The sequence below is a fragment of the Amblyomma maculatum genome, chromosome 4 (assembly GCF_055883805.1).
Source record: "Amblyomma maculatum isolate TAMU_Amacu chromosome 4, ASM5588380v1, whole genome shotgun sequence".
NCBI lineage: Eukaryota > Metazoa > Arthropoda > Arachnida > Ixodida > Ixodidae > Amblyomma > Amblyomma maculatum.
Genome location: NC_139347.1, coordinates 129173174 through 129245262, shown reverse-complemented (window position 1 = coordinate 129245262; position 72089 = coordinate 129173174). Strand labels below are relative to the sequence as shown.

The window sequence follows — 72089 nt, the reverse complement described above, 5'->3', positions numbered from 1 at the left end:
GCCCTGAAGACTCCAGGGTGCGTTGCTCACCTTGTGATGAGGCCCGACAATCTTTGTTGCCTGGGCTCCAGAGCAGAGTCGTGCGCTTCAGTCTTTAGTTTCATAAGCGACAAAGACGCCCGACGGCGAATTTGGCGAAATGACGCCGAGTTGGGCCCTCTTGAGTGTCAACCGTCACCAGCCGAGAGCCCTCGATGCATTTGATGACACCTGGACACCTCCTCCTCCCCTGGGCAAAGTTGCGCACCCACACTCGATCCCCGCACTGGAACCTGGATAGCTGTGTAGAACTCAGAGATGTTGACGGCAGACATGCGTCTAACCGTAAGCGAACTTAGTAACCAAGCAGCATTTCAGAGGGTGACTTTCCGCACGTCAAGGGTAGCCGAGTAACACCAGCCTTAGTTTTGTCTCGAGGTCGCTGCGTAGGTGCGCATTGTTGTTGTCAGTGATGAATTTGGAAAACTGCTGGCTTTCAAATTGAGGCGCGTTATCTGACACGACTGTGAGCGGCAAGCCAAAACGAGCAAATATTTCGCGAAGCCGCGCGATTGTGACTTCAGTGGTCGACGACAGGGAGGGAGTGCCTCGATTCACTTGGTATGCGAGTCGACGGCTATCAGCAACATACGTCCGTCAATTGACCCGACGTAATCGATGTGAAGCCGTGACCACTTGGTTCCCGTTTCTGGCCAACTGATTGCAGCCTCGCGAGGTGGCATTGGTTGCGCATGTGTACAGGGGATGCAGGAACGCGACAGATTTTCTATCTCACCGTCCAACCAGACCAATAGAACACCGTCCGAGCCAACCTTTTCATGGAAGGTGCGCCTTGGTGGGACTGATGCAGCATCGTCAGCATGGAGGCCCGAGCTTTACGAGACACGAGAATCCGATGGCCCCAGTAGAGCAGGCCGTCAGCGAGTGACAATTCTATTCGCCTGCCAAAATAAGGCTGAAGATGACCGTGACACGGCAAAAGTCGTTGCGGACATCCATTGACCACAAAGTTTTGCACAATACAGAGATCTTCATCTACGTTCATTAGTGCCTGCAAGGTACTAGCAGGTACGTAAGAGCTGTCAAGGCTCTCAATTAAGAGCGAGTGTTCTGGTAATGCTCCCTCGTGACAGACATCTGGGGTCGGCACGGGCAAAGAGCTGAGTGCATCGGGCATTTTGCTTCCCGGTCCTATATTGAATGCTGTTGCGATACTGGCTTACGAATAGCGCGCATCATTGAATACGTTTTGACGCCATTGGAGGCACCTGTCGATTTTCTCGTAGAATTCCCACTAACGGTTGATGGTCCGTTACCATCACAAACTCCCGGCCAAGCAGATAATCTATAAATTTCGTTACTCCGAAAACTAGTGCCAGAGCCTATCTCTCGAGCTGTGAATAGTTCTGCTCGGCGGGCGTTAGCGTGCGTGAACAGATAGCTGTGGGCTTGTCCACATTCCCCACGTGATGAGAGATTACTGCTCCTACACCCGATAGTGACGCTACGCATGCCAACCGCACTGGTTTGTTGGAGTCAAAACATGTCAGCACTGGTGAGCTCAGAAGAATAGACTTAGCTAGGTGGTAAGCGGTTTCCTATGGGGTTTCCCACTGCCATTTCTTCTCCCTTTCAAGCAGCCGATACAACGGAGCCAACACTGTAGACATGTTTAGGAGAAACCGCAGGTAGTAGGACAGCAGGTCCAGAAACGAGAGTAATTCATTCACATTTGTTCGCCGTGGTGAATCGCGTATCGCAGCTAGGTTCTTCTCTAGCGGATGCAAGCCATTCTTGTCGTTGCGATGGCCCAAGTAGATGATTGAGTTTTTGCGGAAATGGCATTTTCTGCCTTCAGCTTAACACCATTTTCTTGTAGCCGGCGCAGAACTTCCCGGAGGCTTGAGTCGTCACCTTCGTGCCGTTCGGTTACCAAACTTCGTCTAAGTACATTTTCACGGCAGGAAGGCCTGCCAGGACGGTCTCCATGCACCGCTGAAAAATTGCTCGAGCCGAAGCAACTTTAAAAGGAAGCCGGCTGTCGCAAAACAACCCTTTTTGGGTTGTAATTAAAACCAGTTTCCCCGCTTCCTCATCCAGCTGAAGTTAACTGTGGGCGTCTTTGAGAACCAGTGTGGTAAACAAGGATCCCCCGCGAAGTGACGCAAACGTGCCCTTTATGTTTGGCAGTGGGTACTGCTCGGGTATGCAGGCTGCTTTTATGGTAGTCTTGAAATCTCTACAGATGCGGATGGATCCGCCTTTCTTCAAAACTGGCACTATTGGTGCTGCCCATTAAGAATGTGTAAGTGGTAACAGAATTCCTTCTTTTACTAAGCGGTCCAATTTTTCTTCCACTTTAACACGACTGATGTAGGGTATCGTGCGCGCTTTGTGTAACTTTGGTTGCGCACCCTCCCTTAGGTGTAATTTCACAGGTGGCCCCTGAATGCAACCTATGACTTGTTGCAAAAGGTCCGGAAAAAAAGTCCCTTCCGCAAAGGCTCGGGCCCAAGCAGCCTATAACAATCAGGGTAGCATGTACAGTCTTCACCGCGAAGTGCGCTTGTAGATGCACTTTCCAAAAATGGGTAGCTTTCCCAGGTAGCAGCTGAGTTGTTCGAACTTTAACAAACGCGGCAAGCTTAGGCGATGCTTTAGATATACCTCTCTCGGGATAATGCAAAACGGCGATCCCGTATCAGTATCATACCGAGGGAGACGCCACTCCAACGAATCATTTTCCGCAATACCGACGACAGATAAGGCTTTTCTTCTAGTATGAAGACGCTTGAAATATCGCTTATGTCAGTTTCAGACAGCGCGCTGTCATGTTCAACGACGCAAGCATCTCCGTCATGCCGACTGCGTCTGGGCCGAACGCGTGGTTGTGAGCGGCGCTTTACTGCGAAATGGCCAGCCTTGCCACAACGAAAGCATTGCTCACTCTTTTACGGACACTCATTTGCGTCGTGGTTGCGATTTCCGCAGCAAGCGCAGTCAAATTGACCACTCATCTTATCTTTGCACCGGCTCTTATTTTGCCACGACTGACCACAGAGAATGCATACTGCTGTCTCATTATCAGCCGCTGCTATCGCAGTAACTTCTTTTGCGGCGGCTTCTGCTACCGTGGCAATAGTTAGGGCTTCGGCTAGTTAAAAGCGGCCTTTGCGAATGGAGTGTGTTGGACGAAGTGATCCTGGATCCCACAAACAACACTGTCGCGTTGCATACGGTCAAGGCTGGTGCCGAAATGACACTCATCAGGCAAGCTGCCTACCTATAGTATCCCATCCTTTATATCCCATCCTCGTCGCCACTGTTGTAGCGGCAGGCAGAGTGACAGAGCAGGTTAGGTGGCGAACGCAGAACGGGGGTTTATTTTCACATACACAGAATTATATGTAGGCAGCTTACCTGATGATGCCACACAAACGAGCCAATCACCCTGGACACGTGTTCATACACCACGTCATATCAGGCCTAATACCTCAAATAACAATAAACTGGCCTAGACCGAAGTGTATATGAAAGAAATATATACATTCAACATTAACGCGCTACTAAACTGCCTAGGAAAGCATCACACAGCAGCAGCACAACGCGCGTTTTCCTACTTAATGCGTCACGCGGCGCTGCCAAGAGGCGCCTCACGGTATGTCCAAGCCTTGGTATGTCCTCACACCCAGTACTTCCTTACGTCGGCCACCTTGCGTCTATTGAATTGCTTTGATACCTCTGCCAGTTTTATCCGGTCTGTTCATTTGGAGGCTTTCATACTTGGGTGCTTCGTAACAAAATCATTCGCCTCATAGACAGCTTACTGGCATCCTCTCTAACAATTCCCCAAACTACTTCTACCGCGCACTCAGTAATGATATCTCTGAAATCGTTCTTTGCGTCTAAGCTAAGGTCGGCTTCTTCGGCTAGCACTGAGTTTCTATTCTGCAACGACAGCCTGAATTCTTCTACTTTTATCTTATCGCTAATTCACTGAAGGTCTTCTTCCTCACTAATCTTTTCCGCTCGCCCTTCAAATCCAGGGTAATTAAAGACCCTACCATCCTGTGGTTACTGCATAGCATCTTTCTGATACCTCTACATCCTGCCATTAATATATATATATATATATATATATATATATATATATATATATATCAAGGGGAAATGAGGGTGCTCGTTAAATTACATGAAGGAAAGAAGCCAACAGTCGGCGAGGCCAAGGAAAGCGTTGGGGATGGTACTTTGTCTTTTTTTTTAATGTTTACTTGGATAATCACAGAAATTAGTAATGTAATATGTTTATGGGACAGATAATTAGACAGAAAGTAGAAGAAAAAACAACGTGCCGATGGTGGGATCCGAACCCACGACTTCCGAATAACGCGTCCGGTGCTCTTCCAACTGAGCTACATCGGCCGCTGTCCCCCCTGCTACTTTCTTGGGTATTTATGTTGTCTGTATACGAACCTTGAGAGTGTTCACCAGCGCCACTCTCAACCATAGCGGCGGACGTGGGACGTCCTTTGTTACCGCCAGCGTCACGTAGAACGTGATCAAGAGCGAGGGCGAAAGCTGTGCTAGAACCCTCTTACGCTACCTATGGCTTCAAGACTGCCAGAACCGAGACCCCCGTAAGCTACAAGCAGATCAATCAAGGGGAAATGAGGGTGCTCGTTAAATTACATGAAGGAAAGAAGCCAACAGTCGGCGAGGCCAAGGAAAGCGTTGGGGATGGTGCTTTGTCTTTTTTTTTTTTATTCGGAGGTCGTGGGTTCGGATCCCACCATCGGCACGTTGTTTTTTCTTCTACTTTCTGTCTAATTATCTGTCCCATAAACATATTACATTACTAATTTCTGTGATTATCCAAGTAAACATTAAAAAAAAGACAAAGTACCATCCCCAACGCTTTCCTTGGCCTCGCCGACTGTTGGCTTCTTTCCTTCATGTAATTTAACGAGCACCCTCATTTCCCCTTGATTGATCTGCTTGTAGCTTACGGGGGTCTCGGTTCTGGCAGTCTTGAAGCCATAGGTAGCGTAAGAAGGTTCTAGCACAGCTTTCGCCCTCGCTCTTGATCACGTTCTACGTGACGCTGGCGGTAACAAAGGACGTCCCACGTCCGCCGCTATGGCTGAGGGTGGCGCTGGTGAACACTCTCAAGGTTCGTATACAGACAACATAAATACCCAAGAAAGTAGCAGGGGGTACAGCGGCCGATGTAGCTCAGTTGGAAGAGCACCGGACGCGTTATTCGGAGGTCGTGGGTTTGGATCCCACCATCGGCACGTTGTTTTTTCTTCTACTTTCTGTCTAATTATCTGTCCCATAAACATATTACATTACTAATTTCTGTGATTATCCAAGTAAACATTAAAAAAAAGACAAAGTACCATCCCCAACGCTTTCCTTGGCCTCGCCGACTGTTGGCTTCTTTCCTTCATGTAATTTAACGAGCACCCTCATTTCCCCTTGATTGATCTGCTTGTAGCTTACGGGGGTCTCGGTTCTGGCAGTCTTGAAGCCATAGGTAGCGTAAGAGGGTTCTAGCACAGCTTTCGCCCTCGCTCTTGATCACGTTCTACGTGACGCTGGCGGTAACAAAGGACGTCCCACGTCCGCCGCTATGGCTGAGGGTGGCGCTGGTGAACACTCTCAAGGTTCGTATACAGACAACATAAATACCCAAGAAAGTAGCAGGGGGGACAGCGGCCGATGTAGCTCAGTTGGAAGAGCACCGGACGCGTTATTCGGAGGTCGTGGGTTCGGATCCCACCATCGGCACGTTGTTTTTTCTTCTACTTTCTGTCTAATTATCTGTCCCATAAACATATTACATTACTAATTTCTGTGATTATCCAAGTAAACATTAAAAAAAAAAGAAAAAAGACAAAGTACCATCCCCAACGCTTTCCTTGGCCTCGCCGACTGTTGGCTTCTTTCCTTTATATATATATATATATATATATATATATATATATATATATATATATATATATATATTAATGGCTGGGTTAGAAGGTAGTATAAAATCAATTCCATTTTTAGTCTCGCCGTTAGGGCTTTGCAATGTCCCCTTCCGGTTCTTCCTTTTGCTGAAGAACGCATTCCTGATTCGTAAGTTATAGTGCTCAGCAAACTAAACTAGTAACTCCCCCTGCTATTTCTTAATACAATACCATAGTTGCAAACTACGTGGTCTCCAGCTTGCTTGCTACCTAACTTGGTATTGAAGTCGCCTTCAGTTCAGTAAGATGTGTATTTTTTTTATCTTCCCCATTGCCGATTCTTCGTCCTTATAGAAGCTTTCTACTGCCTGGTCATCGTTACTACATGTAGATGCGTATGTTTGAACAACCTCCTCCTTATACCGCTTATTTGAATTAATTACGATGCCGGCTACCCTCTCAATAATGTTATAGAATTCATCTAAATTACCAGCTATATCCTTACTGATAAGGAAACCTACTCCTAGTTCTCGTCTCTCCAATAAACCTCGATAACACTGTATCATGCCCGCCCTTCAGTACAGTATATGCCTCATTTGGCCCCTTCACCTCACCAAGCCCTAAGGTATCCCAATGCATACCGTCTAGTTTTTCTAACAGCACTACTAAACTAGCCTCACCGGCTAGGGCTCTCGCAATAAACGTTGCCAGGGTCAGTTTTCCAATGGTGGCCTGTCCTCGGAGTCAGAAATTCTTAACACCCCTCGCTGCGTCGTAGGTCTGACCGCGGCCGTGGTCATTTGCTCCGCAGCCGTTGGTGACTGAGGGCTTGGGTTTTGTAGGACTAATCATGGGATGTAGCCATTTACTGCACCAGGGTGGCCCACTCCTGTTATGGCGAGGGAGTGCGGGGCCGGAGGTGTCAACCGGCAACAGGTCGCACCAAAAACCTATTTTTATGCAGTTTCTTTTACACGCGGTACTTTTTCATTTTTAAATCTGATGGAGAATTTCACGGCACCGTAATTCGAACCACGGCCCTCCTCCATGCGAGGCGTATGCTCTACCTCTACGCCACCCCTGCGGAGGGAACAAGATGGGTCAAATTATAGGCGTATTAACTTCTCACACTACATGTCTTGCCGACGCCCATTTTCTCTTATTCATTTCAGTTAGAATGTCAATACCTCGAGTTATTTCTCTGATCCACTCTACGCGCCTCCTATCTCATCATGTTAGACCTATTATTTTGCGTTCCAATGCTTTCTTTCTTTTTTTTTTTTTTACGCAAGCTTGCCATAAGGCATATTATAGAAACGTATGTAAATTATTTTCCGTTAGGAACCGGAGCAGGCTCTCGCTCTTAGCGTTGTCGATGAGCCATTAAAAAAAGTCCTCTTCCCTTGTTGTGGTTAGTCCCACTTCGCGCAGAATCTGTGTCCTTGATACCCTTGTCTCTGCACAAGTCCATAGCAGGTGGCGAACATCCACTTCTGCAGCTGGTGTGGAACACTTCGGGCATGTGGTTGGTCCGATGTCTGCTTGAGATTCGCATCGGCATGTTACCGACGTGATAAGGGCCGCCCCAGCTCTTATCCTTTTTAGTAAAACCTCCTCCGATCTCGTTAAGTTATGAGGGAGGGGGAATGTACACGGGGGAATGAGGGCACGTGTACTTTTCCTTAAATATAATGCTAAGGAAAAGTACACGTGCCCTCATTCCCCCGTGCATGGTCCTGAACTTAAGTAAAACCCTTTCTTAACCTCGACGTGTCAGCCCCATCGGCGAGTACGGGTAAAATGCAACTGTATTCAATTTTCTCTTGAACGACACCGGTGTGCTGCTAGCCATAACCTGCGAGCACTTGCCAAAGGCGCTTCATTGCAATCGTATTCCCCTAGTTATCTCCCTTTCATGCTCCAGATCTATATATATACCTGCTACCTGTCTAAACTATCAAGTATTTTGTAAGCTTCTGTCCATTTCCGAGTCTGATGAACATTGCCTTAGTCTTTTGAATAATAATTTATTACTATATTTATGCTTTTCCTGTCTAGGTCAATTCTTTTTTTTGCACTTCGTCCCCTGACTTACTTAGCAAGGCAATGTCATCAGTAAATCGAAGATTACTGACAGATTACTGACAAGTCTCTGAACGCTTCCTCTAAGCAAGCTGTGACTATAGTGCTGCAGAGATCGCTGCTCCTTGCCTAACGCATTTCATTACATTCCTTATGAAGAACTATGGCTGCGGTGCTGCCACTAAGATATTTTCCAGTGATCTTTCATATGGCTCATCGACACCCTGCTTTCGCAATGCCTGCACGACTTTCTGAAGTTGTGACAATCAGATGCCTTCTCGTAATCAATGAATGCTATGTATATAGGGTCTGGTTCTATTAAATCATTTTTCTGTTAGCTGGTTGACAGGGCGGATATGATCGATGTTAAAGTGCCCTTTGAGAAAACATGCTTGATCCTTTGATTGATGCCTCCATGGGAATGAGCAGGCCGATGTTGAAGCGAAAAGCGCACTCATCAATGGTTTTCAAACAGCTGTGCCTTTTTCAAGAGCGGATACGACGTGTCTTCTAAAGAGTTGTATGCATATTGCTACAGCTGCTTACTGGGCTCAACCAGACGCCCGACACATCCGTCTAAGAAGCCTCGATCGAACATTTAAATTTAATGTTCCGCGTGATATTCCGCGTCATCAGGCATGCTTGATACATAGACTTCGTCTAAACGCGGCTTTCACGCGCAAGTACTTACATTTAATTGGACAGATGGACTCACCGGAATGTTAAACTTGTGGCATCCCAGAGACTGTGGACCATGTATTATTGGTGTGCCCAGAGTATGCGAACGAAAGAAATGTGCTAGCTGCTTTCTTGAAGCGTTTAGACAAGAGGCCTCTGTCGGAGGAACTGCTGCTGGGCGCTTGACAGGACAAGGGGAAGGGCGTCCAGGCAGTGCGTGCTCTTTGCCGTTATTTGAGTGCCAGCGGACTTGATTCGCGCTTGTAAAGCAAGCTGCTGTGTCTGTATATATATTTCTTATGCCTTCTCCCACATCGTCACCCATCATGACCTTCTTTCTTCTCTCCTTCCCCTTCCCCAGTCCAGAGTAGCAGGCCAGATTTGAATTATTCGGGCCAACCTCTCTGCATTTTCCTTTCAATAAATCCATCTATCTATCTGATTCTATTTGTGATTACCTTAGTAAACACATTCTACATGACGGATAGTAAGCTGATTTGCCTATTTTTTAAAGTCCTTAGACTAACCTTTCTTATGAATTAAGATATTGTTAGCACTCATCCAAGATTCCGCTACCGTCGCTGTCATCAGGCAAAGCGTATATAGGGTGGATAGTTTTTCTAGCACGATATCCCCGTCGTCCTTCAACATATATATTTAGTCACGTGATCATCTCCAGCTACTTTCCCCTTTCTATAGCTTGTAATCTTTCCTTAACTCGTCGTTGGTCACCGGTGTAACGTCTGATTCCTCTTGACGATCAATTGTCCATCTCTTTATATTCGTGATTGCTCTCAGGCCACTTTGGTTATCGTGCACATATTAGTAATGACAGTCCATCTTTTGTTTTAGCACATACATCTGATTATTGCCTATACCTAATTTCCTCTCCTCCACTTTAAGGCCGTTATTTAAAGCATGCTCGAGTGTCTCCAAAATATACTTCCTCACGTCGGGCACTTTGCCCCTATTGATTAGCTTTGATAACTGTGTCATTTTCATATTGTCTGTTTTCATATTTTCTCGTTTCTTAATTACCTTTTTCGTCTGCTTAGGCTATTACCGCTATCATCCCTCTCTATTATGCCGAGTACTTCCGCTGCACACTCAGTAGTGACAAGTTATCGTTCATTGCTTTTAGACTAAGGTAAGAAATGTCGCCTCACCACTAATTGGTTGGTGGACTTTTTCCTTACTAATCTGTTCCGTTTACCCTTCAAATCTAGAATAATTCGAGGCCGTGGTCACAGCATCTCATCTTTTCGATTACATCTACATCCTGCATAATATCAGGGCTAGACGCAGTGAGGTAACTTTCACCTTCATTCTACCCGTTTATGTTTTTCCAAGTGCACATCCACATGTTTCGCTTGCTGAAGAAGGTATCTATGATTCGAAAGTTATTGCGTTCTGCTAACTGAACTGCTAACTCTGACCTGTAATTCCTAGAGGCTATGCAATAGACTCCAACTGCCCGCTATCCAGTCTGACTTTGCCTAATTTGGCCTTGAAGACGCCCATCAGTACAGTATACTGCGTTTTTACGCTCCACCTAGGCAATTCATCTCTTCATAGAAGCTTACGACAGGCTGGTCATCATGGCTGCATGTAGGGGCGTAGGTGTACAAAATCTTCAGATTATGTCGCCTAATAAGATTTATTGCGATTCCTACTACCCTCTCATCAATGCTATAAAATTCATCAATGCTACCTGATATACGCTTATTGGCAAGAAATTTTACTCCTAATTCTGGTCACTTCGGTAAAGCTCAATAACACAATACACGCCCACCTTTATGTGCCTTGTTCGGCCTCCAAACCACACTATGCCTTATGATATCCCATTTCATGACCTCTAGCCCCTCCAATAACACTGCTTAACTAGCCTCAAATGCTGGTTAGATAAGTGAAGTCAGTGCACTCTCGTAGCCTATGTCGCATTGGGACGTTGAACCCATAAACAAAACTCCTTTGTTATGTGCTTCAAGATTTCTCCTGATTTCTGTGACACTTCTATATCACATGACTCGCGGTAAGATGTGATCACTTTCTGCAAGTCATTTTGAATTACGTGATACCTTTTTATCATCCTGACTCCCTTGCACGTATTACTTGGACATGTCACATGATTGTTATATATAACTCGCATGGCGCTACAACAGCATTTCCTACGTTTATGATCTTGTGTCTCATGACATGACGTCCCACCACTAGTCATGTTTCGATGGCCGCGGCGTACCCACCGCCGCTGCTTCCTTTAGAAGCCGAAATGTAAACACGGCTGAAGAAGTTGCGATAGCACTCGCTTGCGTTGGAACGGAAGCCAGCATATTTATCAGTGACAGAAAAACGGCTTTCTGGAACTTTGGAAAAGGGAGGGTTTCGAAGGGGGCAGCCAATATTTTAGAAAAAACGAAAATTGGAAAGGATTCGAATTATTTTGACCCCCGCGCACGAATACGCCCCTGGCAACGAGGCGGCGCACGAGCTAGCCTGAGCTCTCTACTTCCGGGCAGCCGTAGAGTCGCCTGATTGCGATGGGATGGACGAGAGGCTACAAACGTACAAGGAAATCTTAGAACATTACAGACTGAGCAAAAGGTCCCTGCCACCACCGGATCGAACGCTCAATAACAAGGAGGCCGTCGCTTGGCAGCGCCTGCCAGCTGGGAATTTCCCAAGTCCCGTCTGGCTTTTCCACGCGCAAGTGGAGGAAAATGCGGACGATAAATGCGAAACCTGCGGAGAAAAGGGTACCCTGGATCGTATAATCTGGCAATGCCTTGATTCCCCTGGCGCCAAGGAAAGCATAAATAGTAGAGAAGCCTGGAAATTGCTTCTGCGGAGTGAGTCCCTCGCCAACCGGCAGCAAGCTATCCGCCTGGCGGCTGAAGCCGCGAAGAAACACGGTCCCTTCGCCGGTGTTTAGTCGCGGAGGCCCCGGCCTCCGTCCCATCGGTCTGCGTGCCGGGGGCGGGGAGTAAGGGGCCTTCTGCATCGGTGGAAAAATAAAGTTCATAACAACAACATGTTTACACGACTTTTTATAACTTCATGACTCCGTATTAAGTTATACGTTACAGGCCATACACCGTCTTAAGACGTAACGTGACGTTTTAGGGCCGAGCTTTTCTCGACACTTGCAGACAACATCCCGTGACGGCTTTAGATTCTCGTGGGAGATTTAAGGCTTGGTGCTTAGTAGAAGCTTTTCTTACACCAGTCCATATTTTGCACATGCAAAGTAAAGTTACTGAGATATCCCTGGTACTGCGAACGCTGGTGCTCATTTCTTAATCTTTGTTTTTACTTCTAGCTTGGACACGACTCAGGGCTGCCTTATGGCAACTTCAATGCATACGATCAATTCACTGCTCGCGTCTTCGGCTACGTCTTAGGATTTTGGGCCAAGTGAGTTTTGAACGTTTTTGTTTGGCTTGGTTTGGTTTGGTTTGTGGGGTTTAACGTCATAAAGCAATTCAGGCTATGAGAGACACCGTAGTGGAGGACTTCGGAGATTTCGACCACCTGGGGTTCTTTAACGTGCACTGACATCGGACAGTACACGGGCGCCTTGCTTTTCGCCTCCATCGAAAAGCGGCCGCCGAGGCCGGGATACGATTCCGCGTCCTCGGTAACTGTAGTCGAGCGCCGTAGCCATTGCGTATAAATATCCCCGATGGTGCTGCTTTTAGGTGTCTACTTAGCGTTTTCTACAGCATGAAATATAACGGACATCAAAAAAGGTAGCTAACTTATTTTTTTTCTGTGTTGCGCATAGCTTTCCCGTTCTTTGCCACTAAGAACAGAAACAAGATCGATGGGCGGAGAAAAGCTTCTGATGTCTAGTTTATCGAGGCTACCTCTGCATTCAGCTGGCGTCACGAGCAATATCCGCAACCAATACGTTGTTGTAATGAATGCGCCTGTTAGCATGTGCATAACTTCTCTAGATAAATTCGTATATGCTTCTAGAATACGAAAAGAATGCTATGCGTTTTCCAACATAGGAAAACCAGTTGAGCGTAATATCATTATGGAGAGAAACAGCATGAAATTTACTCCTCTTACGACACTATAGGGAAACACGATAAACATATCCCCTGAAATGACGAAGCAGGGCCGTCTTGCCTGCCCTTTGCGAGTGGGAAAGGCCCTCATCATTCGTGGTTACTAGTTAACTCATCTGGCAGAAGCAAGCGAGTTTCGCTAAAAAGAAGGAAGTTGTGACTGCGATAACTAGAATGAATCGTGAGTTTGGCAAACAGAGGTTATGTGAGGCCTATCCAGGATTGAATTAAGGGTGTTTATGAACTTCGATGCGGCGAAATGATACCGCGGTTTTTCTTTACAGCGCGTGAAGATCATTATATTTAAAATCAAAGTATAATTCACATCTCCCTTTTGCGGACGTTTGGAAGCTCTCTGTACCGGCGAAAGGATACCGCCATTCTTTACACCTCATAAACTACAATAAACTTAAGATCATAGCATGATTCCCATCGTCTTTTCCGTGCTCTTTGGAAGCTCTGTGTATGAAGGTAAATTTTAGTTGTTAAGCTTGTGACTTTTGCTGAAAGTGTTTGGCCAAGGCCAGGTGGGGGACGAATGGAGTGTGAGTATTATTACTAAACTGCCCTCTAGACGATGCATTCCTCCAAGCGCTCGAAGAGCAATATCTCACTGCACCTCCACGCATACATCTCCCCCCAAACATGGGTAATCGCAACCAGGACTGCGATGCGGCCATCTTTCTGGTCGAGGTTCGCACGGCCATGCACAAACTCCGCGCCATGTCAGGTATCACCGTTAATAGAGTCACTAACAAGGCGCTCCGCAATCTCGACGGCTCGTCCACAGAGGCTGTCGCGAGCCTGTTTATTCACTGTCAGCGAACATGTTCTTTGTCTTCACACTAGACTCATGTCACCATACTTTCATCGCTAAGCCAGATAAGCATCTTGAGATCAGAAATCTCCGTCCTATTTTTGTTCTCATGCATCGGCAAGCTCTTTGGGCGCGTTGTCCCTGCTCGCCTCGAGGAAAACATATACGGCGGTGACCTTCTCTCCCCTCTTTCGATGGCGGGATAGCGCTGCCACTTCATCGCTCACGATATCGTCCTCCACCTTTCAGAAGACATCTTCCATCCCCGCAAAACGCAGTGCGCGTGCGCGGTCCTTGCCTGCGACCTGGAAAAGAACAATTTAGACCATTCGGCTATCTTTGACGATGTCTCGACCATACACGTCGGTCATCATAACGTCAATAAGCCTCAGCATCCTTCCCCATCGCACAGCTGAAATAATCTTCAGCTCTCGCTTCTTTCTTGACTTCATCTTCGGTAGCCAAGGTATCCCTCTGTGGTCTTTTCAATGACTCTCATCCCCATTACAAAGGCTCTGTCAGCCATTCCCGTCCTCTCGCAGTCATGTTGTGCAGACAACACCCTGTGGACGTTCATGGGTAACTTGGGAACCATTTATGAGTGCTGACCGCTCATGCCGTTCAGTCAGATTTGGCTGCTCTTCAGTCAAATCGGAACTCTTAATCGTCCGCCAGCTTCGGCGAATAAATAACGCTCCCCCCTCCCCTAGCATTGAAGTCACCACTGTGCCACCCACATCTCGGAGGTGCACAAAGTTCGTGTCCTGGAAAAGATTCTTCAGAGCAAAGCCAAGAACGCGGTCAAGATAACTAAGCTCACTCTTCCTGTTCAGCAAACAGTCCGTCTCATTGGACGAATCGCTAATAAACACCGTGGCATTAAGGAACATTTTTCGTTGCCTGAACCAGGTTATTCTTTAGCCGAGTAATCTATTCCCGACCATGTCGCTTCCTTTCCTGAGTAGACGAGAAGACGGTGAATTGCCTTCTCTGTCAACTACGCAATTTTGACCTCGACATTCCCCGGCAAACGTGGAATGAGCACCTTATAAGATGAGTATACTCGACTACCTCGCCGAGCATAAGGGGCACATCGACCTCCACAGCTTGAGCGCCTCTCCTCCACCCTAGCGCGCTGCGCATTATTTACTCTATTCGCCGACATTCCCTGGATATTACTCCCACATCTTTCGCAAACGCGACGTCCTTACCGTTTAACCCCTTCCCAACATCAAGGTCACGCTGCTCGTCGATCTTCTCAAGCTGGGGTCCTACACAACTGATACAGCACAGTGCCGGATACTGTCTATGTGGACGCAGACTCTTTTGCTTGCTCTTCCGCATTTCCCTGGCGTATTCTCCAACTCCTGCGCACGTTTAACGGCACGCACTGTCATCGCATTCATTTCGCACAAGCTGACCAGGGGCAAGCAGCCTTAGTCATCGCTGCTATATTAGCGATCCACATTTTCAGTGATTCAAAAACAGCGGTCAGAAATTGCGAATGGCTATATCTTCGAACTCGCATTCCGACTTCTAAGCTCGTCTAACCACCCTATCCGGTGGATTTAGCATGTCTGAGCCCAGACCCCTCTACGGCCACTAACGTAATGAGCTGGCTCATTCTTCATTCAGCTCGAGATTTCGCCAACCAAGCAGGAGCCGCCGACGACTGGAGAGATGTTCGAAGTCGTATTGTCGCGTATCAATACATTACTCTGCTGTTCCTTGAGCAAAGTCTCTTACCGCACAAATATTTAACTGAATTGCAGCATATGTCGAGCCAGCTACAAGCCCGTACCTTCCCTCTCCTAAATAAAAGGGAGCGAGTCGGTCTCCACGTGAATAGACCAGGTGACAGCGTGCGGTGATATCTACTACCACTGCGCATCGCGCATGTGCAGTGGTATGCATGCGCATGCTCAGTGGTATGCAGTAGTAAGCATTACGGCATGCGCCGCGCGGGGTTTGTCGCACGCGCCGCATCGGGGAATCGACGCGATAACCCATGCTCGCCTCAGCAGTCAGCCGCGCGCCCGCGCCGAGGCAGACGCGCGCATTAAACCATCCCGATATCAAAACACAGGGACAGACTGGAAAAGCGAAACAAGGGGGTAGGGACCGGCTTACTCGGCGCTTGGCTTGCGAAGATTGGCCGCGTGACGTCACGCTCCCTACTAGTTTTTGCTTCCTCCATGCCACAGCTAAAGCCCTTCGTGGCCAGGGCAATCTTCGATGAAGCGATGAATCGCCTAGTGGTACAGCAGAGGTATCGTCTAGTTAGATGTGGATGCTAGAATGAGCGGACAGCACTAACAGCATGGAAAACCAGGTGCTCTCCAGTTCGCCTTGCTTTTAATCGTACCAGTACAGTCGCCTTTAACAACGATTTTATTGTGAGCAAGGATGACCTGCGGCAGCTTAAGGATTTTAGGTGCCTTTTAAGCTGCTATCTTTCTTTGCACCGTGCTTAAAATATTTCTTTTTTCTTTCCAGTTATGAGTGGTCGGTTTACGGTTCCGGCGGTTACGCTATTATGAAAATTGCGCCATCATCGAAGCGACCACTAGGGGTGCTGCGTCCTACGAGTGGAAATGAGTTCTCCACGGAGGGAAACGAGTGGTACTCAGAGGGATCGCATTACTCCTTCGCTCTGAGAGCGATTCAAGGAAACTTCCAGGTGAGTGATTTTCAATCCGTTGTTAGGTTACAGAGCTGCACCATTCGCACGGCTATCGTTGATAGGAAGCTGGCATTTTTGCGTCAAATGATCCGTAGAAATATATTCAGGCGATGGCTTCACTACGCCTGGTACAGCCAAGGTCACCATGTGCTTCCGATTAGTCACTTTGGGTAGGTGTGTTGCCGCCAAAGGCAATTGGTCAAACCTAGGGTCAAGGGTCGAAGGTTAATTCACGTGGGAGGTATGCGGCTGGAACTATAGCGCTTCACACTAGGCTCAACCGAAGCTAAACTACACTTTTTATATTCAAGAGAGGGCTATTATTACATCATTTCGTTAACGCATAATGTAACCTATCTATGTTTCCTACGTATGGCAATAGTTTACTGATTTGTGTTTCCTGCGTTCTTACAGACTATTGCGTCGAGAACGTCACTACAAGCCGTCGTACTGCCATTCTACTGTGAGCCTTTTCAACGGCCGCTCTTCTGCCACGAACACAGGGCTTTAGAAATCCGCTATTGTTATCAAACATCCAATCGTGTAGATCAGTAGCAGTGTGGGAAAAGCTGGCAGTAGCTAATGGATAGGCGAAGGTATCACGAACGCAACTGCCATGGGTCTTGTATTTGCTTAACTTATCTTAATTATCTAGGTATAACTCGTTCTTCTGGTATTATTGATTACTGTTATCATAACGCACTAGATTTGGGTTTCTTCCAGTACACGCTGCTGGAGGAATCACGCCACTAGCGTATCCCTGGGGACATTTATAGCTGTTAATTCTATAGTTCCTTTTAGTTTAGAAACTCAATTCACGACAGTCACAAACAATTATGAAGTGAAGTAATAATTAATGTATCTTTGTAGCGAAAGCTTCTCTAAGATTTCGAGGAGCATCTATAGCTGTTAATTCTATAGTTGCTTTTAGTTTAGAAATTCACGACAGTCACAAAAATTATGGCGTATACATAAGTAATAATTAATGTATCTTTGTAGCGAAAGCTTCTCTAAGATTTCGAGAAGCATATTTTGTTTTCTTCCCCAAAGCAAAACTTACTTTGCGGGGAGCCCTTCGTGGCAGCATATTTTATGCTGATTCCCAATAGGTATACATTTCTGTTTTTTTCCCAAATTCCGATCACTATTTTCGCTGTTCTTTCATCATTCAAGGCGTGATGCTTACCTTCGAGCCACAGAGACGGTAAAGATGACGCCAGTTTAATTCAAGTTATGCTGCTAGAGCGGTTATAACTGGAAAGAATGAAGCCCGTCGAATTATCTGAACTACCTCGAGTGAGGAAGTAATTACGTGAAGCCGGGATCTTAAACTATAGAAGTATAGTCAAGCATTAATGGTGCCAAAGCCTTGTGTATAGTTCAGTTGAAACAGGATCATTTCTTCGAAAAATTGCGTAGCAGGTACCCAATCATGCGATAACTGTTATTGATGATACAAGGAATATATCGTTTCAAGCTGAGATCGTTAGTGATATGCTCTCCCAAGTATTTGTAAGACATAAGAGGATCTAAAGGAGTATTATTTAATACATAGCAGATAGGCTTGAGAGTAGTGCGCGATACTGGCATAGCTTTAAAACTTTGTGACATTTAGGTTCCTGGCCCATGTGTTAGACCGTTTAGTTATATTATTTGGGCCAGTTTGTAAAAGGCTAACATTGGCAGGGGTAGATTTCTTCCGATACATAACAAAGTCATCGGCGCATAAATGTACAGGAAATTCACACAGCTAGAATTAATATAATATAAGGAAAGGCCCAAAACGTACCCTTGAGGTACACCTGACGCGACAAGTGGTGTAGGTGGATGATGTCTTCACGAAACACATGCTGTGACCATTCCTTAACAATTTATTCAGTCTAGATGATAAGATGTTCGTCAATATTGAGGCACTTAAGTTTAGATAGCAGAACGCTATAAATAATTTTGTCGAACGCTGTAGAGAAATCTAAGATGATGCCATCAACCAAAGAGCAGTTGTAGTTAAGGGTTAGCATAGAGGTAGTAAAATAAAATAGCTTTTTCTCGCATGAGTACAACTCCCTGAACCCATTTTGAGCCGAATTAAAACAACGTTCGAATCATAAAATTAGCTAGGTATAAACACATGACATGTTCAAGAATTATATATGGTATTCTAGGAAGAGATATGAAGTGATAATTAAGGGGTGATCGCTTATTACCGGATTTATAAAGTGGAATCATCTTCGCATGCTTCAGATGCACGCGAAAGGCAGCAGTATGTAAGAATGTTTGGAACATTTTTGCCAAGAAGACCGACAAATACCTATTTGTTTCTTTAAGTAATCTTGCATTTGTGTTGTCAGCATCGAAGGAGCATGAGGTTTCAGTGTGCTAATGAGCTTTAAGATCCCGGTGGCATCGATGGCTATTGGCTGCACAGTAATTACGTCTAAAAACATATATGATGGAATGTGAACATTAATTGGGGATTAAAAGTTCACTGCCAGCGCATCGTTTAATATGAATGCGCACTCTTGGCTAACTCAGGTAAGCCGTGCTGATCAAGTAAAGAAATATGTAGCCTGCCCTGGTGACGCACAAGTTAGTGCGTATACTCCTGTGCCAAGGATACGGGATCGAATCCCGGCCGCGGCGGCAATTATGGCGTCTCTCATTGCCTAGGTCGCTTTGGAACGTAGAAATCACACAAAACCATACCGAGAAATACAGGTTGCTCTCAGAGTTAGCTACCATGTTCCAAAATTTCCTAGGGTTATTTATGAGCGTGGATGGAAGAGAGTGTTTCTTTATTTATCTGAATAATAAGGGAGAGGTTAATGTCGCATAGCGGCTCCGGCTACTCCTTTTCACCAATTTCTAAGAACCACATGGTCAGAGTTTATACAGGTCAACATAACATTTACGCTAATCAATAAAATTACACAAATATAAACAAAGTAAAAGCGCCCGGAGAAGTAACACTAATAGCGATATAAGCTAGCTCTTATGGGTAGATGTGTGTAAATGTATAACACTGTACAGAATAGTACATGCTACAATGGGCATAACTGATATGAACAAACAAGGAGATAACCAAAATGAGCTTATTTTCTGTATACATAACAAAGTAAATAAGAAAGCTATTGAAGCACTACCGAAGAATAAAACAAAAAGTAATAATAATCTTGCGTGCGAAAACATAGGACAAGCAAATAACAAATAATACCCTTCCTCACATAAAGAGAGTACCTCTAACATTACTGGGCCACATATACTAAATCAGTAGTTCCCGGGGATGCACTGTCCCCCAAAAATGTTACAAATGCCGCAAAATACAGTAACAGGTGAGCCACATTCACACTTTCCTGTCCACACACACCGTGAGTTGTCTGCGCGCCCAGTTCCAATGAAGGAAGTTCGTGTAACCCGTTCCCAAACGCGAGCGATGAGCCCCGCCGGGGTGGTGCAGTGGTAAGACGCCCGACTACTGTGCCGGAGTACCCGGGTTCGAACCCCACCTCGGCGGCTGCGTTTCGATGGAGGCGAAACGAAGAGGCGTCCGTGTGCTGTGCGATGTCAGCGCATGTTAAAGATCCCCAGGTGGTCGAAATTACTCCGTAGCCCTCCACTATGGCTCCTCTTTCTCTCTTTACCATTTCACTCCCACTTTCCTCCCTTCCCTTACGGCGCGGTTGAGGTGTCCACAGAAAACAAGTGAGACAGTTACCGCACCTTTCCCTTCCTATAAATCAATCAATCAAGCGCGAGCGATGGAGGATAGTTTATAAACTTCTGCATATAGGAATCGGAATATTAAACCGCAACCAAGGATGGGTGAAATGTCGATCTAAAATTTTATGGTTTGGCTCCAACCGAATCTTTTCTTATTTTCGTTATGCGTGGACTTCCAAAGGCGGTGCAACGCGCTCCTCGAGAACGGAAGGTCAGAAGTGAGTGCATTGGAGTGCGCTTGCCCAGACGCCGCATTCGCATCTGTGCTTGTGGACGAATTTGCAAACCGCAGTGTTCAAAACCGTCAGCTGTACAGTAAACGGCATCCAGAAATATTTAATCTTTGATGTACGCTCTTAATTAGGATTGCAAATATTGTTCACTTGGTCTGAACCTGCTCTTCATATAACGAAGCGAATTGAATCTTAAATTATTGGAGACCTTATTACTCAACCTTGAAGTAGAAGAGCAACGCAAGGTCATGGACCTCGCCCTCACCGCTGCGGAGTCCCCAGGGATTCCAGCCGAGGGTTAAGAGAACGAATAGGGGTTTTAGGATAAATACTTGTCCCCTTTCATTTTTGACGAGTACAGATAAACGTTATTTCTCTCTCTCTCTTTCTCTACAGAAATAAGGAAATGTCCGGGCATTCATTGGAAAACTATAATATGCGCCTTTTTGGTAGCCTTTTTATATTGGGAGGGGGGGGGGGGAGGGGTGTAGCCTGTTATGGTATGGAACTAGCGTTGTCAAAAGATTTCAGTCCAGACTGAGAGTTGCTAAAGATTACCCACATACGCGGGTAAAGCACCGATCAGATGAACGTGAGAACCAAATAAATAGCGTAAATCTCGCTAGTCATTGAGTCTGCCGCACGAGCTATAGTTTACATTACCGCCGCTCATTCAGGTACGAAATCAAAAATGCAGACGTTGATGAATTTTGTACACTGAAACCATCAGCTTACACATAAATGTAACAGGGATACCGCATGTGTATCTCAAAGTGCTAACTGCTGAGCAGCAGATATCATGTCACTGCTCCTATATTTGTCTCTTCAAGGGACAAACGTAATGTAGGGGTATATAAAAGCCATGATGGATGATCTGTTTCTCCTTTCCAAAATTCATAACTTGGAAGAAATTGGCGGTGTTGCTAAAGCACTTGATGTTTGTGTCTTCCATCTCGTTCATGAAGCTCGGAGGCTAATGGGTGCCTTTTGTGATGCATTATCAAACGGAAGATATACCTACAGTCTCTGTTCTACGCCACAATTCAGACGGAGGCTGCCTTGCCTCAGCAATTACTGGAACGCCGAAAGTTGTATCAGGAACGCCCAAACACACACGGAGACCCTTCGTTAACAACGTTTGCAGGCGTTCAAATGAGGTTCGCGACAGGCGGTGTAGAATCGGCGAGGAATAAGCAATATTGCCACCTAGCGTTGCCAGGTGGTGCATGACTGAGTGAAGGAAGACGAAGTTAAAAGGACGACGAAGTGTCGCTTGCGCGTTTGGCGTCTGTGCTGCTTGCTGCCGTTGTGTCTGGGCTACCCCCTGCAATCCTTGGTATCTTTAATCACCGTGTACGTGACATTTGGTGGGGGTGATGGAAAAAAAACGAACACCTATGCAAGAGTCTCCATCTGAAAGACGTCGCGCCAGGCCTGTGCCATTGGACACTCCAGTGCATCGCTCCAGTCGATGGCTCCAGGGATTGTCTCTGGAGCTCCAGCCTTTAGCCGCCGCCATGACATGCAGTGCTTCTGCTCAGCAAGTAACGGGCGTCGTACCGGCCTGTAGCTACACCTTGCAGGCCCCTCGAGTACCGAAGTCTTTCCATGGGGACCTCTTTGAGGATCTGAAGGACTGGTTCCTTCAGTTTGAACGTGTCGCTGCTTTTAATCAGTGGGACGATGCTGCCAAACTAAGGAATATCTACTTCAGCCTTGAGGGTGACTCCCGTACCTGGTTCGAGGACCGAGAGCAAGTGTTAACATCGTGGTGGGAACTCCGTCGTCAACTGCTCAAGGCTTACATTAGCGCGGATCGTCGCGAACATGCAGAACGGACCCTTCACTCTCGCATCCAGATGCCGAATCAGAGTGTCGAGCGTACGTCGAGGATATGACGCGCCTGTTCAGGCGAGCCGATCCCTCCATGTCCGAGGACAAAAAGGTCAGGCACTTGATGCGGGGTTTGAAAAAGCAGCTGCTCGCAGGCCTTGTGCGCAACCCACCATCGGCTGTAAACGGATTCCTTGCGGAGGCAATACAATAGAAAGGGTGCTACAATAACGTGCCGTGGCTTATGACCGACCTTTCCATACTGGCACAATCGCGGAATCATTTGCATCTTCCGAGCAGCATCCTGATGCTTTGCGCGAACTGATTCTCAGCGTCGTGCGCGAAGAACTCAGCATGTTCTGCAACCCTCTGCAGCCATCGCAAGCTTTCGTTTCTGCTATAGTGCGGGAGGAGATGCAACAGGCGCTCAAGAGCCCTCTTTCGCCTGTAGTTACGAGCCCGCCATTGCTGGTCGGGGACCGACAACCGTCCCACATGTGCGGAAGTTCTGCAGAGTCGGGCTCCCCCTTCACCGCCGCCCATTCTCGCGCAGCCTACAGTTCCGCTGCCCTCGGTGCAGCCAGTGCAGTATTTCGACGGTCGTCTCTTGCCCCGACGCAAACCCGACATTTGGCGCACGCCTGACTGCCGTCCGCTCTGCTTCCACTGCGGTGAACCAGGCCATCTCTACAGGGATTGTTCGTATCAATGCCTCGGTCTTCACGGCCTTCGCATCGACTAGCCTCCTCCCCGGTTTGGCCAACGACCGCGAGTTATTGAAGAGTACCTGGCGGAGCAGCGTTATTCATCTCGTTCGCAGCGTCAGTCCCGCTCCCCTTTGAACCGCCGGCGGTCGTATAGTTGCTCCGAAGGTGATGTGTACGGCTCGCATTCAGATTAATGGATGTACGTTCGTCATTAGTTGCGTCGTTTTGAGTGACTGCTCCCGTGACCTTATCCTCGGCACTGACTTTCTGCGAGAGTACGGAGCAGTTGTCGACCTGCGAAATAGACTCGTCACATTTTCAATGGGGCAGTCTGCCGAACAAGATAGTAGCAGTCCTTGCAATGTCGTACTTCGCGTTTCCGCCGAGAGCGTCTCACTGCCGCCGCGAAGCTGTTCTTGTGGAAGTTACCTGTGACGATTTCCGTGCCTGCGATGCTGTAGCGGAAGCGAACAATTCACTCCTGCTTGCTCAAGGCATCTGCGCTGCTTGAAGTTTAGTCAACAAGGTTGACGACTGGGCAAGTTGGTAAAAGTTCATTTTAACCAGCCAAAGGTCGTGACACAGGGAGCCTTGTCCTGTCCTCTTCTTCCCTGTATCTCGTTCTTTGGCTGGTTAAAAATGAATCGACGTTTATTGTCGCTTCACAATGGCCGGGCTGCACTCCTTGTCACATATGTTTATAATGAGCACCAGCACTTGTTTCCAGGAACTGTTATCGCTTTCGCTGACCCTGTTACACACGATCCGGTATGTTGTGCATCCACGGCAGTCGAACCTAACGAGCCATCTCTTGACAACATCGATATTAATTGCCACTCGTCGAAGGAGAAACGGCGGGCCTTAGAGCAACTGTTGCTGGACTTCAAACACTGTTTTGCTGCTACCTCGAAGGTTCGTCAAACGCCCATCACACAACATCGCATCATTAGTTATGAAGACGCTCGCCATATACGACAGCAGCCTTATCGTGTGTCTGTCAAAGAACGGGAAGTGATCCAGATGCAAGTTCAGGAGATTCTGGATGATGGTGTTGTGCAACCTTCACAAAGTCCGTGGTCTTCAGCAGTAGTCCTGGACAAGAAGAAGGACGGCACTCTCCAATTTTGCGTCGACTATCTGAAATTGAATAATGTGACAAAGAAAGGTGTATACTCGTTGCCGCGCATCGATGACTCACTGGACAGATTCACCACCATCATCAGCCTGACTATACCCACTGCAGGGCGAAGGCCTCTCCCATATTTCTCCAATTAACCCGGTTCTGTGCTAGCTGCATCCACCTGACCCTTGCGAACTTATTAACAACATCCGCCCGCCTTACTTTCTGCCGCCCCCTGCTACGCTTTCCTTCCCTTGGAATCCAGTTTGTTACCCTAAGCGACCATCGGTTATCCTCTCTTCGCACTACATGTCCTGTCCATGTCCATTTCTTCTTAATTTCCGCTAGAATGTCGGTAACTTGAGTTATTTCTCTGCCTGGACGGGTTGCGACGTGCCAAGTATTTTTCATGTATTGATTTAAAAAGCGGCTATTGGCAAATCGAAGGAGACGAAAGAGACTAAGAAAAAAAAACCACTTTTGTCACTCCAGATGGCCTATATGAATTCAAAGTACCCCCATTTGGATAGTGCTCTGCCCCAGCTACATTCCAAGGGATGATGGACGCCTTCCTCACTGGCCTCAAGTGGCAGATATGTCTTGTGTACTTGGACAACGTAGTTGGTTTTTCCGAAACATTTGACCAACACCTCGAACGCCTTCGAGCTGCACTGGAAGCCTGCTGTTCTGCTGATCTAACGCTGACGCCCCAGAAATGCTACTTCGGGTATACAGAACTGAAGTTCCTTGGCCATGTTGTGAGCGCTGAGGGGGTGCGCCCGGATTCCGATAAGACTGCTGCCGTCGCATGGTTTCCCGTTCCAGCTACCAAGAGGGCTGTTCAGCGCTTTCTCGGCCTGTGCGCATATCTTCGGCGGTTCACAGCACACTTTTCTCAGATCGCGGAACCTTTGACGCGCCTCACAAGGAAGGACACCTCCTTTGTGTGGAACTCTGAGCAGCAGACGGCCTTCTCTTTGCTTCACGAGCGCCTTCAAACATCCCCTGTTCTGGTGCACTGACGCCAGACCGCGCCAAGACCGATTCAACATCAAGACGGGATTGAGCGAGTTAATAACCTATGCTAACCGCACTCTTTCTCGTGCAGAAACGAACTACTCCACCTCGGAAAAGGAATGCCAGGCGGTTGTGTGGGCCACTATGAAGTTTCGCCCTATCTTTACGGCCGACCACTTAAGGTCGTCCCGGACCATCATTGTGCTGATTGGCAAATCTGCGAGACCCATGTGGACGACTAGCACGCTTGTTTGATGGTTGGTTGGTTGGTTCATAGGAAGGGAAAGGCGCAGTACCTGTCACACTTGCTCTGTGGACACCTGAACCGCGCCATAAGGGAAGGGATGAAGGTGGGAGTGAAAGTAGATAAAGAGAAAGGGGAGCCGTAGTGGAGGCCTACGGAGTAATTTCGACCACCTGGGGATCTTTAATGTGCGCTGACATCGCACAGCACACGGACGCCACTTCGTTTCGCCTCCATCGAAACACAGCCGTCGTGGTCGGGTTTGAACCCGGGAACTCCGGCACAGTAGTCGGGCGTCTTACCACTGCACCACCCCGGCGTTTGACATAACTATTGTTTATAAGTCAGACTGCAAACACAAAGACGCTGACACGCTGTCACGAGCACCCTTTTATACTAGCGACGCGGTAGCCGATGACGACAGCGGCTTTCTAGGAGCTCAGTGCATCTGAGCTCAGGGATAGACAGCTGATCTAGACATCCTTCCACTCATCGATTATCTGGAAGGGCGTGCTACGACCCTCTCTCGGCACCTATCTCAGCACCTTGGTTCCTTCTGTATGCAGCAAGCCATCTTGTATAAAACGAACTCCTAAGGCCAAGAAAGAGCTTACCTCCTGGTATTGCCATGAGAGCTCCGTGCGGATATTCTCCTTGTTTGCCACGACGAACCGACATCTGCTCATTTGGGTTTCTCACGGACGCTTGCTCGAGTTCGCAACATGTATTACTGGCCAGGACTCTCCGCAACTGTGAAACGCCTTGTAAGAATGCTGTCGCGAATTTCAGCGCCGTGAAACACCGTCCCTGAAGCCTACCGGATTTCTCATGCTCGTGAGAGCACCACGTATTCCGTTCGACCAAATCGGCATGGATCTCCTTGGCCCTTTAAATTTGTCGCAGGCAAGAAACAAATGGATAGTGGTCGCTACTGACTACTTGACTCGATACGCTGAGACAAAGGCAATCCCTCATGCCACAGCATCCGAAGTAGCCGAGGTTTTCATGCACAACATAGTCTTGCTGCATGGCGCTCCTTCGTACGTCATTACCAACAGAGGGACAGTTTCACTTCACAGCTCATCGACCACATATTTGAGGTTATTTACACGACCCATTGCAAGACCCCAGCGTACCATCCGTGGAGCAATAGTCTTGCCGAAAGGTTGATTAAGACGATTGCGGACATGTTGTCATGTACGTCGATTCGCAGCACAAGACCTAGGGCGAGGTGCTGCCGTACGTCACATCTACCTATAATACAGCCTTATAAGAAACAACGCCCTTCACACCATTTCGGCTTGTGTACGGACGGGAAGTTCCGAGCATGCTCGATTCCATGCTCCCGTGCCCAGATGATGACCAGCGTTCCCCAGATGCCCAGCAATATGCCATCCGCGCTGAGGAAGCCCGCCAGCTCACCAGTGTGCACTTTGGGCGGCAGCAGACCTCTGACGCGCACCGCTACAACCTCTGGCACCGCCAGGTTGACTACAAATCTGGGGACCAAGTCTGGATGTGGGCACCAGTTCATCGTCCATGCTTGTCAGAGAAACTCCTTTCCCGCTACTGCGGGCCCTACAAAGTGTTGAGTCGTGTAAGTGACCTCAGTTATGAAATTATTTCAGACGGCGCTGCACTTCCAAAACATCGAAAGCCCAGCTCCGACATCATGCACATTGTGCGGCTGAATCCGTACTACCAACGATAACGTGCGGCCACCCCGTTGTAAGCAATCTCTTACTTTTCCACCGTTCTTACCGGCCATCTTTTTTTTCTATTTTTTTAGAAGTGGGGGGGGGGGAGGGCTAATGCCCCCTAGCGTTTCCAGCTGGCGCATGACTGAGGAAAGGAAGACGAAGTTAAAAGAACGACGAAGTGCCGCTTGCGCGTTTTGCGTCTGGGCTGCTTGCTGCCGTTGTGTCTGGGCTACCCTCTGCTATCCTTGCTATCTTTAATCACCGTGTACGTGACAATATTTTATATATGGGCGCATTGTGAACTATGAGCAGCGATGCCGAAGAGCCGCCCCAAAACGAACCTGCAAGCTTAGAACCACGCTGATAACAGTGTTCACTTGTTCTTCGATAGATATTCTATGATGACACCAAAAGATTGTCTGTCAAGAACTACCCCCAGAAAACTGTTTCCCTGAACAAATTTTAAAGATTGACCGCCAAGGTGGAGTCAAGTAATTCATTTATTAACTCTTTAGTGATAAATGGGTAATTGATTATTTACCTACTTAATGCGCTGTTACTGGCCCTATGGGGGTGGGATGGTAGCTCAACGCTGCTTGCGGCGGGGGCTAGTCAGCCACCGAATTATTTGTTCTAGGCCATCATGCACCCGCCGCCGCTTAGGTGGAGGACGACGGCTGTTGCGGCGCGCGTCTTTCTCCTTGTTCTTTTCTTTCTTCTCTTTCTCTATTCGGTCCGCTCGAGGCAGCGGACCCGGGTTCGAACCCGACCTCGGCGGCTGCGTTTCGATGGAGGCGAAACGAAGAGGCGTCCGCGTGCTGTGCCATGTCAGCGCACGTTAAAGATCCCATGGTGGTCGAAATTACTCCGTAGCCCTCCACTACGGCTCCTCTTTCTCTCTTTCCACTTTCCCTCCCACCTTCCTCCCTTCCCTTACGGCGCGGTTCAGGTGTCCACAGAAAACAAGCGAGACAGTTACTACGCCTTTCCCTTCCTATAAATAAATCAGTTAAATCAGTGCTGTTTTTGCGCGAAAGACCATCACCCCTCTCTCTTTCCTAGCACTTTTAGGAAGAAGTCAGTGGAATCGTGCCCCGCCGCGGTGGTGCAGTGGTAAGACGCCCGACTACTGTGCCGGAGTGCCCGGGTTCGAACCCGACCTCGGCGGCTGCGTTTCGATGGAGGCGATACGAAGAGGCGTCCGTGTGCTGTGCAATGTCAGCGCACGTTAAAGCTCCCAAGGTGGTCGAAATTACTCCGTAGCCCTCCACTACGGCTCCCCTTTCTCTCTTTCCACTTTAACTCCCACCTTCCTCCCTTCCCTTACGGCGCGGCTCAGGTGTCCAGAGACTCAAGTGTGACAGATATTGCGCCTTTCCCTTCCTGTGAACCAATTATTATTATTAGACATCATCGGCATATAGTGAATGGTGCAAACCAGAAGGGAACGTCCGTGGTGAATCCGCCATCAAACAGTTGAAATAAAAAGACCTTAGCACACTGCCTTTGAGGCTATGATCCGTACTTCTTTTACTCGTCTGCATGAATATTTTCCTGTTTCTAAAAACTTGGAGATCCAGCGTAGCTATCTTACACTCACACCGAGGCCTAGTAAATTTGAGAGGACATGTATGGGACTACGGTATCAAATGCACGCTTGATGTCCAAAACTACGGCTATGGTAATATTTCCTTTGTTATGTTATTGCTCTACACATGTTGCTAGGTTCCTAATTGCATCCATAGTGCACTTACGTAGACCAAATCCATTTATGAACTAAGAAAAGCTTCCTTTTCATTACACCGTCACTGAAGCCTGGCCTCAATCATCATCTCCATCGCTTTGCATAAGCAGCTTGTTAGGCTCACGGGGCCAAAGAAGTCAAGAAACAGAGGGGTTTCACAGAGCTCTAAAACAGGAAATCTTCAATGACTGGGGAACAAACTCATTAACGCGTGCATTATTAAACATCCCCGAAAGTACGGCGGTGCCCTTAGGCCCAAGAGTTTGAAGCATTATATAAGAAATGGCATCAGGCTCAGCAGCAGGCTTTTGCACGGCACGACGGAAGAGCACTTAGCAGTCCACCGATTGTGAATACAGAATCCAAATTGGAATGATGAACATTGAAGCATGCACTAATTTTTTGCTGCGCATATGTAGTTTAGTTCTTAAATTCCTCACAGTCTAATGAAATACCAGGAAGAGAAATACGTTGACAAAACTCATCAGCCAGGACTGTTGCGTCAGTTTTGCCGCGCCGTTGCAAAGCTCTGAAAGGGTTATTCTGTGTAAGAGGCCTGCATAAGGGACCAACCATATTACATAACCTCGGTACAGGAGTGTGTGGGATCAACCTACTGCAGAAGTCACGACAGTTTGTCCTTCCTAATTGCAGCACATGTTTAAACAATAACGAACGAATTTTTTGCCGCACGATGCGATTCTAAATTCCCGGATTGACGGTAAGGTACTTTTGCTTTCCCTCCAAGTGCCCTCAATCGCTCATAAATATCTGTACACTCAACAGGTAAGTGGACTTCTTTAGTGCACCGACTCAGACTGCCTTGCACTAGCGATGCGAAGTCATCCACACTAAAGTTTAGGGAAACTTGAATTATGTCGTGAGAAAGCTTCCTAATTGGAAAGTTTGGACTTACGTCGGGCACCCGTACATTATAAGCTGGTATTATTTACCAGGATGGGATAGTGATCACCTCCGCAGGTCTCAATGTCTGTGGCCCACCATATGTCAGAAACCAGATCAGGAGAGCACAGCCGTCGTTCAGAACATTTGAGTTACATTTCTGTGCTGCGCACTCAACAACGGTTCGAAGGGTGTTGCAGTGTTCTTTACTCCAACCCGTATTATGGGCGTTAAAATGTCCCTCTATTTCAAAGATATTAAAAACAGTATCAATGAAGACGCGGCAAGGCGCTTGCAAGCAAATAGTTATAACAGTATCAAAGACCTTACCAAAATACACTTTGCAACCACGAACTCCGGAACGTCAGAATCACTGAACTGGATGAGGTAGGAGGGAAGGTCCTTTCTCACACACAATATCACTCTACTCAGGCCAGAAGGACGGGATGATTTGCATGACACATAGTTCGAGAGATGGAAATCGTTACTCACACCAGCTTCTTGTATACGCAATATAGGAAAACCTTTCTTCTCAAAAAGCCTATGAAAGTCAGCACTTTTTGCTCTAAAGCTGTTTGAATTCCACTGAAAAACGGCAACATTGTGATAACGTGTGTTCATAACAGGTTTGCCCAGTGGAAAAGCTAGAAAGATGAGTCAGTAGAGGTTCAACCAAAAGCGAAGCCTGTACTTCTGGGAGGTGTTGCCTGAGGAATGGTTGTCAGAACAGCTAGAACTGCAGTAAACAGCACTGTCACAATGAGCTGCACTGTTAAAAATGAAATATTGACTCCAGCAACCGGTGCAGAATAAGGTAAAAGTGGCACTGGCCGAACAGGAGAACGTTGAAATGCGGCAATTGAGGGCTCTGAAATAAAACCTTGCACTTAGCTGTCGAGACAGTCGCGAATATGCCTCTTCAACCCTGAAGGGTCTGGCACAGCTGAAGAACTCTAGGTGGAATTCCCCACTTGAGGGCTTGAAATTTGTCGAACAGACTTCAGCTTGCACGCATACGACGCTGATTTCAAAGCTTTGGGTTTGTCATGCTGCACTGGACTCTGGCGCAATAAATTCGCTGTTTCCAGCTTAGGAGGAGGCCGTGTTTTCGCGGTGACCTGTCATGCAGTATTTCATGACGCGAGAGGCTCGAAGCAGCTATGTTTTGGGGAGACCCCGAGAATGAAGCGACATCTTTACCACCACAGTTCGCACACTGGTTGCAGAAGCGATTTGCACGGAGTGTGCTCATGGCTCTCCTTACCTTCCATCGGCGCGGTGCGCGCAGCTCTTTGCCATGTGGCCGAATCGCTGACAGTGGAAGCAACATAGTGCTGGTCTAAGGTACTCTTGCACAGTATGAATAGCAAAGCCAAAGCACACCCTCTCTGACAGTCGGCCGTGTTCCCTGAATGTGTGAGTCACTGAATATATGGCACCAGATTCCATCAGTTCATCTTTTTGACCTAGTACACATGATCTGTCGGCACGCCGAGATCTCTTCGGCATCCTTTACAAATTCTACAAGTTGCTCAATACTGTACTGAAAAGGAACGTGGCGGATATTAGGCACATTTTTTAGTTGGAAGCGGGAATTGAAGCTCTCAGATGTAATCCAGTTTTGCACACATCAATAACACACGCTTAGCTCATACTAAGGTATTAAAACACGCAGAGAAGCTGCTTGTCCTATTTATCCTGAATGAAGTAACTTTCTCTTTTGCAGCAGAGACAATCTCTGAGGAAAGTCTGGGTACATTTGCCAAAAGCTTCGGCCTTCTTGAGACGGACGGAACACTACAGGAATCCTGTCTGGACGCATTTTCTTCTAGGAGGAAAGCGTGAACGGGGCCTCATCACTCTCTATATCCTCCGGTTCACTATGAACATCCTGCAAGGTGCTTTCCCTATAATGGACATTTTCCTGTGGGCGAGCCATTTGTTCTCCACTTCCTCTTCTTCATCCCATCCTCTGCTGGAGGACGTCTTATTAGAGCTCCCACTCCGTCAAGCACAAATAATGGTGCTTTGAGGATATTGTTCACCACATGTTGGGTAGCCGCCTGTTGACTGCACCTAGAATCGGTATTCATTCTCCTCTAGAAGCATGAAATTGGAGCAACTGGGAGGGCGGGGGGAGGAGTGGTTGCTAATCACCGCATTATTTGAGACCGCTCAGAACCCACGAAAAGACAGGACAAAGAAAAATAATTAACACAGCGCAACAGGACTGTGGGAGAACAGGAGCGCCTCTTCTTTATTAATAAAAATTACTGGTGGTTTAGCCACAGTTAAACCTAGTGTGTAGCGAGAGCTACACTAGGTTTCACTGCTAAACCTTGTTAACACGATAGCTATACACCCTCGATTACGGCCCCTCTTTCAATCTATTTTCAGTCTCATCTTCCTCTTTTTCCTTACGACTCGGTTAAGGTGTCAGTGTGTGACAAATACTGCGCATTTTCTTTCCTGTAAACCAATTTGAAACGGCGCTGATGCCTGCTAAACTGTCTGCTTCTATATGCTGTGCACAGCATATAGACGCAATGACGGCGCACGGACGCCTGGATCGAACGCCCGGCGAAGTTGTTGTTGATTGATTGAATGTCCTTTATTGAATGGGAAGGCTCATGGCCATGGATGGGGATAAAGGGGAGTAGACATAATCTTCATTGTTTATTTAGGTCGTCACTCGAATCACATTGCTCTAACCAGGCCACTAAGCGAGCCATACTTGGCGAATATCATCTGTGTGTTTGCATCAGTTTCTAGAAGGGAACGGTAGTTCAGGCGGTAGGGTTCGATCTCGGGGCGTCCAGTAGAAAAAGCAGGGCATTCCCAAAGTAAATGAGATATGCCGCCGCAGGTTAGAGTCGTACAGTGGGGGCACGTAATCATTTTCTCTTTATACTGACGCCAGCGGGCCATAATATGTGGCGTGTAAGCCGCATGGGCGATGAGCTTATTCAAAAAGACTTCTTGACTTCGGGTGAGGTGGGTTCTTCTCGTAAAAGGTGGGTCTGGTGTGGCCACCTGCATGCGATGCTGACTGAGGCTACGAAGACTGGTCCGAGTATAGTGCATAAGGGCAAGAGAAGGGGTGAGTTGCCCGCCCAAGGTCGAATAAGGATGAAGCAAGGGGGGTGGGGAAGTAAATGTGGACATCCCACCTGCCAAGGCAGCCGCGGCGTGTGCCGCCGCATTGCCCCCTGATTCGTCCGAGTGACCTGGGGTCCAGTGAATAGCGACAGTTCTGGTCGCGAGTTGGTGGCGTTTAAGGAGGCGCTGTATAGCCGTAGCTGTTGCATCTTGTGAACCCGGAGTAGCGATTTCCTTGTAAGCTTCAAAGGAATCAGTAAGAATACGTAGTGACCCAGTTCCGGTGCAAGGCACTCCTGACAAGGCTCCCCAAATCGCGAGGAGTTCAGCGTGAAGAGGGGTACCCTGAGGTAGATGGCAGGCATAAGCGCCTGAAAGGGAAGGGTTGTCATCGCATACCCAGGCCATAGATGCGAATTCGCTTGTAATGGATGCGTCGGTGTATATGTCAGTCGTATCGGGGATTCGCTCTTGTCGGTGATGGGCAGCTAGGAGCTCCCGGGGAATGACAAAATCGCGGTTTATAGGTCGGCGATGGACGCGTGTGACTACTGGCATCTCCCAAGGGGGAAGTGATGCATATAGGGCTGGTGTTTTGTCGTTACGCTGTTCATCCCAGGCCAGCAGGCGACGCCCCTGGACAGTGTTCTCTAGACGTATTCGATGACGCGTCTGTGACTCGGTAACGATGGTAGTGAGCGGTGGAAGAGCGGCCAAACGCTCAAGTTCGGCTATAGGAGTGTGCTTAGGTAGACCGGTAATAGTGCGCAGTGTAGCGCGATGAAGGCGTTCGACCTTAGCGAAGTCAGTCTTCGACAGTTGGAGGACCGGTGTACCATAGAGGATTTTTCCGACCGCCGCTGCTCTGGCCATCGCACGGCAGGCATGCTGCCGCGCACCGCCATGCCGGTTGGACAGGCGACGAATAGTATGTAGCAGTGCTGGCCAAAGGCGTTGTAACTGACGAACCCATTTCTGGGGGCTGTTGCAGCTTGATATGGGCAGGCCAAGAATGCGGATTTGCCCATTTGAGGAGGTGATGGTGTTGCCTCCGATGTGAAGATGGATCTGCATACTGGGGTTGGTTTTATGTTTTCCGTCGATACTAATCAATTCTGTTTTATGTGGTGCGAGTTCGAGGCCAATTTTGGTTAGTGTATCTTCAAGACAAAGAAGGGCCGCCTGAAGTTCAGTCTCCATAGAATATTTGTCTACGTAATCCGCTGCCTCAGTCCAGACGGTAATATCATCGGCATATATAGCGAATCTTGCGCTTGTGCTGATTTCCAGATTCTCGGCGACGCGTGTCATGGCCAAGTTGAACAATATGGGTCCGAGAATGGAGCCCTGAGGTACACCCCTATCCAAGTAATAGGTTTTGGGCACCCATCCCAGAGCTTTGCCATGTAGCTGAATGGGTCTAGATGTCAAAAAATTGCGGATCCAGATTTGGGCACGATTACTAGGAAAGCGTTTGGCGAGTTCCTCCAGGATAACCTCATGGCGAACATTGTCAAAAGCTTTGTGTATATCGACAGCCAGGAGATAGTCAGGTAGCGTTTTACGATGAGCTCTATTCAGAACTCTTCGCAAAAGCCAAAGGCAGTCATGCGTTCCAAGGTTAGGGCGGAAGCCGGCTTGAGCTGGATGAAATCCAGGACTGACGTATTCAATGTAGTGACTAATCCGGGTATGCAGCAGGCGCTCGATGAGTTTACAGAGATGTGAAGTCAGTGCAATTGGACGCAAATTACTAGGAAGTCGAGGGTTTTTGCCAGGTTTAGGGATAGGAAGAATAAGAGAAAGCTTGAGGTTATCCGGTACCGTTCCGGTCTCCCAGTAAGAATTAATGATGTCGAGAAGGGCATCCTGGGCTGCCGAGTCGAGATTGCTAAGCTCCTGCCAACTAACTCGGTCGTGCCCGGGTGTGGCGCGAGCTCGGCCTCTTCCGAGGGCTGCTTGCAGTTCTCCCTTTGAGAATGAGCGATCCAGGTCTGGATCAGGGTTTCCGACTGGGAAAATGGAAACTGCTGGTGGAGGCATTAGGCTGGCGTGTGGGAAAAAGGTGCGTATAACTTCATCTTCAACATCAGCCGGGTTGCCATTGAGAAGGAGATCAGCGAGAGGTGGTGCCCCGCGTGCCTTGCCATTTAGGCCACGAAAGATGCGCCAAAGTTGCGATAGGCCCGGTACTTGTCCAAGACGGTCGCATGTAGAGTGCCAAGCCTCACTTTGCAGGTGAAGCTGGTATGCCCGGATAAGCTTGAATTGTCGTCGAAGAAGCACGAGATCTTTGTGACGTTTTCCGCGTGTCCGAAAACGTTGCGTGAGGTGATCTGCGCGACGCCAAAGGTTAGCCAGGTGAGCATCCATGCCAACTGTGGAATCGTCACAGGGGATATATTCGAGAGCTTGAGTGCGGGCATCTCGGAGTACAGACAGAAAGGAGTCAATATCCGAGAAGGGGGTCGTAGTATTAGCACGAAACTTGTCCCAGTTGAAAAACGAACGTGTTGTCCGAACGCGAAGACATTTACGATTGAGAGTGAGCAAGATGGGCAAGTGATCACTACCCCAAGAATTAGAAAGGACTTCCCAGCGCCGAATAAGACGCGGTGATGAGAATGTAAGGTCCAGTGTAGTGTCTGCTTGAGAGGGATGGAGACCGATACGGGTCGGCACGTTAGGTTCGTTGCACAGGGTAAGAAGAGTTTGATCAAGGGCGTCATATAGGTGTTTACCACGTTGGTTAGGCTGAGATGAGCTCCAGGCTGCGTGATGTGCGTTGAAATCTCCGCCAATAAGAATAGGATAAGGGTGTGCTGCGTTTTCAAGGTCAGGGAGCCAGGAACAGGGTTCTGCCATGACGTTACCTGGCCGGAAATAGGCCGATGCTACGACGAAAGGTTTTTGGCCAGGGGGGAAGATTTTTACTGCAACAATCTCACGAGTGGAAGAGCAAAGGGATTGAAGCGAGAGCTGAGTGGAAGGACAATCGTTTCGGATTAAGACGGCCGCCTGTCCCTCTGAACGGCCGTTTTTATGTTGGATAGTAGGTGTCTGGTAAGTGCAGTAACCAGGAATTTTACAAGGACCGCGCGTTTCTTGAAGAAGTATGAAAAGAGGACGGCGCTGAGGCACAAATGTACGAAGGGTAGGACCGTTCTGATTGAAGCTTCTGCAGTTCCATTGAATCCCATGAGCCATAGTGCTCATGAAAGGGGCACAGATTTACGGCGCTTACTATCGTCTGTGAGTGTGGTACGTTGGAACTCCTCAAACATAGTCTGCAGATGGCTCTGCATGGAAGTGAGGGCAGCAGTAAGAGTTGCATTAACTTCCTTTCGCAGAGTTTCTTCCAGCTTCTGTGTCTCTTGGGCGCGTTCCTGTCGGATTAGCCCGAGCATGTGGGTATAGGCGGAATCAGACGCTGTGACCGGTTGCGGCCGGCGGGTAGGCGAACGGCTTTTGCGGCCCTTCTGTGAGCGGCTGCGTTGCGGAGTCTGGGAACGAGTTCGGGTGTCCATTGTTATCTTGTCCTTAGTTATCATCTCCCGGAGACGCTGATTTTCCTGGCGTAGTTCAGATATTTCTGCTCTGAGGCTCTCAATGACCTCGGCTAAACCTGGAGAAGAGGTCTTTTCAGCATATGATACATGTTTGGAGACAGTATGTGAGGATGTCACCTGATGCGTATTCGGTTCATCCGACTCCTTAGGTGCCGATTTGTCGACAGGCTTTGCATAAGCTCGAGCCGGGCACTGGGCACTCAGGGCGATATGCGTGGAAGCGCCGCAGGCTACGCAATGAGGAAACTGCTTGCAGCCGGGGTCCTCAGGGTCCGGGTTCTTACCGCAATCCCGACAAACGGCGGGAAACGAGCAGTATTTGGCTACATGGCCGATGCGGTGACAGTTATAACATGCGACTGGGCGCGGGCGGTATTCACGGATTCGTGTAATCTCGTAGTCGAATACTAGCCGAGAAGGTAATGCGTCTGATGCGAAGGTCAGAAGTAGCAAATTTGTCTTGCCGAGCATGCGTATGTCTGTGATTTCAGCTGTCTCGCAGCGCAGATGTGCCATGATATAGTCCATCGTGAGGCCTTCTCTAATTCTGATCACACCTCGCGTGCTGCCAACCGCAGGCTGCTTCAGTGGGGACGTGTCCACATCGAACGCTTGGACAGAATCCCGCGTTCGCGCGATTAAACGGGTCAATGTACACAGCTTCTTGAAATGCTCAGCGTCCCTGACAGTTATGCGGATGCAGTTAGCAGCAGAATCAAAGCGGAGAATGGCCATATCCGAAAAATACTGAGACGGAGCGCTTTGCTCTATTGCGTTGGTAATAGCCTGTTTCGGGATGTTTGTGACATGCACTTTGTTAAGTGGCCTGATCAGAACAGTGAAATGAGGACGACTCACCCGTTCTGTGTGCAGACGTTGCGGGGACACTTGACGCTTGCGATAGGTTGAAGTCATGCTGCATCCTGTAGTTGTCTTAACCTGAGCAGGAGGGCTTGCAGAGACAGTCACAGCTGCGGCATCCATTTCCTCGTGCACTGTCGGCAATAGTGGGTAATCAACGCTCCCTGTAGCTTGTGGCGTTTGTGGCGTCGGAGGCACCGTTCGGCTGGATGCGAAGTACGGCGCCGCGTCCATCTTTTCATGCCCCGCCGGTAAGAGCGGGTAATCACAACTTCTCGTAACTTGGCTTGACTGTGGGGTTGTAGTCGGTGTAACCTGTGGCGTTTGTGGTGTCGGAGTCAGGGTTTGGCTGGATACGTAGTATGGCGCAGCATCCATCTGCTCGTGACCCGCCGGTAATGGCGGATAATCGGAACGCCTTGTAACTTGGCTTGACTCTGGGGTCGTAGTCGGTGGTTGGCACGGAGTGAAGGTCGCCGGGCGTAAAATTTTGAAGGTCACATCTTCCGGATGCGCTGTGGCGGCAGCGCCGCCCGGCTGTGGCCCGGGAGCAGCCGTGGTCGTGGTGGGCCCTGAGGGCGTCGATTAGGCTTAGCCCGTCAGAAACGCTAGTCCTTGAAAGCTTCGAATTGAACAGCGAGCCGAAAGTAAAATTGTTGCAAACAGGTGCCGAACACCTTCACTGACCGTTTCGAGTGGGTTCAGGCCATATCGGGTCTAAAATCCACATACACAATTCGAAAAACACGGAGCCGAGGTGAACCGCGTCAGCTCGCTCTCAAGGCCGAGTCTCTTATCCAAGTTGTTGTTGTTGTTGAAAAACCTTTATTTCCACCGAGAAGAAGCTCCGTTTCGGACTCCCCGGCACGCAGGCCTGATGGAGCCTTACTCAGGAGCCTCGCGAACTAAGGTCTGGTGAATATACATTGTTGCTTCACGGCCTCAGCCGCCAGGCGGATGGCTTGCTGCTGTTGAGCGGGGTCCTCGCTTCGCAGCAGGGTCTCCCAGGCGTCTCTATCTATATTTTCTTTAGCTCCTGGGCTGTTGTTACATTCCCAAATAATATGATCTAGAGTGCCCCATCTCCCACATGTTATGCAATGTAGATCCTTTTCATCTTTTGAAATTGTTGCATATACCCAAAAGGGACTAATATGATTGCCCCCTTGTAGCCTCCTCCATGCAATTGCCTCCCCGTTTCCGAGGGAACGGTTTGGCGACGGATAGACCCTTCTGCTTAGTTTATAGTGCTCTGTAACGTCTTTATACGAGATTAGGCTATCTTTTACATCCATGCAAGAGGGCTGCTCGGCAGCCGCCCGGTGATAGAGAGCTCGGGCAAACTCGTGAGCAGCCTCATTCCCTGCGATGGATTCATGTGCTGGTATCCATATAATTTCCACGTTGCGCTCAAGCGGCCTCGATTCGAGGACTCGTTTAGCTTCTTCTGATATTCTTCCCTTCCCAAAATTTCTGACCGCATTTTTGCTATCGCATAGTATGAATTTAGCCTTGGTACCGACACAAGCGAGCGCTACTGCCAATTCCTCCGCCGCGTTGGCGTCTCTCGTGCGGCTTGAAGCCGATACTACAGGTTCTCCTGTTCCGTCGACTACTGCGGATACGGCTGCTCCTTGCCGTCCACATGCAGCATCTACGTAGGCCACGTGTTCTGCTGGTTGTTCTCCCATTCTTTTCTCGTAGGCTCTGGGTCTACGCCCGCGCCTCTCTTTGTTATATTCGGGGTGCATATTTTTTGGCATAGGCGGGACGCGTATCCTGGCTCTTATCTCTTCCGGGATATCCACTGTCTTATGGGCAGTGTATCCCGGTTTGATGTCTATCCATTCTAGTATTTTTCTTCCTGTTTCAGATTGGCTAAGTCGCTCCAGCTGAGCTATTCTAACTCCCTCAGCTAGCTCGGCCCATCTGTTGTGGATACCCATTTTCTCAACCGGCGAAGTCAAGTTCGCCTGGTGATGTCATCGCTATTCGTGACGTCACGAACACATTTTACATCAGTATGACGCTACCTCCGGTTATTAGACATGACTGGATGTGACGTCATCATGACATCACATCCAGACATGACGTCACAGTTGACCACGCCACCTTGCGATGACGTCATAGCTAGTCATGAATAATGACTAATTAGTGCTAGTTAGTCCCAATTGAATCTAAACGAGTTCAATCTAATCTAGTCCAATCCAATTCTGAGAGTGGCCTCCGTGTTCTTTGCGATGTCAGTGCACGTTGAAGAACCCCAGGTGGTCGAAATTTCCGGAGTCCTCCACTACGGCGTCTTTCATAGCGTTGATTGATTGATTGATTAAAACTTTAATTTCCACCGATTTAGGAGGCCCCCTACTCCCCGCTCCTGGCACGCAGGCCTGAGGAACGGGGGCTGGAACCTCCGCGACTAAGGACTGGCGAATATACATTGGTTATTCGCGGCCTCAGCCGCCAGGCGGACGGCTTTCTGCTGGTCAGCGGGGACGTCGCTTCGCAGCAGGGTTACCCAGGCTTCTCTACTTTTAATGTTGTCCCTAGCGCCCGGAGACTTAGGGCATTCCCAAATTATATGGTCGAGGGTCCCCCTCGCTTCGCAGGCTTTACATTTATCGTTTTTTCTCTCCTCTATCTGGGTGTGAAACAACCAGACAGGGTTCGGGAAATTTCCGGCTTGTAATCGCCGCCAGGCTATGGCCTCTTTATTATTTAAGCTAGGATCCGGTGGCGGCATCAGACGTCTTCCTAATCTATAATTTTCGATTATTTCTTTATAGGTTTGCAAACGTTCGTCCATCGCCTGGCAGTCGGGCGGCTCCGCGTTTGCCCGGAAGTAGAGATCTCGGGCTAAATCATGGGCCGCCTCGTTGCCGGGGACGGACGTGTGTGCTGGGACCCAAATTAGGGTGATTTTGCGATCAATTTTAGTTGCAGCTTTTAGAATTCGAGCGGCTTCTTGTGAGACCCTGCCTTTTCCGATATTCCAGAGAGCAGTTTTACTGTCGCTAAAGATCAATCTAGCCTTCGTTCCGACGCAAGCGAGCGCTATTGCGACCTCTTCAGCCGTGTCTATGTTTCTACTTCGGATGGTGGCGGAGACGACTGGTGCGCCGCTACCATCGACTACCGCGGCGACTGCCGCCCCTGATAGGCCGCTTGCAGCGTCTACGTAGGCAACTTCTTTTACTCTGAATTCTTTTGCACTTTTAACCAGTGCTTCTGCTCTCTTCTCCCGTCTCTCCTTGTGGTATTCTGGGTGCATGTTGCGGGGGAGAGGACGGACAATGATGTTCTCGCGACATTGTGGTGGTAGGAAAACCTTGTCGGCTGTGCCCCTATCTATTTTTCGACCCACCCATTCTAAGATGGTTCGACCCGTGCTCGACCTACTTAATCTTTCATGTTGGGCGATTCTTACCGCTTCAGCAAGTTCCGTCCAGCTATTATGCACTCCCATTTCTATCAGGCGTTCCGTAGAAGAGGAGATGGGTAGACCCAGCGCCCTCTTGACGCAACGCCTGATGAGTGCGTCTATCTTTTCTTTTTCATTGGTCCTGATGTTGAGGAACGGTGTGGCATAGCGTTAGTCGCTTTGTGACGTTAAACCCCACAAAACAAAAACCAAACCAATTCTGAGTACACTCTCGCCCGAATTGCGCCGCTGACTAGCATCTCACCATCACTACTATCATCATCACGCTAGAAAAGGAGAATTAAGCTGCTCTACTGACGATCCCGGGCGTAGCATATACATGCATGTATTTTTTTTTTTCAAACTTTATTTAAATTAGTTCACAGGAAGGGAAAGACGCACTATCTCTCACACTTGCTTTGTGGATACCTGATTTAAAAACTGGTTTATTTATAGGAAGGGAAACCGTGCCGTAAGGGAAGGGGTGAAGGTGGGAGTGAAAGTGGAAAGAGAGAAAGGGGAGTAATAATAATAATAAATGGTTCACAGGAAGGGAAATGAGCAGTATCTGTCACACTTGCTATGTGGACACCTGAACCGCACCGTAAGGGAAGGGATGAGGGTGGGAGTGACAGTGGAAAGAAAGAAAGGGGAGCCGTAGTGGAGGGCTACGGAGTAATTTCGACCACCTGAGGATCTTTAGCATGCGCTGACATCGCACAGCACACGGACGCCACTTCGTTTGGCCTCCATCGAAACGCAGCCGCCGTGCTCGAGTTCGAACACGGGAACTCCGGCACAGTAGTCGGGCGTCTCACCACTGCACCACCCCGGTGGGGCTTCATGTATATGTCTCCCGCAATTTTGATGAGTGGGCAAAGTGAGAGCTTGATGCTGGTGTGACTATACATGAGAGGTTGCGGTATAAAACCTGGTTAAATCAGGATTGAAGTACATGCAATAAAGAAAAAAAATCCCGCGCGTGGCACAGTTTGTAAAGCACTCAGCTGCCTATCCGAGGGATGGAAGTTCGATTCCCGGTAGAGAGAGAGAAATAGAGGGAAGAAATCTTCACTAAGCCGTATAGTTATATAGGGCCGAGTTACATTGCCCTACTAGATAGCCAGCAGGTCAAGCCAGTTAGCGACCTCGTATGTAAGGAGATAAAATCAGTCGATATTGTCGACCATAAACTCTGACTGCTCTTTGGAGGGTCAAATTCTAAAGTAAAAGCTCAGCTGCTTTGGTCATCTGATGAGAAGAGAGGAGTCGCTGGAGAAAGATTTGATGTTGGGTAATGTTGAGGGTCAGTGGAGAAGGGGTAGGCAGCGAACGCGATGGTTAGATGGCATCCTGGAGGCGCTGCAGATGAAGTTATGTGATGTTAGGAAGATAGTGAGAGACCGGAAAGCGTGCCTTGGTAGATTCCATAGGGTCACGAAGAGTCGGACACGACTGAACGACTGAGCTGAACTGAAGGCGCGCTTGAGGATCCGGTCTTGTATGCACGTGTCCGAGCTGCGCAGCAGGGTCTCCCAGTCATCTGGATGCAGGATTTCTCCTAATTCTGGAGGTGGGGGATCCGGCTTGCATCACCAGAGTAAATGGTTGAGGGTAGCTCTCTAATTTCACAGTGTGCAATCAGGAGAAAATTGGCCGGGGAAAATATGCGAGAAATCTACCGGGTTTAGAAAGTAGTTTGTTTGGTGGTGGCGGTGGAAACATGTTATTGCTATTTGGAACAAATATTGGGGCGAAGCCCCCTTCATGGCACTTGGGTGCTCCCTTACTATATGGGAACTCCTCCAGGTAATTTCATGTTCTTCGCTAAGACGCTTATGCAGAGACGGAAACTTCCTTCGTTCAAGGTGGAAGTGGTGGGTTAAATTGTGAAATGATGTAAGGTTATCCTTGGCTGTCCCCAGAGCGGAGGTGGTCACCGTCCGGCCGACTAAACCTCGGGATGTCAGGTGAGCCGCCTTGTTTCCAGGGTAGCCAGAGTGTGCCGGTACCCAAATGAATTCAATGTCCCTATCTGGGAAGGGGTTCTTAATAAGGTTAAGACATCTTTTTCTTGAGAAAACCGGCCCAGTGGTGCGACAGATGCTAGGCAACGGCGAATCATACGGCATACGGGCACCATGTCACACCGGCGGCACGAACCCCTGGCCTAGATCTCGGTGTATACCACAGTGACAGTTTCTAGGCAACGGCCTGACGCGCCCCGGAGTGTATACTGATTGATTTATAGGAAGGGAAAATCAATCAATCAGGCAGCGTAGGTGGCTTAGCTACAGAGCCAGTAGCAGCCCGTGCAATTTCTTTTCTTTGTTCCGACAGCCACAACAACAAGAACACGCCGACGGCTTGAAAACCTAGCGTTGTGTAGCTTTCGCTGTCCGCAGCTTTGCGGGGGGCAGAATCTCAACTGCAGCGCAGAAAATACTGAAACTGACCAGGCAACCATACAGAGAAATTGAGGTGATATGGGGGCTGGCTCATTCGGGGAATCCGGGAAATGAGGCGGCCCACAACATGGCTCGAGGATTCGTCAACCAAGTCGGTGGGGCCTTCGTATCCATGGGTTACTCCAAGGAGGGGCTGGCATCTTGTCACGATATCACAAGACATTAATTTCCACCACCTGACAAAACGTAGGATAAGGCACAGGAGACCGCTTGTAGGAGAAGACTCCAGACGAGGTCTTTTCTTAGCCCTTGCCTATTAGCAAAAATGTGCCCGGATGACTTTAACCCCGCGTGCAGGTTCTGTGGCGAAACAGCCACGTATGATCGCATATTATGGCAATGTAAAGAAGAAGCTCTACCGGAAGATCTAGTACAAATTCCTTCTCTTGAGCGATGGGAGGCTGTTCTGGTCAGCTCGGACCCGGGCATTCAAGCCTTGGCCACCGAGTGGGCCACTAAGGTCACCGCCAGCCGTGGACTGGAGGCGATCTAGAGCGGACCGTCTGCATCTGCATTTTGGCGACATAAATGTTTTCCAATCCAAATTCGCAACAATAACATTGGTTCAAGGAAAGGAAAGGCGCAGTGTCTGTCTCACATACTGTGTGGACACAATAAGAGGTGAGAGGAAAGTGGAAGTCAAAGTGAAAAGAAAGCTAAGAAGTAATTTCGACCGCCGGGGGATCTTTATCGTGCACTGACATGGCATAGCATACTGTCCATTTCGAACCTATTGAAACGGAGCCCCCAGCAGTCGGATTCGAACCCGGGTACTCCAGTATAGTTGTCAGGCATCATATCTACTGCATCACCGCAGGGGCCAATGTTTTTCAGAAAAATTTATGGTGAAGTAGCGACAGCTTGCGAGTGTTAGACGAGATAGCGCATGTCTGCTAGATTTGCACGGAGTGCGGTAATTGTACTGCCCAAAATAGACGTTCTTTGTTTCTTAGAAAGTTGATTTAAATATGGGTTATACCATGGCACTTATGTATTTATTGGTAATACCTTATTGGGAATGTACGCCTTTTGTCAGGCATGACGTTTGACTAACGAAACGGTCCCCATTCTTTTAAGCTTAAATATGTGCAAAACCGCAGCTAATCATCAAGGAAGAGCGAAATTTCTCTATTTGTTCAAAACTTGCTGTTTTGTAGTCCAATATAATATTTCGTTCTTTGTAGCTGAGGGCGTAGTGAAAGCTTAAGTAGCTCAAAATGAAGTAAAGACTGATCGTTGAGTCCAGGCATGAAATTTATTGTGCCCACCATATCTGGGTTAGTGGTGAGAATAGGTCAAGAAGGTTGGCTGAACTGTCGATAACGCGCATTGCACCCTTAATTACCTTTGTACATTTGAAGAAGGAGCATGAGTCGAGAAACGCTTGGCAATGCTAAGATTCCGGTGTGCAACCAGGCGACGTCGATGTCCAGTTTATTGTTGGATAAGTGAAATCGCCTAGACGAGTTGCTAGGGAGGTTGGGTATCGATTGAGGATGGCGTTAAGAGCGTCACTCAATTCATTAGCGAATATGATGTCATTATTAGGTGGACGATAACAAACGTCAGTGATGTGTACTCTATTATTTAATATTACGCCGCACTACACAGATTCTATATTGCATGCAGTATTAATGCGGAACGTTGTTAGGCTAGTAGAATCTGCGAGCAAAGTTCCACCCGCTGGTCTTCTATTCCTATCACAACGATAGACAAAAAAGGATTGGTGTGAGTAAACATTTTTCTGTCATTAACGAGCAGTCAACCAAGTTTCGATTAGTTCTACCAGCTCAGCATCACACAAGTTGGTAGTTGCACCATTGAAATCAAGGTGTTGCCTATCGCGCATGCGTCAGCAGGATTTGATGAAGTGGTGGTGTGCAGATGAGTCATGAGGCATACTATCGCAGCGAGAAAGATCGTACGGACGGGGCAGTTCATGAACACTTAGGCGAAAACCTTTAAGCTCACGAGTGTGCGTACATCCACAGAAATTGCCATACTCAATCTGTCAATCAAACCATGTCATCACCCACCAACGAGTGCCGTTATGTTTAGCCTTAACATTAAAACAACAACCACCGGGAACAAAACTCTTAAGTCTCCGTGATCCTCGGACGAGCGCCTTAACCAACTACGCCATCCCGCGCACGTGAGAAACATCTCTTAGTTCGAGATTGGTCGCTAGGGGGCCAAGGAGTGCTGACATGCTTCACATCGGCTCCTCACCAAGGCGGCGTTTCATGCCGATCGCCAGCCTCCACAACATCGAAATTACCATTGCCGAACCCGTGAAGGTGAGCGCTTAATCTCAGGTTTACTTTCGAGCCCAGACGGCCCCTGATAGGGCCACCCGGAGCTAAAACTCGACCCCGCCGAGCCGCCGCCGCGCAAGGCCCCCACGCCGCCCGTATCTATCTGCGCAGAGCTCCCGCCTCGCAAGAATAAGTATGGTGATAACGATGCCCGGAAGAGACTTGAACCCTCGAGACTACGACCCCTGGGACTGAACTCATATTATTGCAAAACAAGAACCATGTCGGCGGAAGCTGGCTCATCATCTGAAACCTGAGCGCCGCCACGATGCTCACGGAACGCCGCACACAAGCAACCATAAGAACGCACAAATCTCGCAGACGCCACCAACAGCCATCGCGTCGCCAGCCAACACCTGCTTTCCTCGACCGACATCCACACAGTTAAAAGAGCTTCGTGCAACTGCCTAAAAGATCCGATAAATGTCAGTGTTACCACCAGGAGGGTATAAGGTGATGTTTCGATCCCGAGGAGGACTCTTTCTACCGCAGACAATACCGACGCCGCTTCTCACAGCCATCGTCCAGGCAGCAGGCATCGCCGATCTGTCCCGAAATCAGTTACACTTCAAAACGCACCCTAACAAGAATACGTGCACCGTCTTAACGGAAAAACAAGAACTTGCTCTCCGGCTGGTGCAGGTCAAAAGCATTACCGTCATGCTTACTAACCCTACCATTACGCCATCTCCACCACCCACATTACCTACTACTATCCCTACACACCCTCCCCCTACCCTCCCATCCACTACTGCCATTACCTCCACTGAGGACCCCCATCCAAAAAGAAACGCCTCAAGCAATCCCCCTCCGTTACCTCTGATGACCGCCCAGTGCTGGAGGCAAAACTCGAGGCCAAATTCGAGGCTCAGTTGGAGGTGAGGCTAGTCGAATTCGAGTCGCGGATTGACGCCATGCTCACGAAATTTGCGGGAACATTGATGACGTGCCTTGTGAGTCAAATGTAGTCCATCTTCACTAGAATCGTGAGCTCTCAGGAAACTAAAATCACACAGCTTGACCTCCGCCTCCAGAACATGGAACCAATACAGGAGGCTCTCATCTCTGCCCTGCATCATCATATAACCAACTTTATCTTCACAATACCTCCAGAACCCCTCCAAGCTCCAGCACCTCTTATTCTCACCCCTACGGGGCAATAATCGCATCAACCGCACGCTACCAGAACGGTATTACCGCGGCTTCAGGGGTAAGCGAGCGAAGCTGCAGCAATTATTACCTGCCTTAACCCCCCCCCCCTCCATTATCCTCCTCCAGAATACGAAGTGCAAAGCTAACCTCCCCAGCTACAACGCTCAACACTCCAATGACACGGACAATCCACGCATCACAACAGTTGCCCACAGAACACTCACAGTACAGCATATTCCCATCAACTCACCAGTACCGTGTATATTAACACAACTCATACCCCGTGCACCCCAGAAACAGCCCCTCTATATCGGCAATATTTATCCCACCCCATCACAACCGATGCACACGCTCATTGCCCTCCTACGCCACATTCGTCAAGCAGCAGGCTCAGAGATAGGGAGAAGGTATAAACATGCTGCGTAACAAACTCATGGAGAAGAAAAGCAGCGTTTAATTGCAAGTCTGCATTGTGAGAATTTACCGAGGGACTAGGCTCAGGGGTATCATTACGACGAGCAGAATCCTTCCTATTTCCCACGCGCATCGGCACCAGTGTGCAACTGGACACCAGTCCCGACCTCACGCTGAGCCATCCATTCGAAACGTGACATGGGAACGTACCACCAAAACCATGGGAAGTGATCACTACCCCCTTCTGATCACACTTCCCTCTCACGCACCACGCAAAATCACCCACAGACATTCACACATCAAATGGGATGACCTTCGCATCACGCGAGGGAACCTCCCCAACATGCCCATTCAGGCCATCGACGGATGGGTTCGGACCATCCTCAACGCTGTCGATACGCATACAAAGCACATAGACACACCTCCGCACATACACGAATTATATAGTCCACTGGCACACCCCTGGGAGGCACATAGCAGCCTCCAAACCAGGTGGAAGAGACAAAAACACAAACGGAAACTGTGGAAACTCGTCGCGGCACTTCAAGCTCAATTCTCACTCAAAAACTCTTAACCGGGAAAAATTGGGCCACATCTGCAACGGAATGTCTGGTAAGCTTAGCAGCAAAAAACCTTGGCAGCTCCTCGGCCACCTCCTCGACCGTAGTCAGTCCACATTAGCCACACAGCAACACATCACTCGGCTCATTCACAACACACCACTCAAGCCCCCTGACCTAATTGATCAACTCAAAACTACACATACTTCACCGGGTACTAACAATACCTTGACAGCATATACAGGTACACATAACCCGGACCGCGATTCAGATATCACAGAACAGGAAGTTCACTTCGCCATGCAATCCCTGCACACATCCTCGACACCGGGTGTCGACAAAATCATAACACAATGATACGCAATCTAGACGATGTGTCCATCACACAGATTACGGAATATTTCAATGATTGCTGGCAGACGGCATGCTAAAATAATTTTCATCCCCTAACATAACAAACCTGTCTCAGTTGCAAACATTAGACCTATCTCCCTCACCTCTTGCCTCAGTAAACGTCTGGAACACATAGCACTGAACCAGCTTAAAGATCACATGACCTAGCACAACCTCTATCCACACACCCCACCACTCCTCCTCCTACACCCTTCAAGGAGTGGGTACCCCGCAAGGCTGTCTACTATCGCCATTTCTATTCAACGCCGCCCTTATTCCACTCGCTGCTTCTCTCAATCACATACCGCACCTCCGATACACACGATACGCCGATGACATCACCCTATGGACCACCACGGCAAACGATGGGCAATTAGAAGACACTCTCCAGCAGGCAGCCACCCACATACAACAATATGCTCGTACTATTGGCCCCACCTAGTCCCCAATCAAATCAGAACTCCTATTCCTACACCCAAAACCTCGCACCCTCCTGACAACATCCATCAACGTAACTCTGGAGGGCCAGCCTATACCAGAGGCAAACACCATATGCATCCTTGGGCTCCACTTGCAAAACGCCGGACACAATAGGTTCACTATAAAAAAACTTAAAAGCACTACAACTGCACTGGCACATCTCATCCGGCGTGTCTCCACAAAATGCTATGGGCTCAAAGAAGATGACATCTGCCGCCTCATCCATGCCTTAGTGAGCCGGTTTTTGCATACGGCTTCATATCTAAAACTATACCGTAGGGAAATAGACACCTTAGAAGCCCTCCTCAAGAAAGCATACAAAACCACTCTCTATCTTCCCCCTCATACATAAACCTCAAACCTCCTACAACTATAGGACTCCACAACACTGTACACGAGCTCGTTGAAGCTCACGGACAAGCTCAATACCTACGGCTCACTAAACCTCCTACAGGTAGACTCACACTTATTAGACTACGTATCCGAATACTCGACAACCCCCAGCTTCTCCTCCTCCCTAAACCCATATTCCGTAGCTTCTTAGTCAAACCTCTCCCACGCAACGCACACCCCGATTACCACACCGCACGAAGAGCGGCCCTCCAGAAATACTTCGGTTCCGAGGGGGACGCCATAGAGGTGGGCGCGCTTGCGCGGGTACGTGCTCTGCAGTAGCGGTTGTGGACAACACGGGGTGCCCACTAATCTCTGTATCCTTCCCATTCACCTCTATTTCGGAATCAGCAGAAGAGGCTGCAATAGCTGCTGCCATTGCCCATGCTGAAGCTCGGTATATTCTTTCCGACTCCAAAGCTGCGTTGCTAGATGTTGCCAGAGGCAGGATCCATGAAACCGCATTCCGCATGCTAAAATCGGTTTCACCATGTCCACAGGGGTTTCGGAGCACACATGATATACCAAAGAAATATACTGACATCCTCCTGCATTACAGACATGACAAGAAAATATTCCCCACCCCACAAGAAACTAACCAGAGAAGAAGCAGTCACCCTACGAAAAATCCAAACCACAGCCACGTCCACGGCACCTTACTACACAGAATCTCGCCCACCACCTACAGATATGAATGCGCATTTTGCAACGTACCAAACACCCTACAGCATCTGGTGTGGGGATGCAAGGGACCAACTGGTACTATAACCACCATGCCATAACAGAAGAGCAGTTGGAGACTCTGCTTTCAAGCCCCGGCCTGGAGGATCAGCGTAGTCTGGTCAGCCGGACTCGGGAGATGGCTCGGGTCCACGGCTTCCTGGACAGAGGAGGCTGCCCACCTAGGGCTGAATATTTCAGGCCGTCGCATAATAAATGTTTTTCTCTATTTCCGGAACCATCCTGCCAAGTGGAGCTGATCTGGATGCCTGCGCACTCGGGAAATCATGGCAACGAGGCCGTCAATGTCTATGCCCGAGGATTTATAAACCGGGCGGCAGCGGACTCGTGCCTGGACGAATCGAGAGAGCGCATGCATATCTTCAGCGAGCTGACGCTGGCTTATCGAGTCGAGCGTCAGCTCTACCCCCCACGCCACCCATTCCTTACTATCCACCACCACATCCTATGGCACCGCCTGCAGATCCGAACCCTTCCCCATTCCAACTCATTTCTTCTGTTTTCACCGCAGGCACGCATCATATTCGTGGCTTGCTTTGTCTTGGCACCGACGAACTACCTTGGATCAATGTTTCCTGGTTACTTCTATATGGCTCTCCTGTCCGACAGCGCATGCGTTCTTGAGCTTCACGCTGTCCCATCCCGAATTTCACACATATTCAGCCCCTGAAGCTTTGGTTATCATAGTTCTCTTGATAACCTCAGGTCAACCATGTCAACAGCCACTCCCACCGAAAGTATAAATTGACTGCAACCCGTCTACAGCGTCAATGAGCATGGGAGCCGCCTCAATGGCAACATAACCAACTCGTTTCCTCTGTTTTCACCGCAGGTGTGCAGACGCTATTCTTTATACTCTAAAAAATCTGATAGTCGTTTCTTAGTCTTGCTCCCATGCTCACATATGCTTTTCGCAATAGCTAGAGATTGCTTTGATGTAGCTAGTTTGTTGCTGTGTTCTTGTCACATTGAGACCAGCCCAGGTCCTCCCAAGCTTCTTTCAGCAAGTGAAACAGACAATAATAATGCTATACATCAGTTGCTCAAGGACATCAGTGAGCGTACGTTATCAATTGGAAAAAAATCAGGAACTTCGAACTGATATCAAACAGATAAAAATAAGCCAGGAAAACATTGAAGAAAGAAAGTTTTTAAGAGATATTTGGCTGACCTCAGCCTCTAGAATAAAATGAATGCGCTCGATATTCTTGAGCAAGATCTTTCGTGCGTCAAAAGTTCCAGTGAAAAATACCTCAAAACAGGCTCTATTTGATCCTCGCCTTGGCGATCTTGAAGACAGATTGAGACGGAATAATATAATCGTGCGTGGAATCCCTGACGGTCGCTAAACATGGGCCGAAACGGTGGAAAAAGTTATAGATACGCTGTCTGCCTTCCTTGATTCAGTCTCACTAACATCGTCTATCGAGCGCGCACATCGTTTGCGTTCCTTTTCACCTTCTAAGTGTTGCCCCATTATAATCAAGCTGAGTCATTTAAAACCAGAGAAAAAGTTTTTACTTCCCGGGACGTACTTAAGGATGTCAATATTTCTATATTCGAAGATTTTTTGATATGCTACCCGCCTGGCGAGGAATTGGCTTGTTGAATTCGGCAAAGGGCTGCCTCATTCCCCTAAGTTTCAAGTTCGGTAAAACAAACTGTTGGTTAATAATAAATGCTTCACATGCAATAGAATAACTGATAAGGTAGAACTTGCAAACCGTTCAAGTCGTGACGCACAGCCCAGTGCCGAACCTCAGGCGGGCTCCTTTCGGGATACTTCTCAAACTGTGGCTCAGGCCGTCAGTAACGCTCAGAACGCTCCTTAGGAATACGCGAGAAGTTCGAATTTGCCTCAGACTCGTCATGCATCCGTCTTACAAGCTAATGTTAGCAGCATTATTAACAAACGCGACAATTTGCATTCCCTTATCGACACATGCAGCACTGATATCATCGCCCTTACAGAAACGTGCCTGCATTCTTTCATGACAGCGAAGTGATAAGCGATTTATCACGGTTTTCTGTTTTCCGTTGCGACCGCACAAAACGCCAAGGTGGCGGTGTGCTGCTCAGTATTTTTAAAATCTTTTTCATCCAATTCCTGTTGATACCAACCTCAAAACTATCTGGGCTTGCATTGAATTCCAATATGGTAAAATTGTGCTTGGTATTTGCTACCGTCCCCCCAATTAACCTCTAACTTCTGTGAACAGTTACAGCATGTCATTCATAGTGCCTACTTGCAGCATCCTACTGATGATATTTTGTTAATTGGTGACGAACAGTTACAGCATGTCATTCATAGTGCCTACTTGCAGCATCCTACTGATGATATTTTGTTAATTGGTGACTTTACCTTCCAAATATTTGCTGGTCTTCTAATCTACCTATTCTTTCTTCATTCACATCTGTAAGTCATGATTTTGTATCATGCCATCGTCGTCTCGGCGAAGAAGACGACAGCCTCAGCACGCCTGCCAAGCACGCGCAGTGAGTGCTACGGGGCAGTAGGATTGAATGCCGGCGGTTCGCTGTCCCGTTCCCACCTGCCCCCCCCCCCCCCCCCCCACGTCGGGTCTCCACAAATATATTTTGGCAGGACCCGCTGGGCCAGGCGGGCCTCGACGGCTACGTTTCGATGGAGGCGAAACGAAGAGGCGTCCGTGTGTTGTTCGATGTCAGCGCACTTTAAAAATCCCCAGGTGGTCGATATTACCCTGTAGCCCTCCACTGCGGCTCCTCTTTCTCTCTTTCCACTTTCACTCCAACCTTCCTCCCTTCCCTTACGGCGCGGTTGCGGTGTCCACAGAAAACAACTGAGACAGTCACCGCGCCTTTCCCTTCCTATAACTCAATGACCTCATTGTGCCGGGCGGGAACGGGGCAGCGTTGTGTTGTTGTGGCTTTAGGAAGAAGGAAAAGAAAATGCACGGGCCGGCTACTGGCTCTGCAGCTGAGTCACCTGATTTATTCTTATTTATTTATGGGAAGGGAAAGGCGCAGTAACTGTCTCACTCATTTTCTGTGGACACCGCAACCGCGCCGTAAGGAAACGGAGGAAGGTGGGAGTGAAAGTAGAAAGGGAGAAAGAGGAGCCGTAGTGGAGGGCTGCGGAGTAATTTCGACCACCTGGGGACCTTTAACGTGCGCTGACATCGCACAGCACACGGACGCCTCTTCGCTTCGCCTCCATCGAAACGCAGCCGCCGAGGTCGGGTTCGAACCCGGGTACTCCGGCACAGTAGTCGGGCGTCTTACCACTGCACCACCCCGGCGGGGCACACCTCCGCTGCCTCGTGCGGACAGAAGAGAGAAAATAGAGAAGAAAGAAAAGAGAGAGGGAGAGAAAGACGCGCGCCGCAACAACAGCCGTCGTCCACCACCGAAGAAGTGGCGGGTGCAATGACGGCCTACAACAGATAAACATTCGGTGGCAGGCAAGCCCCCGCCACAAGCGGCGGCGACCTACCTGTCCCAGCCCCATCAGGGGAAAGCCATCCAGTTCGGATCTAACGGGACAGCGAACCGCCGAACCGCCGGCATTAAATCCCGCTGCCATGTAGCACTCACTGCGCGTGCTTGGCAGGCGTGCTGAGGCTGTCGTCTTCTTCGCAGAGATGACGATGGCATGCCACAATTTCATGAACTTATGTTCAGTTTTCTGTTTTTCTCAGTTAGTCTTACAGCCTACTAGGTTAACGGACTCTTCTGCCAACATCCTGGATTTAATACTAACAACGCACCCTGAGCTCATTTTGAATATGTCATACCTGCCCGGCATAAGCGAGCATTTAGCTTTCCACTATGAAATTTCAGCCCATTCTTTGGAAACAAACAGGATAACTAAAGTAATCAGAGACTACAGCAACGCTATTTTCGAAGCTATTGACAGCGAGCTCTCTTTATTCATCGAATTATTCCTGGATGGTTTCGAAACTCGATCTGTAGAAACTAACTGGCTCAACTTCACTACTAAAGTCCATGAACTAGTAAATAAGATTCTTCCCCTCCGAAACATATCTTCCAGCTCCAATGCTTCTTGGTGTAACCCCCACCTAAAAAGGGTATCAATAAAAAAACGCCTGTTCCGTAATGCTACGCGTGCCCCTTCTGACACTCGGTGGGTAGCCTATACGACAGCTAATATCGCTTATGTGCAGGCGCTTAAAAAGGTTAAAACTAACTTTCTTAATTTCACCTTACCACCTATGCTTTTTACTGACCCCAAAAAGTTCTGGCGCACATTAAACCATACAAAGACGATTCAATTCGTTCAATAGACTCCAACGGACTTCCATTTTCGGATTCAGAGTTCCCGAAAAGTCTAAACAAAATTTTCTGTATTAATTTTTTCCTTTGTCCTACTAAATGATTTTCACCTGCGGAGTCATACGCGCACCCGATGAGAGATTCAATCTGCATTGATCCTACTAGTATCATGAATTTAATTGACACGCATAAAACTTCATCTAGCCCCGATATCGACCTAATTACTAACCATTTTTCGAAAAGCGCCCGCATCTACTCATCACTGATGATCTGCAAGATTTTTCAGCAATCCCTCGATACCGGCGCTCTTCCTCCTGAGGTCGGGCAGGGGGTCCACATCCACAAATGAGGTAGCAAAAATTCCCCTCTCAATTACCGTCCTATATCATTAACAAGTATACCATGCAAATCACTTGAACACATCGTTTACTAAAATATTCTGAACGTTCTTGAACCTAACTCGTTCTTTACCAACTCGCAACATGGTTTCCGAAAGTCTCTTTTATATCAAACCCAACTGTTATTGTTCTCTCCCAATCTTCACGTTAATATTGATCGGAATTCTCTAGTTGACTGCATATTTCTCGACTTCAAAAAAGCATTTGAAAAAGTTTATCACAGTCTCCTCCTCTATAAACTATCTCAACTAAATATTCAACCTAACCTTATACGTTGGATACAACACTTTCTTTTTAACCAATCCCAGTTTGTGTCTGTCAACAGTCTTAACTCTTTTTTAAGTTTTGTTGGCTCTGGTGTGCCTCAGGGCTCCGTCTTAGGTTCTTTGTTAGTTGTCATGTAAATTACCGAACTGTGTATCCTCTACCATTAATTTGTTTGGAGATGATTGTGATGACTTTCGTGAAATTAACAGTTCCGACGATTCTAGAGCCTTACAACTGGACATAATTTGTGGAAAATGGATCTTAATACCTCTAAATGTAAATTCTTACGTGTCTCAAGAATTTCATCAGCTCCTACGATCAACTTTCTAATAACACAGTTCTCGAATCCGTCACTTCATACCGTCACCTAGGCGTTAAAACATCTTCAGGTCTCGCCTTCTCACTTTACATTAACGCGATAATTAACAATGCTAATCGCATGCTCGGTTATCTCAGTCGTAATTTTTCTTCCAACCCCAGCTCTCTTAAACTCCTCTTGTAAACACTTGTCCGTACTAAACTAGAATACGCTGCGTCCATCTGGGACCCACATTGTGCTAACCTAACTCATGCACTTGAAATGGGTCAGAATAACTCCGCTTGTTTCATCATGCACAGCTATCATCGTACCGCTAGTGTTTCAGCAACGAAGCGCATATTAAACTTCCCTTCTTTGGCGCCCGTCAAAATGCTGCCACGTGACCAGCTGTTAATTTAAGTCAATCACCAAGTCCCTACAAACTGCTTCATCGTAGTGAACACGGCACAAAAAAGCGGATTTTGGTGCCTTGGACGCGTCTCGAGGCTTTAAGCGAAGCCACAGTCACAAGGAAGTTTTTCTCTCATTGCACCAGGCGTCATTTTCGGCTGCTAAAAAACTCACTTTACGTAAATATTAGTTTCACGGAAACAACATAGCTAGCCGCATTTGGAGCTCTACAACCTTTTCATTGTCACGTTTTCTCTCAAGGCAGTTATTTAATAAATAGGCATTTCGTCTTTACTAAGTAATTAACTTTATTGAACGCAAAAATGCTGCCGGCTTGCCTAGGCGATGCTGAACAGCTCTTAACTGATTTGACTGCGCTATCGCACACGGTATTTCTTTAAATATAGACTTCGTTTAGCGCTACCGCTACCGCCTACCACTACCGCGCTAGGGCGACAGATAGCGCCGGTACAGCACCGAAACTCCAGGAAACACGCTCAGAGCCTGGAGGACTGCGCCTAGCTGGAACCAACAAACATCGTCGACTACTGGTTGTTTCTATATATAGGTGTGTGTGTGTGTGTGTGTGTGTGTGTGTGTGTGTGTGTGTGTGTGTGTGTGTGTGTGTGCGTGTGCGTGTGCGTGTGCGTGCGTGCGTGTGTGTGTGTGTGTGTGTGTGTGTGTGTGTGTGTGTGTGTGTGTGTGTGTGTGTGTGTGTGTGTGTGTGTGTGTGTGTGTGTGTGTGTGTGTGTGTGTGTGTGTGTGTGTGTGTGTGTGTGTGTGTGTGTGTGTGTACTGCCATGCGATATTTTTCAGCGTGGACCGGGGGGCAAAAAAAGAAGGCGAGCACGACACGTATGGCCAGGCAGAGAAGTCGCGTAGCACTTGTATCATGGGCCGTTCTGGGGCATCGCTTACAGAGCGGGGTTCTTTAAAGCGCATTAATTTTGGTGCGACATTGCCAAATTTAGTTGAGCCCCAGCGCCGAGGATATGAGTGCTTTCTAAATTCTGAAAACCAATATGGCTAGTACAGCAGCCAGCAGTGACAAATCTCTAATTGTAGTCAGACTGTCAGATTCAGTAACAGCTAAAAAGTGATGATCAAATCTGAACTCATCAGCTCACTAAAGTTCTATGTCCGTATACACTGGTACTGTTGCGTTAAAGGACGTCGCCTTTATATATCAAAAAGCCTATTTTAAAGAATTACTGCCGGCCTTCTTTGAAACAACTGCCATTTCTTTGTCTTGGTAACCCGAGGACGTTTTGTTTTCAGCTATGGGATTCGTGAACATAAACCACGGCACGAACCGGCAGCTGTCCACTCACTTTGGTGACGACAATCCAAGTGCGAGTTTTCCAGTGACTGAGGGACTGGTAAGTTCTACGTACCTCCTGTTATCAACGGTACATCCAGTGGACGCCCACTTGTTTCCTTCCGAGGCATAGAGGGTGGTGAGGTCTTAGCGTGCACTTTTTTTTGGGGGCGGTAGTGCTTCTAGCTTAGCACGACAGATTTCGCCAACTTTTGGTTTCCGTGTGCCTAGCAACCGTTTGCTGCACGGAAACCTATCATTGCTACCGAATTAACCAAGCCGACAGTAAGAAGTGGTTCTTTTTCTCTTCTTCTTTCTTGTAACGAATACTGTGCCTATAGGAATATACTCGAAGCGAAGACAGGGGACTCTTGTTGAGCACTGGTAAATGGGTTTTATATACACAGAAGAATATTTCCAATGATTATACACAACTCAGCGTGATGTCTCACCGGCCGCCCCGTGAACCCACTCCACGGCTATTCGGGAGCACGATCCGCGTGCCCGGCTCCGGTCGAGACCAAAATCTCTCTGTCTCTGCGATGGTGCAGAGCATCGCGCGTCCCGCGCTCTCTCACCACGCAAAAAAAAAAAAGTTTAATTGCTCTCAAGCCGCGAGCAGGGGGAATCTCGTCAAACCAGGCCCGTTCACATGTGTTTTGACTCTCTCCCTAAAAGCCCCGGCCTCGGCGCCGTACACAGCGTGGAAACGCGGCGACGAACGCCCACCCGCGACAAGTAGAGTGACACCCCCTCGAGGCAGGCAAGGTGCCGCTACACGTCTCCAGATGTGGCTAGCAAATGGGCGCGCCAATCACAGGCATTCTCCGCACCGCGCCATGCCGCGGGGCACAGGCCCTATCGAAGAGTGGATGCCTTCGCTAACCGCAAGCGCGCCTCTCACGAGCTTAACTCTTTTAAAGAAAGCCGCGAAGCGCGAAGGTCGTTTTCCCGTCTCCCCACCTCGGAGGCGTGGGCGATCCGCACTCGGCCACGGATGATGCTGTCTTCCCGCACTCTGCTCTGCGACCGGGCGGAAGCGCGACCATCAGCTGATAAGGGGGACCTCTCGTTCGCTTTGGTAAAAAAAAAAAAAAAAAAACAAAAAAAAAAAACACGGAAACGAGTTTTTAACGGAACAACAAGCGCCGTCCGAACAAAAGACCCCGATGCCCCCGCCGCGCCGCGAGTAGAGCGGCTATTTCGGTGGTTAGTATGGTGCCGGTTAAAATGGAAAGAGGCAAATGAATGGCGCCAACCTTACTCCTACACTTGCTCTATGTACTTTATCCCGCCGGGGTCGTACAGTGGTAAGACGCCTAAATAATGTGCCGGAGTTCCCAGGTTCGAACCCGACCGCGGCGGCTGCGTTTCGGTGGAGACGAAATGAAGAGGCGCTGTGTGATGTCAGTGCACATTAAAGAACCCCACGTTGTCGAAATTTCTGGAGCCCTCTACTACGGCGTCTCTCATAGCCTGAGTCACCTTGGGGTATTAAATCCCACAAACCAAGCCAAACCGCTATATGTACTTATGTCATAGCCTCCTAAAGTATCTATACCCGGCCAGTGATGGCGCTATTTCTAAAACGCCTGCCGATTACGGCCGATCCGACCGACCCAAGCCCTCTCCTGTCCTTTTTTCCTACTCTCCCCCGTTTGATACTTTCGCTTCTGCTCTATACGTTTGTGGGAGAGATTACGAGCTATAGCGCTATACGGCGGAAAGTGGGAAAAGTAATTTTTGTCATGTTCTCTTTATATTGGGTGTAGGGGGGCGCTTTCTATTGCTCATGGTTATCAGGCTGCCTGCCAGCTACTGACGCCGTGTCATAGACCACGCGGTTTCGTAACACCGCGTATCGTGGAGCTGCTGCAAGTTTTCCACTCTGTCCGCAGGGACGAATGCCTGTCCAGACACACACCCGGTCTCCTGGCTGGCACTCCGTGCAGCCGGGCGAGAAGTCTGGCTTCATATGTGCGTTGTTGGTAAAGGTTCTGCTCGTCTGTGAAGTACGGAAGCGTTGCTTCGAGCGTGGTAGTGAACTCTCGGCTATACACAAATTACACTGGGATCACCCTAGTTGTCTCCTGAACGCTGATATTATGGCAAAAATCACGTAGCCAGGATGTAATCCCACATTTTGTGTATAGCTGAATTTCATGTTTTACGTCCATGGCAAGCTTCTCTGCAATAGTCCTCTTCATACGCTTTGTAAGCCTATTGGTCTGCGGATCGTATGAAGTAGTCTTCCGGTGGCTTGTCTGGTTGTAGTTCGAAATGGCTTGCATGAGCTGTGCCGTAAATGCTGTTCCCGTATCAGCGATGAGCACTTCAGGAGGGCCGTGTAGATGAATGCATTCGACAAATTGGTACGACAAATTCGACTTCTGCTGCACTACAATTAAGTAGTACTTATGCTTCAGAGTATAACGCTCATGGAATCGGTTTCTACTATCAGTCACTACTGATTTGTTGACAAAGTTTAGAAAGGGCCGAGGTGGTGCAATCTCTGAATCCCTATTTATTGAGTAAAACATACCCGGAATAGATAAAGCTGGAGTGTAGATGAGGCCAGGAGCTGGCAACATACGAACATGTCCTATGGGAGGGCAGCATAGCACCGCCGCCAGCGGATATTATGCGGGATTCTTCTTTCCAGCAGTGGGAGGCCGTGTTGACCAGCTCAGAACTGGTGGTCCACACTAGGACCGTGAAGTGGGCCACCCATGTCGCTGTCAGATGCATAGGTTGATGGCGAGCTAGCAAGGAACAATCCACACTTGCTGTCTGACGAAATAAAGTTTTTCCAACCATTTGAATGGCTTAATAGGCGGCGGTATCAGGTTAAAGTAGCCAAGTTGGTCTGATTGGTGGGGGGCGTCGTGCGTCGTTAAAACTGACTGCACCGTTTAACTTAATGCTTATCATATGCAGATAACAACGGCCAGTATTACTTCTCGATTCGGTGCAGTGTGCGTGTGAGCCAGAGCTGTCCTGTACTCGATTTATCGTCGAACGCTGGCTTACTTTTGTCTGAGTTTTTTGACCACAAAAATAATCTGTGTTGGGTACGCAAAGTATCCGACTAGATTTCGCAACTCGGCATCGAAGCGCTGTTATACAAAACTGCAGGTGCTTACCGGTATACCCAAGAAACTACCATCGCCCTCTTCTTTCTGCGGCGCATCTATCAGAGCTCGTTACAAGCAATCTGAATTGGAATGCTACAGTCCAGTCTTGTAACCAAAGAAATGTAAAATTCTTGAGAGCGTTGGCTACATTGATCAAGGCGGCCAAGTGAGCTCCTTAAAATTGACGAGCTAGCAAAGCACGTGGTGACCTCTTACTACCTTCAATGTTTGACCGTAAATGTGCGGACGGAACTCGAAGAAGCCCAGATCATCGCATGTGATTCCTTCGCGTCCATCAAGTAAATGGCTTCGTTTTGGAGAGAGGCCTGCTGGTGTACACAATAACTTTCCCAAGTCCTTCTGAGCTAGCACGGCTCTTAGGCACACACTGCGTGCGTCAATATTAGTTTTAGTATCGGTGTTTTCATCAAAGTGCCCGAGAACAGGAGGCGACAGTGAGAGGGGCTTCAGCTCCGGGACAATTTTACATTCGCATTTTAAGCTCCATTAATTGTTCGACGATGGGCAAAATGTTCCCCAGTCCAAGAAATCTTCCCACAGTTTTCCCACAGTTTTCTTGTCACGATGCTATGGAGACGGTGCGATCGAAGCTATTTTTTGTGGGTTATGACGAACTCCAATCTTGCTTACGATATAGCCCAGGAACAACAGACCCTCATAGACGAAGTTGCACATCTCAAATATAAACGTTACCACAATAATTCAATTGCTTCCGGAACTTAACGAACCCTTTTTCGGTGGACTTTAATCTTCAACGAGGAGCCAATGACATCGTCCAACTATACCAGATAAATATGCCACTTCTAGCCTGGAACGTCACTGGTGCGCAGCAGATGCTACCTGGCATCTCCTTGAACTCGAAGTGGCCGTCCGGTGCGATGGACGCAGTCTCGTCGCGCTCTTTCGTGGACCTGTATATGCCTGTTATATCTCTTCAGGCCCATCACTGAGAAATATTTTGCGCTGCAGAGCCGATCCAGTGTGTCGTCGAGGCGTTGTATAGAGTGGTCATACTTCTTCATAATGTTGTTCAAGCGGGACTCGTCGCGGAAACCATGTGTGCCGTCTTTATATTTTTCACCAGAACTGGTGCCACCCAAAAGCTTTATCCTCTATGGATGGATAAAGCCACCACGAAGCATTTCCACCCCTTGATTGCGGATCCCATGTTCTCGCCTCGATAGGCTGTAGACGCTTCGTCAATGGGTTCAGTATGTTCATCCGTAACTGCACGGTAATTTTTAACAACGGTTGTTGAACCATGATACTGATGAAAATCGCCGACTGTAGCTCAATATTTTCAGCGCAACTGCACGCGATCAAAGAAAAGAAGAAGGATGAGAAGGAGGATGAATACAGTGCTGTATTTGTCCTTTTTATTGGCCCCATACCTTCGTGCTGAAAACTATGAGCTGAAATCAAGAGTACCAACTCGTTAAATAACTAACTCAACTGGCTGTAGGTTTGAAGAAGGCTCCTGATCTGGTCTTGTCTGGTTAGGGGTATGAAGGCGCAATGCCGAACTTGAACAAGCAGCACTGGCCACGCGCATCGTCTTTGGGTTCATAGAGGAGAATGAATACGTTTCGGATGTCTGCTAGCTCACTGAGGAAAGCGATCGGGCCTTTTTTGAGATACCCGCATGCTTCGGTGACCTTCGTCACCAGCACCAGAGGTTGTCTGTTCCAGAAATCACCGGTGCCTCTATCGATGCCGGCTTTGATCCAAATTAACTGGATGTTTCGCTCGAGTATGCCTTCGGCAGTTTCTATATTTGCAGTTCCCACGCAGACGTTACCGCTTGGTCAAATTGGCACGCTCCGTTCATTGCCGAGGACGCTTAAGATAAACTCAACGATAGTGTAGCATGTGTGACTTTGTACCAAGAGGGTTAGATGAGCTTGGAGCGGAGATCGGTTATCGCCCCATGTTCCCTCAAAGTTGATGCCTAATTCACGTAGAGGATTGCTACATGACCAAGCGAATATTATAGCATAAGTGCTTCCAACTCACTTGCGGTTTATTGCCCTGGTGACGGAATAAGATCACCACCAGAAGTTAGGATCAGCGGGCCATCCGAAGGGGCCGCTACTTTCCTGAGCTCGGCAGCGAACTCCATTGATGGCTGAGTAGTCAGCTCTAGTTTAAACTAGGGCAGTAACTGTGCTTCCATTGACAGCCACTTCAAAGTTATTTGTTCGCCTCCTCGTGTTGCGCGGTGTCCTTGGTGTCGCCTTTGGCGCATGCTCAAGCTGCGGCTGAGGCACGCCGTTGTGAATTTTGACATGTCGTTAGACGGTGGTGTTAGTTTAAATGTGGTCGCGTCATTTTCGCGTGGAGCGTCGGTGCAACTGCAGCATCGTCATCAATCATCATCAGCGGCAGATTTTCTTTTCCTCTCAGTCGACATCACCACCAAAGGTTTCTTATTTAGGTTCCAGTATGCGGGCTAGGAGACCTTCCTCAGACATTGGTAGCATAGCTGCTGCCTGGAGAGGCTAACCTTGCGCGGAACGGCGATGCAGAGCGGGACAGGCGGTCAAGCGACGCGTACCCTCTCCTTTGCAAGAAGTGGTGAATTCTTGGGGAGGTCGGCTTGGACTTAGGTGTAGGTGTCTATAGAGAAACTGTTCAGACCGGTTCGTCTGTGTGTGCAGTTCCGAAAAATGATCCCACTCTTACCGCAGAGGAAACGTAGCGGGTGATTTTTCGAAGTCGTCCAGGTGTAGGATTTCCTAGGACTCGAAAGTAGCTCGTAGGCTAGGTGGCTAAGTGTCAAGGGGCGGCATTCAGGATAAGAGAGTTGTAAATGAGAAGTGCTTTGAGTGTCTCGTTGACGTGAAGAGCGACGTAATGCTGCAGCGTAGCTCAGGGTCGCTGGCTCTTGTGAAGTGACCGTGAGTGTTGGAGTATACTATAGAGCGCCCGCTGCGCTTCTCTCGCGGTGTCGATGAGAAAAGCTGCATGATCGTGTACAGAACGCGGCGGCAGTGTGCGTAGTTTCAACTGGACCATTTCCCAAAAATGCTGCGCAAATCAATGGTTGTGGCCACCGTGTCCATGCAGGGAAGCTGGGCAGTCTTGTACTGGGCCGTTGTGTTGCCGAGTACGGTCGCCGAGGATCTGTTCAATGGAGGACGTTTCTTTTTCGAATCCGGCCACACTTCTTTGTGGGTTTAACATGAGAGCAGCAAAACGTGATCCTTTGACGCCTCGAATCAAAATATTCATCCGTCATGTCGGGGTCAGCGCTGTGAAATAGGCGCTTCATTTCTTCGATATAATCTTTTGGGACGCACTCATTTGGGAGCTCGACCTTGTTTCTGAGCTACATTTCAGCTTTCTTTCCGCATAACACTCGTGAACACGCTCAAGAGCTTTGTTTTGAATCCATTGGTTGTCGTGAGGGATGACGTACAGTTTTCACTTAATGAAGGTATAAAAAATGCTCTTATTTTTTATCATCACTGCCGTTAAGGACATCTCAACTCCAATAAATGTACAGCATGTGGCTCCTTTGGCTAAGGGAATTATTAACTAAATGTAAAAAAAAAAAAAACAGCAGCCCGGTGCAAAAGAGGGGGATCTTTTTTTACCTGTTTACGAATTTATACTCTAGAAACTACGAGTGATCGATTTTACCATCTGTAAAGGTTCGTGCGTGGCAGAGCGCCTTCTTTTATGGGGGCCAGAGAGCCGTTGGTGTTCAGACTGTCCAATCCGGACGCTGTAGTTGGCCGCGCGCCAAGCGAACGAGCCGGGTTCCCGCCGTGGTGCGATGCGGCGGGAGAGGGGGGCGCGCCTCCGTGGCGCCGGCAGTCGTCGGGGCGCCAGAATGTCTGGAATTTGCGCGGACAAGTCCAAACATGTCAGGCGCCGAGTCTTCTCCTAAGTGCGCCGGTACCATGCCGAGCAGCACCGGGCTTGTAAGCGGGCGTCAGGCGCTCGCCCGCACCCGCTCGACTGCAGGAGCCACGGCTAGAAGCACGATCACAAAGGAAGATATCGTGCACGCTGAAAGCTTTATTACTACTTGATAATTTGCAAACTGTACCTAGGTAACCAGGTTTAATAATAATAATTGGTTCACAGAACAGGAATGGCGCAGTGTTTGTCACACTTGTTTCTATGGAAACCTTAACCGATCCATAAAGGACAGGAGGAAGGTGAGAGGGGAAGTGGAAAGAGAAAGAAGAACCGTTGTGGAGGGTTACGGGGCAATTTCGGCCACATGGCGATCTTTAACGTGCACAGAAATGACATCGCACAGCACACGGACGCCTCTTCATTTCGCTTCCATCTCAATACAGCCGCCAGTGGTCGGATTCGAACCCCGGTACTGTACCACCGCGGCGGGCCGTAATCAGGTTTTTAAATATTTGTTTAGTGGGAATATTCTATAGTGAAATTATAGGCCGTACAAAAGTCATGAGCCACATTTTAAAATTTGATTAGCGTGTGGTGTAGTTCGAAATATCGAACGTCAAAACGCACATTTCAAAGCTCGTTAAGTTGGTTTTCATGAACTTAACGTTCAATAAACACCGCATATGTCACTGTTCTTATGCGTCCAATACAGACACCGCAGGGAGGGATCATGATAGTTAATAATTGAGCATAAACTCATGTTGCATTTCCCTCGTCACACGCTAAATAATAAATTCTCCAAATTTGAGCTCATTCCGTGCAGTCATCATCATCATTATCAGCCTGACTATAGCCACTGCAGGGCGAAAGCCTCTCCCATATTTCTCCAATTAACCCGTGTTACGTTTTGGTTTTGCGCGCCCGTGTAGCGCACCGCTGACGCGCCCCTCGGTAGCGTTGGCCTGGCGGCTCCGTGGACGGCGGACGGCATCAAAGGTGCCAGCAAAGACGAGGCGTCTTCTAACGAAACAACAACCTTTACTACAACATCGTGAAGATACGGGCAGAGAAGCTGACCCGGAGAGATTACAGACACTCTCACACAGCTGGTGTCTAGCGTCGCGCCAACGGCGCGTCAAAGTAGTCTCTATCTCAGCGGAGTCGGCCGCTGCTTTTTATAGTTTTTCCAGTTCACAGGGAAAGGGTAAACCCTCACAGGAAAGGGAGAGCCAAACATGTTGGTTCACGACGAATGACTCAATCGCAGGTGTTCCGACCTCATCTCCTCCACCTCCTGCAGACAGGAGAGGGCGACGCACTTTCCCTCGAGCTCCAGGCATGGCCAGCTTTTGCACACACACGCACGCACACACATTTGGCGCGTGGCAGGAACACGCTGAGACTTGTCGGCGGGAGGAAGCGTTGCGCGGCCGATGAACGGCGTCGAAATGGCCGATCCGCTCGCGGTTCTGCCTGTTGCTGTGCGGTGGCCGCGTCAGCTGTCCCACTTGTCGGTGGAGAAACGTAACAGACTGCCCCGCCGGGGAAGGGAGATCCCGAAGGGCAGGGGACTGCATCCGCTGTCCGGAGGGATCGGGATGTTGCTGCTAGCCGGGATCATCCGACTCTGTTTCTCTTGAGCCAGTCTGCCTGAAGAAGTCCTTGGCAAGTCCGGGTTTCCAAGGCACTCTGTAACTTGTCTTCAGGAGAGATTTCTGACAACCTACAGCATCACAACCACGCTAAAAACTGAACCGGTCAGCCAGCAAGCACGGCACAAACTTCACTAAGTTTTGCCAAACTATTTCCCTCTTATGCCCCCATCTACATTAAAGGGCAGCTTAGCAGCACTTGGAACGCGTCCACAAATTTGAAAATCGCATTTTCAAAACAGCATTTCAAACAAAGATAATACAATACAAATGTTCAAAATCCTATGCCAGGAAGAAAAACACCAAGAAGTGAAAACTGAGGCTTCTTCTCACGTCATGGGCTTCGACTTAAGCCATCGGCATTACCGTTGAGATCACCCTTTTCACTAAAGCTTCGGCTGTCCGTTTCCCGGAACAACCGTACCTTCCTGTTTCTGCGCAAAGAAACATACGAGCATGAGTCACTCGCTCTTCTAAACAACCTATCCCTCTCCTTACGGGTTGCGCACCAGTCACGCATTTTCTGGGCACGGGAGCATTTCTGTCTTTGGGATAGTCGCTTTCTTTTGAGCGATAGCTTCCACTTGCTCCATTCTTTCTCGCGCCTGCCTTTCCGTTTTTTTCTACGGCAGCACTGAAACACATGCTTTGCGCTTTCTTTTCGCAATCTTTGGAGTTTGCTCTCCTTACGATGGCAGCATTCTTTCTCGCGCCCGCCCTTTCGCGCTTTTCGTCGGCAGCGCTGGAATACTAGCCTTCTGCTTTCTTTTTGAAACCGTTTGAGTTTGCTCTGCTTACGATGGCAGCATTCTTTCTCGTGCCTGCCCTTTCGCGTTTTTCGGCGGCAGCACTGGAATACTAGCCTTCTGCTTCCTTTCTGCAATCGTTTGCGTTTGCTCTCCTTACGATGGCAGCATTCTTTCTCGCATCTGCCTTTCCGCGTTTTTCGGTGGCAGCACCTGAACACTCTAGTCCCACTTTCTTTCGGCGCGAGCTCTGGCAAGCTAGCGGTAACCGGAGCTAGTAGGACACCGGTGTCATCGAATTGGTCAAAGCAGTCAAAGTGCGGTGCCGCGTCTGCATCGAGGCCAGCAGCGCATGACTCACCTTCAGACAAGTCCGAACAACTGCTCACGCCAGTCGCGTCAATCCCCCTTCTAGGCATTTGCTCTGGCGGCTCGCCACTCAGTGCGTCGCCTCGCTCAGAGCTAACCGGGGCACGATCAAGCTCCTTCGACAGCTGGGGCGCTTCGGATTGCGTGAGGGTCATATGTGCTACGTCCGCGTTCGCACTGGGGTTGCTTTCGCGAATACAACCTAGCTTGGTATCAGGGCACGAACGATTCTGACTCTGCTCTAGACGTTCGCTGTCGCCTTCGCAAGTCTCGCTCTCTACAGCGGACGCACACTCCTCGTCGGTCTGCCCTGGCTGATCACAACTCGCGGGCTGCGCAGTTTCCCTGATCGGCCCTTCGTTTTTTTGCGTGCCCTGCTCTACGACACAGCTGATTTCGGAAACTGAAAGTTTCTCCTCTCCTAGCTCGTTTTTAGCTCCGTCGCGCTCTACACAAGCTTCTGCATTGAGAGGCGGTTCAGTTATTACCAGTTCCTCACTCTCATGTGATGGAACTGTATCTACTACAGCTACTTGGGTTGGCGTGCAGTTCACCACGCTTAACGGCGTCACTTCGGACTTCTCGCCGATTAAGCCTGTGCTAACCGTCTCAGCTAGTGGCTCGACCAAGTTAACACGATGCTCTTCTGTTCGAGAATCGGTCAGCTCACTACTGCGGTCACGTTGCTCGGCCGCTTCCCCAAGCTGTGTCTCACACTCCGGTGCAAGTTCGATTTGCTTCGGAATTTCCGCACTGTCTAGCCATTCACTTACAGCGGCTTTCAACTGATAGGCCAAATCAAAGTATGACTTGTAACACTTTTTCTCACTCTCATATCTTTTCCGAAGATCATGAGGCGTTATCTGATATCGTATCAGCAATGACTCTTTTAGTTCATCATAATTTTTCAAGCAGTCGCCAACCAATCGCTTGATTTCTTCCGACGCTTCAGCGGAGAGAAGAGCTACCAACATCTGCGCCCAACTATCTCGCTCGAAACGTTTACTTCTGCAGACACTTTCGAAGTCTGCCAAATACTTTGCCATATCCTCGGCGATGAGGAACGGTGGCGGACCGTCTCGCGGTATTGAACCGTTACAATGAATGGCATTAAAAGCTTTAATCTTTTCCACGCTCATTCCATGTGCTGAAATCTCCAGCTGTATCAGTTTGCTTACGCGGGCGTCCTCTTTCTCGTAACGTTCCCTACGTTCACGATCCTTTTTCTCGCGACGTTCACGTTCCTCTTTCTCATGACGTTCACGTTCCTCTTTCTCATGACGTTCGTCAATGATCTCAAGGCATTCCAAAAGCTCGTCATCTTCAGCTTCCAACGCAAGAATAGCCTTTAACACTTCTGGTTTTCTGAGTTTGTCTGACAAATCCAGACCCAACTCCTCCGCAAGCTCCAGCAATTTCGGTTTGCGCAACGACTTCAAATCCAAACCCATGGCTGTTCCGAATGCTGCCTTCTCTACTGCCCACTATTGCCTTGCTGCACTTAACCCAGCAACAACGACAACACAATTACCGGCTCTGTTCTCTACTTAACAAAAGCCTGGCAAAACTCAGTAGAAGAAAGTCCCGCACTCACCAAACCTCGCAGCCAAGAATCCAACGCAGTCGTTCCGCTGCAGGCAACCAGTCATCACACAGGGCTCGTTGCACTGCTCCCGCCTTTCCGCTGAGCTGCTTTGACTCACGGGTCACGCCTGTGACATCGCTCTTCCCACCAGATGTTGCACCTGGGTCAGGCCTGGCTCGTTTCACCGACCACGGTCACTGCTTGGTCGTCCTCGTCTCTCCGCTGTTCACCAGTTGTTGGACGACGGTATCGCCTGGCTCGTCCCTCCAACCACGGTTACGGCTTGGTCGTCGTCATCCCACCGCTGCCACCAATTGTTACGTTTTGGTTTTGCGCGCCCGTGTAGCGCACCGCTGACGCGCCCCTCGGTAGCGTTGGCCTGGCGGCTCCGTGGACGGCGGACGGCATCAAAGGTGCCAGCAAAGACGAGGCGTCTTCTAACGAAACAACAACCTTTACTACAACATCGTGAAGATACGGGCAGAGAAGCTGACCCGGAGAGATTACAGACACTCTCACACAGCTGGTGTCTAGCGTCGCGCCAACGGCGCGTCAAAGTAGTCTCTATCTCAGCGGAGTCGGCCGCTGCTTTTTATAGTTTTTCCAGTTCACAGGGAAAGGGTAAACCCTCACAGGAAAGGGAGAGCCAAACATGTTGGTTCACGACGAATGACTCAATCGCAGGTGTTCCGACCTCATCTCCTCCACCTCCTGCAGACAGGAGAGGGCGACGCACTTTCCCTCGAGCTCCAGGCATGGCCAGCTTTTGCACACACACGCACGCACACACATTTGGCGCGTGGCAGGAACACGCTGAGACTTGTCGGCGGGAGGAAGCGTTGCGCGGCCGATGAACGGCGTCGAAATGGCCGATCCGCTCGCGGTTCTGCCTGTTGCTGTGCGGTGGCCGCGTCAGCTGTCCCACTTGTCGGTGGAGAAACGTAACACCCGGTTCTGTGCTAGCTGCATCCACTTGACCCCTGCGAACTTCTTTATCTCATCCGCCCACCTAACTTTCTGCCGCCCCCTGCTACGCTTTCCTTCATTGGAATCCAGTTTGTTACCCTAAGCGACCATCGGTTATCCTCTCTTCGCGCTACTTGTCCTGCCCATGCCCATTTCTTCTTCTTGGTTTCTACTAGAATGTCAGTAACGTGAGGTATTTCTCTGACCCACTCTGCACGCTTACTATCTTTTAACGTTACCCCTACTATTTTTCATTCCATAGCCCTCTGCTTTGTCCTCAACTTAAGGAGAACCTTCTTCGTTAACCTCCACGTTTCCGCCGCACAGGTGAGTACAGGTAAGATGCAACTGTTGTATACTTTCGTATTAAGCGATACCGGTAAGCTGCTAGTCGTAAGCTGCGAGTGCTTGCCAAATGCGCTCCATCCCAATCTTATTCTTCTTGTTGCTTCCTTTAGTTACTACCTGTCCTAAGTAGACGTATTCTCCTACTACTTCCAGTGCTTCGCTACCTACCGTAAACCGCTGTTTCTTCCCGAGGCTGTTGAACATTACCTTAGGCTTCTGTATATTGATTTTCAAGACTACCTTTCTACTTTTCCTCTCTAGGTCACCAATCATTCTTTGCAGTTCATCTCCTAAGTTACTTGTTAGCAAGGCAATGTCATCAGCAAATCGCAAATTACTGAGGTATCCTCCATCTACCCTTATCCCTTACTGCTCCCATTCCAAGTCTCTGAATACTTCCTCTAAGCAAGCTGTGAATAGTACTGGGGAGATTGTGTATCCTTGCCTAACACCTTTATTTATGGGAATTTTGTTACTTTTTTATTGCAGAACTATGGTGGCTGCGCAGCCACTATATACCTTCCAGCACTTTCACGTACGGCTCGTCTACCCCCTGATTTCGCAATGCCTGCATCACCGCCGAGGTTTCAACTGAGTCAAATGCTTTTTCGTAATCAATGAATGCTGTGTATAAAGGCTGGTTATATTCCGAAAATTTTTCTATCCCCTGGTTGATGGTATGGATATGATCGATAGTAGAATACAGTTTCCGTAACCCTGCTTGATCCTTTTATTGATTGCAGTCCAAGGTTGTCCTGATTCTATTTGCAATTACCTTAGTAAATACCTTATACGTAACAGACAGTAAGCTGACTGGTCTGTAATTTTTAAGGCCCTTAGCGTCCCCTTCCTTATTAATGAAGATAATGCTTGCGTTCTTTCATGATTCCGGTGCTACCCCGGTACCGCCGATGTCAGCTGGCACTGCGTATACAGGGTGGCCAGTTTTTCTAGCACAATATCTCCCCCGTCCTTCATCAAATCTATAGTTATCTGATCCTATCCAGCTGCTTTCCCCCTTTCATAGTTTCTAGTGCTTTCTTAACCTCATCCTTCGTCACTGGTGAAATGTCTGACTGTTTTTCCCTACCGCCAATCTCGTTGGGGTCCTGACTACCTTGGCTACTGTAGAGGTCGGTATAGAACTCTTCGGCCACTTTGACTATCTGGTCCATATTCGTGATGACGTTGCCTGCCTTGTCCCTTAGCGCATTTATCTGATTTCTGCCTATGCCCAATTTCTTCTTCACCGCCTTAAGGCTTCCCTCGTTCTTTGCAGCATGCTCAATTTTCTCGATGTTATACTTCCTTATATCGCCCACCTTGCGCTTGATATCTCTGCCAATTATATCTGGTCTGTTGGATTGGAAGCTTTCATACTCTGACGTTTCTTAATCAAATCTTTCGTCTCCTTAGACAGCTTACCGGTATCCTCTCTAACTATCTTACCGCCCACTTCTACAGCGAACTCAGTAATGATATCTCTGAAATTATTGTTCATTGCTTCTAGGGTAATGTCGCCATCCTCGGTTAGAGCTGAATATCTATTCTGTAGCGAGATCCTGAACTCTTCTGCCCTCCTCCGCACCGCTAATGCGTTGATGGACTTCCTTCTTACTAATCTGTGGCGTTACTTCTTCAGATTTAGACTAATTCGGGATCTCACCATGCTGTGGTCACTGCATCTCACTTTACATATTACTTCTACATCCTGCATAATGGCGGGGGTTGAACGCAGCATGAGGTCAGTTTCATTTTTAGTCTCCCCGTTAGGACTTTTCCATGCCCATTCCAGCGCTCCCACAATAAAAAGCCACTTGTCCAACGTTTGCTTCCACCGTGTACATACACGCTGCGAAAGTGGGAATGGTTTACTGTCTATGCAGAATGTTCAATTGGGCAAGTTGGTAGACGTTCATAATTGTAAAACAGCGCGAGCAACGGTAGACAAGAACGAGAAAGCAGTGCTCGCCGTTATGATCCTGATTGCTAAACTAATGCCGTCGCTCTTTTGGTCCAAAAACTAAGAGTAAATCTCAGACAAGCATACTTTGACGCGAGAGCATACCTTGCGGCATTAGAGAGACAGACAAATCTTTTGATCGAAGCGGTACATCTTGACTTGCTGTTATATTCGCGTAATAGTCAGACTTAATTATTTTCTGCCGATAAAGCATTTTTGCGAAACTTTGTTAAGTCTGGCCTCGGCTAGCGCACGAAAGCAAGTGCCGCCGCTTCAGTCCCGTCATCGCAAAACCCAACGCGATTCTATTGCTCTTCACTGCGCGCCCGCACCGAACAAGAGCCTCCCAGTCGCCGCCGTTTCCGTCTCGCCTCCCTCGCAGCCGCGCGCGCGTCTGCGGCCGACTTCCGAGCCTCATCTTGAGTTTTTCCAGTGCTTCCCCAACAAATGACTCGTGGGTGCTTCAACGTAAGCATACGCTATTTAGTATTTAGTGTGTGAACTCTATAAACTCGCGCAGGAATGCACCTATTCGTGGATTACGACTGCGCCCCCAGCGTGCTTGTTTACATAGATTTTGCAATAACTTTTGTAATGCTGTTCGTTCGCACAGCATGAAATGCAAGCTGAGCTAGCAATCTCAAAACTATCCGCTTCTTTTCGTATCCGGTTACATCTTTTTTTCTTCACAAACAACAACTGTGCTGCAAGAAGGGCTGTGGATGCTACGTCCCCTGCCTGCGCCGGGTATTGGGCGCGAGCGCCACCACTGGAGCCAATGGCGCTAGTGTCGACCTAGGGGAGTAAGTGGGATCACGTGACTCCTCTTACTGCTGCTGAAGCAGACGCTCGATTGAATTTGTGCGTTTTAAAAGCTAATAGTAGAGTTTGTGTCTGTAATTTTTGTTGATAAAAAGTGACATCCTTGCATTTTTTGACCTTGCATAGTTACTGAGGCTGCTGAAGTTTATTTAAGCTGTTGTAACGCTCCGTCACTGCTCTGTACCCGGCCGTCAGCGAGGAAACCCGGCGCAAGCTCCCATTGCTACCCGAAACATAACCTCACAGAATGTTGCTTAATCAAGTTTTGAATGGGCAAAGTA

General features: G+C 48.5%; 1 protein-coding gene across 1 annotated transcript; it reads left to right on the top strand.

Annotated features, from left to right (window-relative positions):
• The first annotated feature begins 16116 nt into the window (after positions 1-16116).
• Positions 16117-60440, top strand: LOC146192369 (uncharacterized). Its single transcript, XM_084600457.1, has 4 exons — positions 16117-16281; positions 16699-16747; positions 56296-56396; positions 60429-60440. The coding sequence occupies exons 1-4, from the start codon at positions 16138-16140 to the stop codon at positions 60438-60440; spliced, it is 306 nt and encodes a 101-aa protein (XP_084456583.1). The 5' UTR covers positions 16117-16137.
• The last annotated feature ends 11649 nt before the right edge of the window (positions 60441-72089 follow it).

What these genes read in the sequence shown, in the direction of transcription:
- LOC146192369 (XM_084600457.1), top strand. Translation starts at nt 16,138, where the DNA reads ATGAAAATTGCGCCATCATCGAAGCGACCACTAGGGGTGCTGCGTCCT. An exon ending in CGATTCAAGGAAACTTCCAG is followed by an intron (nt 16,282 to 16,698) that starts GTGAGTGATTTT and finishes GCGTTCTTACAG; the next exon opens with ACTATTGCGTCGAGAACGTC. An exon ending in CGTCGTACTGCCATTCTACT is followed by an intron (nt 16,748 to 56,295) that starts GTGAGCCTTTTC and finishes TTTTGTTTTCAG; the next exon opens with CTATGGGATTCGTGAACATA.